The sequence below is a fragment of the Durio zibethinus genome, chromosome 12 (genome assembly GCF_047325235.1).
Source record: "Durio zibethinus cultivar Kanyao isolate XHJ-2024 chromosome 12, ASM4732523v1, whole genome shotgun sequence".
Lineage (NCBI taxonomy): Eukaryota > Viridiplantae > Streptophyta > Magnoliopsida > Malvales > Malvaceae > Durio > Durio zibethinus.
In genome coordinates, this window is record NC_143173.1 from 13586694 (window position 1) to 13658782 (window position 72089).

The following is a 72089-nucleotide window of genomic DNA, read 5'->3' on the forward strand; positions in this document are numbered from 1 at the left end:
TGTAAGAAATGGAAGCTCTATTGGGGAGTTGCAAGGATCTGCAAGTAACGCAACATCCTTATTTCGTGTTGTGAATAAAATTTTGTTTCCCTTTACTCCACGTGGAAAAGCAGCTTGAAGACTATTCCATTGATCAATTCTCCAGATATCATCGAGGACTACAAATAACTTTTTCTTTCAAGACTTCAAAAAGTCTTTTGATCAACTCATTCTCGATCATTTTATCAATTTTCTTTCTTTCTTTTTCAGAAGGATAATGAACTTTTATGAGGACATCATGCAAAACTTCTCTTGTCATACATTTTTGAGAAATAAAAGCCCAAGCAAAGCAATCAAAATGTCGTCTCACATCAATGTGGTTGTATACTTTTTTTGCAAGAGTGCTTTTAACTATGCCCCCATTCCGACGATGGAAACAACGACATGAGTTCTATCTCCTTCTTCTTCTTCTGTCAACTGAGCCAAAACATTCCTTGTCATGCCCCCAAAGCCAACAACATTCGCTTCCTCAACATGCGAATATGTTCTTCGTAACCGCTGTTGCTGCTGCATTCTGGAAATAGAGCTAGACTTCTCTCTTTCACCAGATATCTCATAAGCTGGAAGACTCTTGGAAATAGCTTCAAGCTTAGTCTGGGCTGCTTTGACCTGCGCCCCTATTTTGTGCAGATGAGACGGTTTGGTGAAAATGCAGGTGAATCGCTTGATGATTCCATGAAAGCCTCCTTGATGTGCAATTTCGAGAACATCGGAGTCAATAACATCTTAAGCATCGTAAGCAAGATCTCTAATTTGCGCCACTCGATTGCGGAGACGCTCGTCTTCGTTCTTGCCTATGGTCAGCATCTTTCAAAAAGCTCTGCATCCACTTTAGTTCAGCCTTTAGACGCTCCACTTCCTCACGAACTCCACGCAGGTAAACTGCTTCTTGAATGAGTAAATCGGTAATCCTTTCAAAGGCTAAGGACACAATAGCCTCTTCCATTTCTGCCGCTGATCGAAAACAGAGTCCAACTTACTCTTCTTTCTCTAGGATTTCAAAATGTATGGCTGAATTTGGCACAATATTCTTAACTTACTGTATTATTCTGTTTTAAAAAAGATCCAATTTCAATTAAAATATTTAAAAATAATAAAATAATTCATATTTAATAGGCTTCGTGACACCCAATTTGACAGATGCAATTTTTTTCAAAACAGAGTCTAAATTACTTTTCTTTCTCCAGGACTAGAGCGTGATCTGCCTGAATCTGCGCAATATTTTTAATTTCTATGTATTAGCTGGATGTATTTCTCTTTTATCAAAAGTTGTGAACCATTTGCTAATAGGAGGAAAGGACAATTATTGATTGTTTTATAATGTATTACTCTGTTTTAAGAGGGTCCAATCGTGTTAATTGATATTTAAATCAGTTACTATGTTGTTGGTTTTCGAAATTTGCGGGTTCCAATAAGTTCACGCTGTTAATGTCAATCGTATTTGGAGTCATATATGTAATAAAAAAGGTCCAATTGTCCGCTTATACAAATAATTGGAGTTTCGATGATCCGATGCTAGCAAGCAAAATTGTTTCAGCATTTATATGTTATTTTTATCTATCTTGTACAATTTATAACACAGAATAAAATCAAAGTAAAAATATTTTATATGACTGAAAATTACCGAGTGAAATTTAAGTTTTTTTTAACATTTAATTAACTATGAACTCACATATATAGTTAGAGACAAAGCAATTTGAAGTAAAATTAGCTATATAATCATGAACTTACAAATACAGTTAGAGACAGATTTGAAGTACATTACATCTGCAACCAACTCCTCGCCTTTGAGTTGGTCTTTACAACGTTTGTCCAAATTCCAAGCAAAACGTCTTCTCTTGCCAAGCATTGTTGAGGTACGAAAGTCTAAAGCTTAGTGAAAAGACGAAGAAATGACTCACCCTTGCTGCGTAAGTGGCTCCATAATGTGGGCAAAATCGAAAATTTTGATCTTTTTTTTTTTTTTGGGTGCTAGATCTTATGTAATGTTTAAGCAACTCACTTTCCTACACGAACGGACGCTTTAGAAAAATTAAATGAACTGTCTGTAGACACCCAATCAGGTCCGGGCCCGGATCAATTGGGCCTGACCCGGATCAATTGGGCCTGACCCAGATCATTTGGGCCTGGCCCAAATGGGCAAGGCCCAATTGAATTTTTACCCCGTATTTTTTATTTTTATTATTTATTATTATTATGTATTAATATATGTATATATATATATATTCCTTTTTTTTTTCATTAGAATAGATTTATATGTATATAGTTATATATTTATTATTATTATATTATTATTCTTATCTCTTTTTTTTTAAATTATCTGTTCTGATTTTTTCTGATTTTCAGATATTATTTGAAAATTTTTTATCTTTTGATTTATCTTTCCAATTATCTAGATTTTTTTTAAATTTTATTTTAATTTTTATTTTGGAGGGCTAGGATTCAAAGTTGAAGACTCCCACTCTGGAGGGGAATTCAATCAGAAGAGTCCAATTGGATTCAAAGACTGAATTCCCGTCCAAAGAGGAATTGGGATTGATCAGAAACTCCTGATCAATCCCTATAAAAGGGACCCCCCTAGAACAGTCAAGAACACAGAGAAAACAGAAGCAAAAGCTACTGATTGAGAGAATAGGGGTGTTTAGAGAGCTAAGGAAAAGTTTAGGAGTGTTCTGGCAGTGAGAAAAATTTTTTAGAAAAATTTGGCGAAAAAATTTTCTGGAAATTTCTGGGAAATTTCCAGATTCCGACGAAAATTCCGGCGACTTTTGAATTTTCCGGCGACAATTTCGGCGAACTTTGAAGTTTTCGGCGACAGACCCAGTTTCCGGCGGAGAATCCCAGAAACCGGCAACCATCCGGCCAACTTCCGGCCAATTTCCGACGAAATTCCCAGATTCCGGCGAATTTTCCAGAATCCGGCACCGGCGTTCTTCAAATTCTAGAGAGAAGGCAGGGAAGAAGAGAGAGAGAGGGGAGGAACGGTCTGCTGAAAAACGGAGGAAGGTGCCTTTTATACCCTCCCAAAACGACGTCGTTTTGGCTTTAAGTTAATAAGAGGATCCGCGCGTTTTGCCGAACCCGACCCGACCCGAAGCGTCGACCCGCTTTCTGACCTGCGCGTTTCAGCCCCTCCGAGCCGAGCCGCACCAAGCCGAGCCGCGATCCGAGCCGCTCCAGGTTTTTTTTTTTTTTTTTTTTTTTTTTGAATTTTTTTTATTTGACTTTGATTTTGATCTTGATTTTTTTTTTCTTTATTCTTTAATTAATCCGACGACGGAGCCTCTACAAGTAAAAACAGTAGTTTTTCTTGCATACTCCTGAGGTGAGGGAATTTTCTCAATTTTCTGCTAAAAGTATTAGAGTCAATTGAGAATAATTTCCGATAATTAATTACTTGGCTGATTTTGATTTTTTTTTCTTTAATTAATCCGACGACGGAGCCTCTGCAAGTGAAACAGTAGTTTTTCTTGCATACTCCTGAGGTGAGGGAATTTTCTCAATTTTCTGCTAAAAGTATTAGAGTCAATTGAGAATAATTTTCAACAACTAACTACTTGGTAAAATTTTAAGGCTTTTGGATAACACAAATTCAAGCTGGTACCATCTTTTGATGGGCGTTGTGAGGGTGCTATAACCTTCCTCACACGTAACCGAACTCCCGAACTCTGTTCTGGTTAAGCAGACTCGAACCTATTCTTTTAGGGACCCTTAAGCTTAGGTGTTCCCTAAAAGGGCAGATTCCTTAGGTGGCCAATCACACCTGGATAAAAAAAGATTGGTGGCGACTCCCTAAAGTCAATGTCTGGCGATAGATCCCCGGATCTAGACGTTATGACAGCTTGGCGACTCCGCTGGGGACTTTGAGAGTCAGGCCAGCAAATAATTTGTGTTATCCAAAAGCCTAATAAAATTGAACCTGTTTGTATATATGTGTTATTATTCATGTTTATGTTAATTATGTCATTCATGTGCATGTGCATAACATGAGCTCTACACCCGAGCTCTGTCCCTCTAGGAGGGAGTAAAGTACCTATTGCTTTCGTGAGGTCTAATGCCTCCGCAGTGGCTAGCGAAATACTCCCACTCAAATTGAACCTTTTCCGCTTGTAGCCTGTAATGGGTGAGGATTAGGGTGCCTTACTAGTCTGTGATGGACAAGGATGTAAGGAACAATTTGAGGACCTTTAGACTTTAACCCTAAAACCACATATAGTGAACCTTAAGAGTGCCTAACCCATAGATAGAGCCATCGCTTTTCCCTGTTAGAATTGACCAAAGGCTAGGATCCATCCTTTTACTTTGGGTGATGTTAAAATTTATTTTGTTATTTATTCTTTTTCTGGGTATACTAACCTTTTTTTTCTTTTGCATTGGTTCATGTGCACATCATAAAGTTGCATAAAGAACATTTGCCTGAAAAACGGTCTTCAACAAATTTTTTCATGGACACCAATGAACGCCTAGTTTGTTCTTCATCAGTATTAGCACCCTGTGGGACACCTAATGAGGTAAGGGCCTTGTCAGAAAAGACCCAACTGAAGATGGGAGATTGCTTGCCAATTGGGTATAAGTCCACTCTGTCTCAAGAAACATCTATCCTCCTCAAACAGAACAATTTAGAAGATTTGGTTGACATCTGGAAGAAGATGAGTCCGTCAAGACAAGAGCAGTTTTGTCAGAAACATGGGCATATAGCACACCTTCTAGCAGTGGCTGTTGATGATCAACTAATTAGAGCTGCAACACAATTCTGGGATCCTACATACAGGTGTTTCATCTTTAATAAAGTTGATATGACTCCCACCATAGAAGAATATTCGGTCTTGTTGGGTTTGTATCTCAAGACTCCTGACAAGATATATGTCAAAAAGCGTAAGTCAGGATTTCGTAAAAGTCTGGCTCAACTCATGGGGATAAACAAGGAAGTTGTGGATTCTCATACAAAGAAGAAACAGGAACAGGTCTGCCTACCTTGGAAGTTCTTTCATGAGTTTCTGATGCAACATGCCAATGAAGAACGGGGGTTGGACATATTTGCCTTGGCTATATACGGACTGGTAATCTTTCCAAAGGTTTTGGGACATATTGAGATAGAGGTGGTTGATTTCTTCGAAAGTGTGATCAATGGCTGTAATCCCTCAACGGTGATATTAGCAGAGACTATCAGATCCTTGAGTTATTGTCATCGGAATGGAGGGCGCTTCATAGGATGCATACAGTTATTGTATGTGTGGATGAAAAGCCATTTCGAACATGGAAATGGTGCTTTCTCGAAGATTTATATCCGTAATCGCTTTCCGATCAAGGAATTCTGCGAAAGTGGTTGGTCAAAGCGGAGGTCTAAACAAGAATGGATAACTTTCTTACAAAAATTAGAAAGTGTCAGGGTGAGATGGTTAGCCCCATGGATGAATCGTGAGCCTATGTTATACCAATGTGGGGATAGTACAGAGGTTCCACTTCTGGGTTTATGGGGAGTGACGAATTATGCACCGCTCCTAGTAAGGAGGCAATTGGGGGGAGAACAGTTCATTCCTGTGACTTATGGGCTTCATCAATTAGATTTCTCTTACAGTGAGCCTAAAGCATTTCAGAGGATGAATGAGATGATCAAAGCATGGAAAAATCCCCAAAGAGTGAGTCCTGGACCATTCACTGAAAAAGTCACCCCAGGTTACTTGGTTTGGAGAGCAAAGAGAAGACAAGAAATGGTATTCACTTATGAAATCTCTCAACCACCAACAGAAGAAAAACTTGAAGAGACACCATCAGAGTTAGAACTGACAACAAAAGAATTTGAGTCTGAAAAGAGCCAGTTAAAGCAAGAGATTCAGAAACTTCAAGAAGAAAAAGCCCAGTGGAAAGGTAGAGCCGAAAGGTATGAAGTTGAAGTTCACAAGATTGCTAGAGAACGTGATACAGCTACTGAAGATCTAGCAAAGTTACACCAGGAGCATAAGAGGCTATGTGTGAGGGAAAGAGCCAAAGGGATAACCATTACCGAGCTGACTGAGGAAAATACAAGACTGAAGCAAGAGTATGCCGAATTGGAAGAAGAAAGTACCGAAGCACAGGCAGAACTTAACATGCTGAACAGTTATTTGAGCGGGCTAAGTCAAAGGTTGGAAGAACAAGGAGATCGCATCGCTGCACTGGTCAGAGAACATAGAGAATTATCATACCAAGTCTGGTGTGGTAAAAGAGAGAACCTAGGGAGGCAAAAATACATTGAGCACTTAACAACCCAGATCCATAAAGGGGTGTGTAAGGCAAGAGAGATGGTGGAAGAGGCAGAAGCATTGAGACAAGTGGTAGCCCCAGTAGGAGAACATGGACAACGTCTGTTGAACTTCATAGAAGAAGCCAAAGCTCAGTATGAACAGATCAAACAATTTTATGGCTATAATTCTAGAGGGATAAACTCAATGTAGATCAAAGTTTTTTTGGAATAAATGAAATTTTTTTAGTTGAATACCGTTTTAAGGCAAATGTTCTCTGCATACATGCATTTTTCATTCATTGCATTCTCATTCATTACACTTTAACCATGTGATAATCATGCAAAGTTACTAATTCTGAGGTATGGTACTCAAGGTTCCAAGGATAGCTCCATCTAGCGAAAATCCTGCCCATCGTTTCAACACAAGATCCAGAGCAAGGCAAATGGAGCAGGAAAATTCTCATAGATTCGAAAAGCTAGAAAAAGCTCAGGAGAAGATTGAAAGTGAGCTAAGCAAGATTCTGGAGGCTCTAAATAACATGAATAAGGGGAAAGGAGTGGAAGGAAGTACAAGCCAGCAAGAAGTGGCTGACCCTTTGTACCCTCCAGGTTTTGGCCCACCTCCAGCCCAGTCTGCCCAAGAGGTCCCGCCACAACACTTCGCATATCCAACATATCCTGGAATGCCATCAGCTTTTAACCCAGGGCAGTATAATAGCTATGTAAATCCTGTCTTCACTGAAAAGGCAGCAGATCCAATTCCTGATCTAGATGACTTAAAAGAGAAGGAGAAGGAAAAAATAAAGGCGGAAGCTGAAGAAAGTTCCAAGATTAGCATGCTAGAGCAAAGGCTAAGAGCTGTGGAAGGATTTAGCTTTTATGGGTCAGTTGATGCTGCTGGGCTCTGCCTAGTTCCTGATGTGGTTATCCCCCATAAGTTTAAAGTACCAAAATTTGAAAAATATGATGGTACAAAATGCCCAAAAACCCACATCACCATGTACTGTAGGAAGATGGCAGCTCATGCGCATGATGAAAAGCTATTGATGCATGTTTTTCAAGACAGTCTTACTGGCTCTGCGGCCAGATGGTATGTTCAGCTGGACAGAACTCGTATTCGCTCTTGGAGCGATATGGCACATGACTTTATCAGTCAATATCGACATATCATCGATTTGGCCCTAGATCGTTTGTCTTTGCAGAACCTGGAGAAAAAGGCAAACGAATCCTTTAAAGAGTATGCCCAAAGGTGGAGGGATGTGGCTTCACAGGTACAACCTCCTCTGACAGAAAAAGAGACTACAGTGCTATTTGTTAGCACTTTGAAATCTCCCTATTATGAAAAGATGATAGGGAATGCAACGAAAAATTTTGCTGATATGGTAATCTCGGGAGAGATCATTGAAAGTGCCATCAAGAATGGCAAGCTAGAAGGAAATGAAGCATCTAGCAAAAGAGTCCCGAAGAAAAAAGAAACTGAAGCTCAGGCTGTGAGCTTTGATAGACGGCAGCTTAGAAGGTATTCATCCTACCCATCACCTGAATATCAGCCATATCACCCTGCTGTAAATAATACTTCCTTCCACCCATACCAACCATTTACACAGCCACCATACCCCCAAACATACCAAACCTCTAAGAGACCCCAAAATACCATGTACAGTTCTAACATTCAACCTACCCCAAGACCACAAAATCGCCAAACTAACCCTGCTGGTGGCTCGCGAGAACAACGAACCACTCGTGAGAAACCTGTTTTTGACCCCATTCCAATGACCTATACGGAATTATATAAGGAGCTCTACAACAGTCACTTGATTGCTCCAAGTAAATTGGAACCCCTCAAGCCACCCTACCCCAAGTGGTATGATCCCACCGCCCATTGTGACTACCATTATGGGATTGCTGGTCACTCTACCGAAAATTGCACTACCCTGAAATACAAAGTGCAACGGTTGATCAAGGATGGGATGATTTGCTTTGACACCGGAGGGATGACTGCACCAAATGTTAGTGGCAATCCTTTGCCAAATCATAATGTGAATGCTATAAGAGAAGAACAGGAGTGCCATGGGAAGAAAAAAGTAGCAGATATTAAAACACCCCTGGGCCAATTGTTTGATATTTTACGAAAAGCAGACATGATACAACTGGTAAGTCCACACAGCTATCATGGAGTATATATAGCTGGTACCAGTTGTAAGTATCATAATGGGGCAGTGGGCCATTCCATTGAAACCTGTGAGCAGTTTCACCAAGAGGTCCAAAGACTCCTGGATTCACATCAGATGGAGGTCTATGAAGAAAAAGAAGACTTGAAAAATGCTGAGGTGTATATGACTGATAGGCCTGAAAAGCTGTTTCCCAAACCAGTAACAATTCGGTGTGGGAACAAACCAAAGTCAGTAATAGACAAACTCCTCCCCAGGCTAGTAACTTTTAAAGTCCCAACTCCTTTTCCATATAAAGATGATAAAGCTGTACCCTGGAGATATGGCTGTGACACTATAGTTCAGGGACAAAAAAAAGAGGTCTCCAAGGCCGATGCTTCCAATATTACTGGTGTAGGAGGCATTACTCGAAGTGGGAGATGCTACACTCCAGAAATGCTAGAGAAGGCTAGAAGAGAGAAGGCTAAAGAAGGGGAAAGACGAAATAATCCGGAGATAGAGCCTGAAGAAGATCAGCCAAAGCCAGTATCAGAAAGGGAGGTTTGTGAATTCCTGAAGCTGGTAAAACATAGTGAGTATTCAGTTGTGGAACAGCTGAATAAAATGCCAGCTCGAATCTCATTATTATCACTATTGCTGAACTCAGAGCCACACCGAAATGCCCTGTTGAAAGTGTTGAATCAGGCATACGTAGCACATAACGTGTCTGTTGAATAGGTGAACCACCTGGCTGGAAATTTAGTCATGCCAAATCACATTTCATTCAGCGATGATGAGATTCCTTCGGAGGGAAAAAGAAATGCCAAGGCTCTGCATATCACAGTCAAGTGCAAGAGTCATATCATAGCCAAAGTCCTTATCGATAATGGTTCTGCCATCAATGTCATGCCTATGTCAACTTTGGCAAGGTTACCCATTGATTACTCTCATATGAAGGACAGTCAGATGATTGTGAGAGCCTTTGATGGAACCAGAAAAGAAGTCCTGGGGGATATTGAGATGCCCTTACAAATTGGGCCGTGCACCTTCAATATAAAATTTCAAGTGATGGATATCTCTCCATCCTACAGCTGTCTGTTAGGAAGGCCATGGATTCACATGGCAGGAGCTGTGCCCTCTACTTTACATCAGAAGATCAAATTCAATGTGGAAGGTCAATTAGTAGTGGTAGTTGGGGAGAAAGACATGCTAGTGACCCAACCACTGAACACTTCATATGTAGAGGCTGCTGAAGAAGCTTTGGAATGCTCCTATCGATCTTTTGAGCTGGTCAATACTGTAGGTGAAGGTTTTCAAAGTCAGCCTTTTTCAAAGATAGTGGTGAGCCAAGTCATCAACAAAGGCTGGTGTCCAGGACTTGGGCTAGGCAAAAATTTGCAGGGAATTAAAGAACCTCCGACAATAGCAGACAATAGCGACAGGGCAGGCTTAGGATATGAGATGGCAGAGTGGGAAGTCAAAAGAAGGCCATCAAGAAAGACAGCAAGACTGATGTTTATCCCACACTTGTACGAAACCTTCAGACCTGGAGGATTTATGAACCCAGGTGCAAAGAAAAGTGTGGAAGAGGACTTTGCCCAGTTAGCCATTAATGCTGTTGAAGATGAAGTGGAGTTCAACAAAGAAGAATGGGTTCGCCTTTGTCCACAAGACTATGAGCTGAACAATTGGAGTGCCATTGAAATGCCTCTAACTTTTGATTTTGATAAAATGTAATTGTGACATCTCAATAGCTTTGGCCCAAGGCTATGGGGTGATCTTTTTTTGTTTGGGCCATTCATCATTTATTATTTTTAATAAAAAATAGGAAGGATGCATTTTCATTCATTTCTTCTTGTGTCTTCATTTTTTTTCATCTCTCCAAGCACATCTTGCCAACATATCCCCATTTCATTCAATTGCAGGTCTTTAAATGAACATGAAGATAATCATGATAACAATCAAGAGGTTAGCTTTGAGAATTCAATCAATACTGATGAACTTGATAATGAAGAGAATTCTGAAGAATATGTTATGCCTCCGGACCTAATGAGGATGATTGAACAAGAGAATAAGCCAATTGAGCCTCATCAGGAGGTAGTGGACTTAGTGAATCTAGGAGATGAAGAGAATAAAAAAGAGGTCAGAATGGGTACTTCACTTATATCTGAAGATAGGCAACGGTTGGCAGATCTACTTCGTGAATTTGTAGATATATTCGCTTGGTCTTACCAGGATATGCCAGGACTAAGCACAGAGATAGTAGAGCACAGATTGCCCCTAAAGCCAGAATGTAAGCCAGTTCAGCAAAAACTGAGACGGATGAAGCCCGAAATGCTGCTAAAGATTAAAGAGGAGGTGAAGAAACAATTTGATGCAGGTTTTCTACAAGTGGCCAAGTATCCAGAATGGGTAGCCAATATAGTCCCAGTTCCTAAGAAAGATGGAAAAGTACGAATGTGTGTGGATTATCGGGACTTGAATAAGGCTAGCCCAAAGGATAACTTTTCTTTGCCTCATATTGACACACTGGTAGATAACACAGCTAAGCATTCAATTTTCTCCTTTATGGATGGTTTCTCAGGGTATAATCAGATAAAGATGGCTGCAGATGATATGGAAAAGACTACTTTTGTGACCATGTGGGGAACTTTCTGCTACAAAGTCATGCCTTTTGGGTTAAAGAATGCTGGGGCAACATATCAAAGGGTCATGGTAACACTCTTCCATGACATGATGCATAAAGAGATAGAGGTGTATGTAGATGATATGATTGCAAAGTCTTGTGAGGGTGAAGATCATGTTACTAGCCTCAGAAAGTTATTTGAGAGGTTAAGGAAATTTCAGCTCAAATTAAACCCAGCCAAGTGCACCTTTGGGGTAAGCTCAGGAAAGTTGCTAGGCTTTGTGGTCAGTGAAAGAGGAATCAAAGTCGATCCCGATAAGATACGGGCCATCCAGAATTTGTCACCCCCCAGCACACCAAGAGAAGTTCGAGGTTTTCTGGGGAGATTGAACTACATCTCTCGATTTATCTCTCAGCTTACTTACAAATGTGATCCCATATTTAAGCTTCTCCGTAAGAATAATCCTGGGAAATGGAACGAAGAATGTCAAGAGGCGTTTGATAAAATTAAGCAGTATTTATCGAACCCTCCAATATTGGTGCCACCTGTTCCAGGAAGATCTTTAATTCTGTACCTAACTGTAAATGAAAATTCAATGGGATGTGTGCTGGGACAGCAAGATGAAGCTAGCCGAAAGGAGAGAGCTATTTACTATCTGAGTAAAAAGTTCACTGAATATGAATCCAAGTATTCTTCACTGGAGAAAATGTGTTGTGCATTAGCGTGGACTGCCAAAAGACTCAGACAGTATATGCTTTATCACACTACGTGGCTCATAGCAAAACTGGATCCAATTAAGTATATCTTCGAGAAGCCTTCTTTGTCAGGAAGAATTGCTAGATGGCAAGTAATGCTCTCGGAATATGATATTATATATGTGAGCCAAAAAGCAGTAAAAGGGAGCGCTATAGCAGAGTTTCTTGCAGATCGTGCTACTGAAGAGTATGAGCCGATGAAGCTAGAATTTCCTGATGAAGACTTAATGACTATTTCCCAACTAGAGGAAGGAGAGCATATGGAAAAATGTTGGAGGATGTACTTTGATGGAGCTGCTAACGCCTTGGGGCATGGAATTGAGGCAATTCTGATTTCTCCAGAAGAACAATACTATCCTGTAACAGCGAGGTTAAATTTTAATTGCACAAATAACATCGCTGAGTATGAGGCATGTGTCATGGGCCTGCAAGCTGCTATAAAAAGAAGAGTGAAAGTACTGAAAGTATTTGGAGACTCAGCTCTAGTCATATACCAGTTGAAAGGAGAATGGGAGACGAGAGATTCAAAACTCGTTCCGTATCATAAGTATATTCTAGAGCTGACGAAACAATTTGAAGATGTCCAGTTTGATCACTTACCCCGGGAAGAGAATGTGATTGCTGATGCATTGGCTACTCTGGCTGCAATGATTCGAATTAATCATAATACGAACATTCAGCCCATCAAGTTAGATGTTAAGGATATACCAGCGTATTGTTCTAATGTAGAGGGGGAAGGAGATGGAAAACCCTGGTATTATGACATCTTACAGTATGTCAAGGATCAGCAGTATCCAGTTCATGCAACAGAAAATGATAAAAGGGTCATCCGAAGATTGGCTATGAGCTTTTTCCTGGATGGGGATGTCCTGTACAAAAGAAGTAAAGATCAAGTATTATTGAGGTGTGTAGATGAGACTGAAGCGAAGAAAATCATTAAAGAGGTGCATGAGGGAATATGTGGGGCACATGCTAGTGGACATATGATGGCAAGACAGATTATGAGAGCGGGATATTACTGGTTGACGATGGAGAATGATTGCATCGACTATGCTCGTAAATGTCATAAATGCCAGATATATGCTGATAAGATCCTTGCTCCACCATCTGCTTTACATGTTATGGCACCACCATGGCCATTTTCAATGTGGGGCATGGATGTCATTGGTCCAATCACTCCAAAAGCTTCTAACCGGCACAGATTCATTTTTGTGATGATAGATTACTTCACAAAATGGGTGGAAGCAGCATCATATGCAAATGTGACACGCTCCGTGGTTTGCAAGTTCATAAAGAAAGAGATCATTTGTAGATATGGACTTCCGGAGAGAATTATTTCAGACAATGCCAAGAATCTAAATAGTAAGATGATGCAAGAAATATGTGCTCAATACAAGATCAAGCATCATAACTCGGCACCTTATCGTCCGAAAATGAATGGGGCAATTGAGGCAGCCAATAAGAACATAAAGAGGATTCTGGAGAAGATGACCGAGACTTACAAAGATTGGCATGAGAAGTTGCCATTTGCCTTGCTTGCATATCGAACGTCAGTTCGCACCTCTACTGGGGCAACCCCATTTTCTTTGGTTTATGGGATGGAAGCTGTACTACCAGTGGAAGTAGAGATCCCCTCTTTGAGAGTCTTAAAAGAAGTTGAGTTGGAAGAGGCTGAATGGATTCGAGAACGTTATGAGCAGTTAAATTTCATAGAAGAAAAGAGATTGACTGCGTTGTGCCATGGTCAGCTATATCAAAGAAGAATGATGAGGGCTCATGATAAGAAGATTCGGCCCCGTTGCTTTCGAGAAGGAGAGTTGGTTTTGAAAAGAATTCTCCCAATCCAGCGCGATAGTAGAGGAAAATGGACTCCGAATTGGGAAGGGCCGTATGTGGTGAAACGGGCTTTTTCGGGTGGAGCATTGATACTGACTGAGATGGATGGAAATGATTTACCCCATCCTGTAAATTCTGATGCTGTGAAGAAATACTATGCTTGAAAAAAAAACAAAAATAAATAAAAAATAAAAAAAAATGAAAAAAATGGAAAAAATGAAAAAATGAAAAAATGAAAAAATGGAAAAAAGAAAAAGTGAATGAAAAAGGAGGACTCAAGGCGAAAACCCAAAAAGGGCGGTTTGAGTCATAGGGGGTTTGTCTAAGTTAAAAACCTGAAAAGGCAGCTTAGATAAGGAGGATACAGCATCGAATTTAAAAGTCTGCTGATATGGGGGCCAACAAGTTCGGAAGAGTTCCAAGTTGTTAAATACATCAGAGGGTTGAGTTTTCAGAAAAGACTTTGAGATGTGTTATCATGATTATCTGATTGTTCATTTTGGGCTTTGTCCCCATACCTATCCTTGTAATTCTTTCTTAATCAAAGTTTGCCAACATTTTGCTAATAAGAGACATTCTATTCCATTCTTTGTGTCTTTTTCTTATGACTGTTTCTCAACATTCAGATTCTTTTAATACCCCACCATCGAAGAAATGTGCAAATGCATTCTTACTTTTTGAATTTGAAATAACGATTGATGAATGAATAACAACAGGAAAGATTTTTACATTACATTGAATAAGTCTAAAGTAAAAAGGCAGAATCAAGACGTTCAGCTCCTGATTAGGACATTGAATCTAGGAAGAGATTTCTTACAAGAAGAATGTGAATGGAAGAGACAATTGGGAGCTACACTGGTTCGATCTTAGAAGAGCAGTGCAATTGAATCCTTGAAGAATCAAAGGGCTTGACACCCAAGAAAAAAGAGTTAGAGAAACTTGAGTACCATACATTGAACATGAATTAATTGGTCAACATTTGCATAGCATGCATTGAAATTCATATGCATTTGCACAGCATACACTACTTTCAAGAGAATATAGTGTACAAATTCAGAAGCAGGGGTGTTCCAACATCCCACATGGAGAAGACAAATATGAAGATATTTTGTAAAACTGAAAAAGAGAAAGCTTGTCAGGTAAGTTTCCTAATCCTTGAAATAGGATGTCTTTAGGTATCAGGGTTGATTTATAAGACCTTTGGGCATGATCTCCTGAAATTCCCTCAAACACAACTTTCAACTCCTTTGGACATGATTGTCAAGGAGTATTTACTTTTCCAAAGTCGTGGTACCTCTGTTGAGAGGAGCAATTTACTTTCAAAGTTCCGTTGCCTCTGTTTAGAGGAGCAATTTACTTTCCAAAGTCGTGGTGCCTCTGTTGAGAGGAGCAATTTACTTTTCTAAAGTCGTGGTGCCTCTGTTTAGAGGAGCAATTTACTTTTCCAAAGTCGTGGTGCCTCTGTTTAGAGGAGCAATTTACTTTTCTAAAGTCGTGGTGCCTCTGTTGAGAGGAGCATTTTACTTTTCCAAAGTCGTGGTGCCTCTGTTTAGAGGAGCAATTTAACTTTCCAAAGTCGTGGTGCCTCTGTTGAGAGGAGCAATTTACTTTCAAAGTTCCGTTGCCTCTGTTTAGAGGAGCAATTTACTTTCCAAAGTCGTGGTGCCTCTGTTGAGAGGAGCATTTTACTTTTCCAAAGTCGTGGTGCCTCTGTTTAGAGGAGCAATTTAACTTTCCAAAGTCGTGGTGCCTCTGTTGAGAGGAGCAATTTACTTTCAAAGTTCCGTTGCCTCTGTTTAGAGGAGCAATTTACTTTCCAAAGTCGTGGTGCCTCTGTTGAGAGGAGCAATTTACTTTTCTAAAGTCGTGGTGCCTCTGTTGAGAGGAGCATTTTACTTTTCCAAAGTCGTGGTGCCTCTGTTTAGAGGAGCAATTTATTTTTCAAAGTCGTAGAGCCTCTGTCAAGAGGAGCTAAAAAAAAAAAAAAAAAAAAAAAAAAATGAAAATGTCGAGTCGGGTCTTGACTGGGTGTCTACGTCTTTGCGCAATTTCTGTTTCACAGAAAATACGCAAAGAGGGGCAGCTGTAGACACCCAATCAGATCCGGGCCCGGATCAATTGGGCCTGACCCGGATCAATTGGGCCTGACCCAGATCATTTGGGCCTGGCCCAAATGGGCAAGGCCCAATTGAATTTTTACCCCGTATTTTTTATTTTTATTATTTATTATTATTATGTATTAATATATGTATATATATATATATTCCTTTTTTTTTCATTAGAATAGATTTATATGTATATAGTTATATATTTATTATTATTATATTATTATTCTTATCTCTTTTTTTTTAAATTATCTGTTCTGATTTTTTCTGATTTTCAGATATTATTTGAAAATTTTTTATCTTTTGATTTATCTTTCCAATTATCTAGATTTTTTTTAAATTTTATTTTAATTTTTATTTTGGAGGGCTAGGATTCAAAGTTGAAGACTCCCACTCTGGAGGGGAATTCAATCAGAAGAGTCCAATTGGATTCAAAGACTGAATTCCCGTCCAAAGAGGAATTGGGATTGATCAGAAACTCCTGATCAATCCCTATAAAAGGGACCCCCCTAGAACAGTCAAGAACACAGAGAAAACAGAAGCAAAAGCTACTGATTGAGAGAATAGGGGTGTTTAGAGAGCTAAGGAAAAGTTTAGGAGTGTTCTGGCAGTGAGAAAAATTTTTTAGAAAAATTTGGCGAAAAAATTTTCTGGAAATTTCTGGGAAATTTCCAGATTCCGACGAAAATTCCGGCGACTTTTGAATTTTCCGGCGACAATTTCGGCGAACTTTGAAGTTTTCGGCGACAGACCCAGTTTCCGGCGGAGAATCCCAGAAACCGGCGACCATCCGGCCAACTTTCGGCCAATTTCCGACGAAATTCCCAGATTCCGGTGAATTTTCCAGAATCCGGCACCGGCGTTCTTCAAATTCTAGAGAGAAGGCAGAGAAGAAGGGAAGAAGAGAGAGAGAGGGGAGGAACGGTCTGCTGAAAAACGGAGGAAGGTGCCTTTTATACCCTCCCAAAACGACGTCGTTTTGGCTTTAAGTTAATAAGAGGATCCGCGCGTTTTGCCGAACCCGACCCGACCCGAAGCGTCGACCCGCTTTCTGACCTGCGCGTTTCAGCCCCTCCGAGCCGAGCCGCACCAAGCCGAGCCGCGATCCGAGCCGCTCCAGGTTTTTTTTTTTTTTTTTGAATTTTTTTGAATTTTTTTTATTTGACTTTGATTTTGATCTTGATTTTTTTTTCTTTATTCTTTAATTAATCCGACGACGGAGCCTCTACAAGTAAAAACAGTAGTTTTTCTTGCATACTCCTGAGGTGAGGGAATTTTCTCAATTTTCTGCTAAAAGTATTAGAGTCAATTGAGAATAATTTCCGATAATTAATTACTTGGCTGATTTTGATTTTTTTTTCTTTAATTAATCCGACGACGGAGCCTCTGCAAGTGAAACAGTAGTTTTTCTTGCATACTCCTGAGGTGAGGGAATTTTCTCAATTTTCTGCTAAAAGTATTAGAGTCAATTGAGAATAATTTTCAACAACTAACTACTTGGTAAAATTTTAAGGCTTTTGGATAACACAAATTCAAGCTGGTACCATCTTTTGATGGGCGTTGTGAGGGTGCTATAACCTTCCTCACACGTAACCGAACTCCCGAACTCTGTTCTGGTTAAGCAGACTCGAACCTATTCTTTTAGGGACCCTTAAGCTTAGGTGTTCCCTAAAAGGGCAGATTCCTTAGGTGGCCAATCACACCTGGATAAAAAAAGATTGGTGGCGACTCCCTAAAGTCAATGTCTGGCGATAGATCCCCGGATCTAGACGTTACGACACTGTCTTTTAAATTATTTCATTGCAACACACCTACCACATCATAATTGGACGAAATGGGAATAAGAATACATGTCATTGTCTCGTTCAAAATTAAATTCCAATGTTTTGTTGTTGAAAAAGAAATTTGAATTTAATTCTTAAAATAAAAACAAATATATTTAATATTTGTGTAGGTGCTTGTTCGTCATAGGCTAGGGCATTGCTGTCATTTGGTTTTCAAAGCTTTTCCTTGTAATTTCCGTCACATTTTTAAATTAGCATGGGATAGGGATGTAAATAATATATTATTATTTAGTAAATTATTCGAATTTCACTTAAATAAAATTTAAATGTGATTCAGTTATTATCGAGTCGAGTGAATTTGAGTAACTTGATTTATCGATCAAGTTAAGTTTGAATATTCTTATACTTAACTCAAATAGCTCACGAGCCTAATCAAAATTTTATATTTTAATATATTTTAATTATTTTAGTTAATAAAAAATCTCAAGTTTGAATACATATAATTTAATTTTTATCGAATATAAAATTGAGCTTATTTTTTATATTAATTGAGTCTAATCGAACAAAATCAAGTAGCTTAATTTTTATCTCGAATAGAATTCAAGTTAAAAAAATAAAACTCAACTGAATTCAAATCGAATTTCGAATCTTGAATTTGAAATTTAACTTAAATTTAAAATTAATATTATACTAATTCAAACTCTATTAATTACATTTTTAACGTAAAAAACTCCCACTAAAAAAAAATTCTATAATACACGACCTACTTTGAAACTGTAATAAATTTGTTTTCTTTTGTTTGTTAGATCAATCTGGAAATTTAAAAGAAATTGATATGAAACATTGTCAGAGTTCAACAACGGATAAATCTGTCCATAAGGTTTTTATTTGAAGCAATATATCGGGTGCCTAATCCTAAATATTTAACAATGAACACCATGATAATTTTTAAATAGACGTAGTTAGAAAGGAAAATTATCGAAGACCCCAAAGTCATTGGTTTCATTAAAAAAAAAAAGTCATTGATAAAGACGAAAAAAAAATAAGGCAGTAAAACTATTTGATTATATTATCATTATATAAAATTTATATATTATTTATTAATTAAAAGATATTAATTTATTATTGAATTTTTTTAAAAAAATAAATTTTATATATTTATCTTTGGAATTAATAAAAATTCTTATTTGATCATTAATTAAATAATATCATTTAATTCATTAATAATATATAAAATTTGCATATTAATAATGTATTAAATATAAACTCAATTAATAATTGTACTATATGATATAAAATTTAAAATTTTTTAAATAACATGTATTTTAATTTTTATCTAAACCTAATTTCATTTTCTCAAATAATTTCAACAAATATCAAATTTTGGTTGACAAATAAAAAAAATTAACATTTAGATTAATCCTTACAGATAAATCTTTAATTTTTTCAGTATTTAATCATGAACTTATATAATTAAATCTCGGTTTCTCCATCTTTTTCAATTGTCTTTGGATTTTTTTTTTTTTTTACAATTTGCAACACAAATTAAGCATAAATCAAAAGCTTCAATAACACAAAACAATGTGGAATATGTCCTGCCTTTGAATATCATAGACAAATTGCCTCTTTTTTTTTATTTTGTTCTCTCAATAAGCAAATAATTTAAAAGAGTAAACTACATTTATGTTTTGTTATGCAACCAACAAATATTTAATCATGTAAAAGACTACAAAATTAATAAGAAATATTTGCAGCCTAGCTATAACCCTCTTGCATTTTCCGTTAAACATGGTCACTGACCAAAATTAAAGAAAAAAAGCATTTTAAATTTGAATAGTAGTTAACAGGCTGCCTAATATTGATATTTCAATTCCATAGAGAAGTTGTCTTGTCTTTTCTTGTTTTATTTGCATTGGACATGATTAACAGCAAACAATATATAGAAAAGAAAAAAGAAAAAAATATTTTAATGTTGAATAGTTAACATGCGAACTAATAAAGTAATTTCCAAGTAATTTAGTGACAATAAAAAGTTGACCAAACAAATTAAGTTTTTTTTTTTTTTAATTCTTAATTTACTCTTAAACTCTCATATTCTATTACTTATTTGACTGTAAAAACATTATGCACGTAAGTTTTCTCGAATCCACAATCTTCAAATACAAACTCCAATGACATGTCAATTGATTATAGGGATAATAAGTTTTATTAATCAAACGGATCGATAAAAAATTATAAGAAATTTGTCGGAAGCTGAAAATAAACATCTTCTAAGATCAATAGAAGGGTAAATTATTAGATTGAAAAAAAAAATTAAAAGATTTCACCCAATTTATCTTCCTTTTAAGTACCACCTTATTATTGGTCCCAAGCCATGTTGTTTAGTAGTGAAGATAAACAGTCAAAAAATTAATGTTAAAATAATAAAAAAAACCCATGAACTTTACTTCTACATTTTATTATATCTAAAAAAATATTTAATATTTATTTTGCATTTAAATAAATCCTTAAATTTTAATTTATCTCAATAAGTGTTTAATCTTTAATTTATACTTAAATAAGTCTTTAATATAAATTAATTTTTTGTTTGAAATAAAGATTTATTTCGATACAAATTAAAAAATAAAAGTTTATTTGAGTACAATAAAAATACAAAGATTTATTTAAAATTGTATTTAAATTCAAGAATTTCTTCTAATATTTTAGCCTAATTAAAATTTATAATCCAACTAATAATTTCAAAATTGTAGATGTTTTTTCAAATTAAAATCTATGGCCTAAAGGAAAGTTGTTTTTTTAATCTTAGACTTTTTTATAAAAAACGGGACAATTATTAAAATTTTTTATTATATTACTCTATTTTAAGAAGGTCTGATCATCGATTCATATATTTTTCATAGATGTAGGAAGAACTTTCCTGAATATTGACATTTAATTTCAAAAGTATCTAATTAATATTTTATAATAATAACTAGATTTTTTTCCCCATACTTTACAGATTAGTAATATTAAATTAATATTTAATATTTAAATAAAATTATTATAATATTATTAAATATTAAAATATTCTTCAATTAATATTTAATAATAAAAATAGCATCATAATATTAATATTTAATAAGAAAATATTATTAAAATCTTATAAAAATAGTATTAAATATTAAAGTATTAATAAAATACTATTTCATGACCAATAATATTAAAATATTAAAAATAATATTAAAATATTACTCAATTAATTTTTAAAATTAAAATAGTATTGAAATGTTATCAAATAACATGAAAATAATATTAAACTAATATTTATTATTCAAGTAATATTAAAATAATATGAAACTATCACCATAAACTATTATTTAGCTTTGGGCTGAAAAGCAGAAGAAGAAAGAGTCTTTATTCTTTACTTTCATTTCCCCTAACTCTGTCCTGCAATGTCAATTGAATACGAGAAAATGAAGCATATGTAATTATATCATCACTGTCTTTAGTCTTCTGCTGTAAGTGGCTTAACCCAACCCTGCAAATTTATTAGTAGCAAAGGACAATTATTGAATTTTTTTTGCTGCATTACTCTATTTTACAAAGATCCAATTTCAATTAACATATTTAAAAATAATAAAATAATTTATATTTAATAGGTAATTTGACAGATGTGATTTTTTTAAAAAAACAGAATCTAAATTACTTTTCTTTCTCTAAGGACTAGAACGTGATCTACCTGAATCTGCGCAGTATTTTTAATTTCTATGTATTAACTGGATGTATTTCTCCTTTGTCAAAAGTTGTGAACCTTTTTATAATAGTAGCAAAGGACAATTAGTGAATATTTTATAATGTAATACTCTGTTTTAATTAAGAAGTTCTAATCGTGCTAATTGATATTTAAATCAATTAATATGTTGCTAGTATTCCAAAATTGCGGGTTCCAATAAGATCACGCTGTTAATGTCTATTGTAATTGGAGTCATATAATGTAATTAAAAAAAAAGTCCAATTATCTGTTTATGCAGGTAATTGGAGTTTCGATGAACCGATGCTAGCAAGCAAAATTGCTTCAGCATTTCTATGTTACTCCTATCTACTTTTACAATTTGTGACTCCGCAATAAAATCAAAATAAAAATATTTTATATAATTGAAAATTACAAAGTGAAATTAAAATATTCCTTTTTCAATATTTAATTAATCTTGAATTTACATACACAGTAAAAGACAAAATGATTTAAAGTAAAATTAGCTAACGCATTACTTCCGCAACCTACTGCTCCCCTCTGAGTTGGTCTTTACAACTTTTGTCAAAATTCCAAGCAAAACTTCTCTTGCCAAGCAATGCGTAATTGACTCACCCAAGCTGCGTAAGTGGTTCCATAATGTAAGCAAAATCGAAAATTTTGATCTGATGAGCTGTTTAAGCAGCTTTCTTTCCTACACAAACAGACGCTACAAAAAAATTAGATGAACTGTCTTTTGGATTACTTGATTGCAACACACCTATTACATAATAATTGGATGAAATGGGAAACAGAATACATGTAATTGTCTCTTTCAAAATGAATTGCAATGTTTTCTTTTTGAAATAAAAAAATTGAATCTAAATCTTTAAATAAAAAATACCATATTTAATGGTATTAAACATCGGTACTTATTTAACAAAGGCTAGGATTTTATGGTAATTTGGTTTTTAAAGTTAAGCTCTTTTCCTTGTACCTTCTTTTTCCACATTTTTCAAATAGTGTGGGAAATTTCCACTTCCTTTCCTTTAAAAATCAATCAATAATATATGACCGACATTGAAGTTAACATGAATTTGTCATCTTTTGTTTGTCAAACCGATTAATAAGAAATTAGAGGAAATTTGGAGGAAATTAGTATGAAACATCTTCAGAGTTCAACTTGGGTTAAATTATGAGATTGAAAAAAAAATTAAAGCAATGCCAGATATTGATGTTTAATTTTAAGAGGGCAGAAATAATATTTTATAATAATAAAATTGTTTTTATTGTTATTTTTTCTTTAGACAGAAATTCCAGCGCTAATTGTTCATAAAATTCCAGCGCTAATTGCTCATAAAATTCCAGCAATCAATTTATCAGACATCGCATTGCCCCTTCTTGCATATGCCACTCTTCTAACTCTTATGATTTAATTTCAAAAGAATCAAGTTGGGGAAACCTATTGGCAGAGCAATATTGGGCATAGATAGAAATGCTAACGGAGTGCATATCCATAATTTTTTAAATATTCATATTTAAATTTGTTTAATATTTATAATTTATAATTTTTTAAATATTTATTTAAATTTAATATCATTATCTAAATCTGAATCCATTTAATAAGTACTATCCATTTAAATGTTTGAATCTATTAAAATATCCGTTTATTTAAATTTTTTGTCAAAATATAGAATACAATAAAATTTAATTTAATATTTAAGTTCATTCTTAATTAATAATAAATTATTTTTTAAGATCCAAAACTTTCTATAAGTATAAAATTTTATATATTTTAATATACAAATAGATAATAGATTCGGATACCAGTTTTCATTATCATTTATGAAAACTTAAACGGATTCAGATATTGGATATTCAGATAGTACTATCTTTATTCATTCTAAATCTACTAGAATAGTAAACATTTTATCTTAATTTATTAATTGTCCATTTATAACTATTCAAACCCAATATAAATGGATCAAATAATGATAATTATCTATTTATAATTATACGAATTTGATATAAATAAATCAAATAATAATAAATATCTATTTATTTATTATCTATTATCATTAGTGGGTATAAAAATGTAATTTTGATGATTTACATTTGAAATGGTCGACTGACTTTATTAAATGTAAATAAAAGAATAGTTGACTGTCAACCTGACAGAGCTATTTCAACCAAATAAGTTTCTCTTTACTCGTATGTTAATACTCTTTTTTTTTTTTTAGGAAATATGCTGGTCAATTTTTTTTATTTTTATGCTAATAAATTAAATGATAGGAAACATATATATTATTTCTAATTTAGAACAACTATTTGAATGGAATACTATTATTCAATCATTAAAAAGAAAATCAATTTCAATAAATAGATGTAGTTCGCTTAAAAATTTTACTTGCAATCTATGAGATATATATTTTTACACGATATGCATTTATAATATTGAATTTTTTTTTTTTTTGTGAAATGTATTTATAATATTAGACATTCAAGTGTTTTAGTTTCTCATTGATGATAAAATGGTTTAGGAAGGACCTTGAATGTGGTAAGTTTGAGTGGTTTTCTCCTGTTTGAGAAGGCAAAATTATTCAAATACATGTTTGTTGCATGTTTATTAAGGTATAATTAAAAAAATTTATGAATAATTAAATAATTATTAAATAAATTCGTATCAATTATAGTATTTCGATTCTTAACTATTTCTAATCCAAATTTTTTTTTAAATGCAGAAAACTTGGGTAAGAAAATGAAATAGACTTAACAAAAAAAAATGATAAAATACCACAAAATATGAAATAATCTCCCTCTAATAAAAATAAATAGATTATTAAAAATTAAAAAAAAAAACTATTTTCCTTGGTAGATTAGTTTTAATGATGTGCTTTGCTATAAATAATTGGTTAAATAGATGAAATAAAATGTAAAACGAGTCTCCTACATCAACACAAGTATAATAATAATAATAATAATAATAATAATAATAAAATTGAACCCTGTTTTGGATTTACAGCATCAACACATACTAATCTCAAAAAAATCATTCATAATTTGATGCAAAGTCTATCAAATTAAGTAAAACAAACGAAATGGAAAATCAGACAGAAAGTGGTCCCACTTGCATTCCTTGCTCATATTGCTAAGAATGCATTTGGTGACCTCTTCATCCAATTTAATTTCATTTCTTGGATAATAGTAATATATTTCAATCCTTCTGAAATCATCCTAACTTTTGAAGGATCGATTAATCGTGAACTCCAAAGATGTGGCATTGCACCTTCTCTTATCTCCCACTCTTCTAATTTTGGTAATGATACAATCACAAGAGAATCAAGTTGAAGAAACCCATTGGTAAAGCAAATCATTTTAGTCCCATATATGCATTGAACGATAGGTAGAGAATTCTCAAATGAGGCAGCTTTTCCAATACAGCCATTTGTCGTAACGGTTTTGAGACCGCCAGACGTAAAAATGAGGTTTTAAAATCGGAGAAAATAAATAAAAAGAGGAGTCGCCACCAATCTTTGTTAGGGTGTGATTGGCCACCCAAAAGTTTATCTTTTTAATAAAACTATAAAAACAAGTTTAAAGTTTATCAAAAAGATAAATTTCGGTCTGCGAAAAATCAGGTTGGGTCTGGGAGTCGATTACGCTGGGGGAAGGATTAGCACCCCCACAACGCCCATAAATTGGTACCATTTAATTATGCACTATTTTCGACGTTGGATAAAAATAGTTTTAATTTGAAATTTAACATTAATTCCCTTCATTAAAAAAATATTTTTGCTAAAATTTTTATTTAGGAATATTGAGAAAATCTTTAAGTTAAAGAATTATCTTGAAATTCTCCAACATCTAGGCAGAATTTGAAATAACTCTTTTCGCTTAAGATTTAACACAACAATTCTTAAAATGAAATAACACTCTTTATAGAAAATAATTGTTAGTAACTCTCCAACATCTAGGCAGAGCACCAAGAATTATTTCTTTCGGAATGTTATTCTTATTTTATTTTATAACATCACAAAAAAAATTTAGTATTATTTTTTTATTGTAAAATATTTTATCATTAAGTAGTAAATAAAAAATTAAAGACAGAATAGTACAAATAAATGCTGATAATAACGTGCTAACGTATGTATGCCAATAAATGTTATGTAACATGAAATGCAATTTAAGAGTTGGATTCTTAAGTATAATGAGACCACCTCGACTCTCCAACATCTAGGCAGAGCTTAGGTGCGACTGTTTACATTTAAGATCCCAATTTTATTATACTTTCTATTTTTTAATTTTATTATTAATAAATTTAGAACACAGTGTGAAAAACTTAATGAAATAGAGTTTCCTAAATACCCCATCATTTAGGCAGTATTCGGGAACAAACCATCTCATGTGAAACTTCCACAAGTGTTCTTAAAGTTTTGAAATAAAATTAAGGGTAAAATTTTAGGATTTAAGTTTAGGGTTTGAGGTTTAATTAAAACATGAACATCTCTAAAAATCTCCATCATCTAGGCAGACTTTCAGAGCAAGTTCAAAATTTTTATAATTTTGGAAAACTAGTTAAAATTTTCTTATATACATTTTTTATGAAAATTTAAATAATAATTCCCCAACATCTAGGCGAAATTATTTGTTTGAAGATGTATTTTTTTTATTCCCTCCAACATCTAGGTAAGGAAAATAAAAGCTTATTTCATTATTATTACTATTTAAACATTTTTAAAATATATTATTTTTTCTTTTATATTGTTTTCATTTTTATTATTATTAATAACAATTAAATATTTATCATAATAAATTTAAACATTTATGCATAAAAAATACTTAAAATAACAAAGATAATATTATATAAAAAGAATAGAAAATTAAAAAAAAAAAAAAAATTTTACCTGAACCGGACCGGTCAACGGTCCGGTCAACGACGGTTCGACGGTTCGGTTCGGTCTGGGAGCGGTCTGGTTGGTTCAGCGGTTCAGGCCGGTCCAGAGAGCGGTTCGGTTCGGTCTGGTCAAACCAGTTCAGAGCCGTTGAGAAGTTGGGTTAGCGGGTCAGTTGCGCGGACCTCGGGTCGGGTTCGAATCAACGCGCGAATCCTCCTTGGTTTAAACGATGTCGTTTTGGGACGTTTATTGAAACGACGTCGTTTTGGCTATTGACTGTTTATATAAAAGTTAAAAAATTTTCTTTCCTTCATTCCTTTCACTCTTCAAAAAAAAAAAACCTTCTTTTCTCTCTCGTTTTTTTTTCTCTACCAAACGCAGATGGCCGGCCGGCCGTTCCTCCGCCGCTGCCGCCGTCGTTCGTCGGTCACCGGCCGCCGTTGACGGTGGTCGAAAAATTCCCAAAAATACCAAAACGTTCCCCTCGACCTCCTGAGTTCAGATCTGAGGTCCCTTTCACCAAAAAGCGTCCCCACTTCCCTAGATCTGCTAGTGAAGTTTCGGTCGATCCCTTTTTCTTTTGTATTCTGGCTTTTTTTTTTTTTTGAACTGACTTTGATTTTTCTTTGTGCAGGGGGCTCTCGGCGCTGGGTTCCTCCTTGCGGGGAGGACTGTTTGATTTTTTTTTGTGATTTTCTTTCCTTTTTTTTGACAGAATCTCCCTCTCTTTTTTTTTTTCAACGTCTTCGCTAGGAGCTCTATTTATAGAGCTCCAGCCATACGTGTTCGGAAGGAAAGGCATGGGGCTCGATCACGGGATGTAAACACGAGCCCCGTGCCTCTTTTATTCAATTTTGTTTTATTTGACGTTTGTCAACTGAAGAAGTAATTAAGTGTGAAGGGTAGGGTCTGATGGCAGTGGTGCCGGGGACGGCACCACTGCCACCCTTAATTTTTTTGTCTTCTATTTTTTTTGGGTATTTTTCATTTTTTTTGTTTTTTGTATTTTGTATTATTTTTGGTATTTTTTTTATTTCGTATTTTGTAATATTATTTTATTTTATTTTATTTTATTCTGGGACAAAAATTGATGTCTACAGCTGCCCCTCTTTGCACATTACTGATAATCAGTAATAGAGCAAAGACAAAGACAACAATTTTGTCCAGAATCCAAACAGATTTTTTTTTGTTTTGGTTCTTTTTTTTTTTTTAGCTCAAGTCAAGTGATAAAGAAAATGACATTGTGTGTTGACAAACAAAGAATCGATTAAGGCAACACCAAAAGTCGAATAATAAAGAAAGTGATCGGAACGACACTACGAGTCAAGAAATAACAAGATCAGAATTGAACTTGGATTGAATCACAAGTCAAAAATGAGGAGACTGGGATTAAACCACGAGTCAGAAGATAACAACAACAATCGAGATTAAATTATGATTTTAAATTAAAGAGATCGGGATTGAACCGCGAATCGGAGAATAAGAATATCAGGATTAAACCACGAATCAAATATTAACGATGACTGGGACTGAACCGCAAGTCAAGGGAATTAATGAAATGGTCGAGATTAAACCACGAGCCAAAGATTAAAGATGACTGAGATTGAGCCGCAAGTCAGAGAATTAATGAAATGACCGGGATTAAACCATGAGTCAAAGATTAAAGATGACTGGGATTGAACCGCAAGTCAGAAAATTAATGAAATGATCGGGATTAAACCGCGAGTCAAAGATTAAAGACAATTGGGATTGAACCGCAAGTCAAAAAATGAAATGATCGGGATTAAACCGCGAGTCAAAGATTAAAGATGACTGGGATTAAATCGTAAGTCAGAGAATTAATGAAATGACTGGGATTAAACTGCGAGTCAAAGATTAAAGATGACTAGGATTGAGCCGCAAGTCAGAGAAATAATGACCGAGATTAAACCACGAGTCAAAGATTAAAAATGACTGGGATTGAACCACAAGTCAGAGAAATAATGAAATGATCGGGATTAAACCGCGAGTCAAAGATTAAAGATGACTATGAAATGATCGGGATTAAACCGCGAGTCAAAGATTAAAGATGACTGGGATTGAACCGCAAGTCAGAGAAATAATGAAATGATCGGGATTAAACCGCGAGTCAAAGATTAAAGATGACTGGGATTGAACCGCAAGTCAAAAATGATGAAATGATCGGGATTAAACTGCGAGTCAGAGATTAAAGACAATTGGGATTGAACCGTAAGTCAAAAAATGAAATGATCGGGATTAAACCGTGAGTCAAAGATTAAAGATGACTGGGATTGAACCGCAAGTCAAGAAATTAAATGATCGGGATTAAACCGCGAGTCAAATATTAAAGATGACTGGGATTGAACCGCAAGTCAAGAAATTAATGAAATGATCGGGATTAAATCGCGAGTCAAATATTAAAGATGACTGGGATTGAACCGCAAGTCAGAGAATGAAATGATCGAGATTAAACCATGAGTCAATGATTAAAGATGATTGAGATTGAACCGCAAGTCAAGAAATTAATGAAATGATCAGGATTAGACCACGAGTCAAAGATTAAAGATGACTGGGATTGAACCGTAAGTCAAGAAATTAATGAAATGATCGAGATTAAATCGTGAGTCAAAGATTAAAGATGACTGGGATTGAACCGCAAGTCAAAAAACTATATAAGACTGAGCTGTGAGTTGAGGAATAGGAGATTAGGTACTTCATAGACCAACAGTTTCGATTTTAAAAATTGTGCTAACATACCATCTTCAAGGCCATTATCTTTGTTTCGAGAAAGAAAAATGCTGATTCTTCCTGATATCTCATAAAGAAACCCTCTATGCAACTTATCGAGAGGCATGTAATACGTGCAATGATTGTGATGAATGAAAAGACAAAAATGTCATTAACAAATTATATCATGCATTTCATCCAAGTTAATTCAACTTTTGGTTCAATTCTTTCAAACTTTAAAAGTCGCTTCCCGTAATCTCGTCCTTTTGACTCTTTCAATTTTTGACCAGAAATCTCTGTCTCATGACGGACCCATCTAGCTTTTAATTGCTCTAAAATCTCTTTTTTTTTTTTGTAATCAATCGATTTCCTTTCATTCTCTTTTTTTTTTGCCCCCATATTACTATTTTTTTTTGTCATCCTTATATTGCATTCTCTTTTCGAGCGATGCGTTGGTCTATTATGAACTTTATCAATCAATATCTTAATTTTTAATGACAAATGCAATGATTTCAGGTTCAAAGTTGGGTGTGCAATATGATCAGTAATAGGATATTTCAAGTTTAGAAAGATAAGCTTTTCGAGACATAAAGAGCAGTTGATTCAAAAGTATTTCAAAAATCAAATATCAATTCTCTAAATAATGAACATTTGGACGACTTCGACCTACTCGGACCAGGTTTTTTTCCAAAAATTCGTTACATTTGTGATCTTGTTACTTGTGAATTCATATGACCAATCTTTGCCCCATATCTGTGACTAATGAGAACTTGCCCCCTAAAATCACATCTTTTAATTCCGATGACAATTCGTCTATTCGATGCCACTTCTTTGTTCTCTGAAAAAAACTTTCTACAAGTGTCATCTTTATTCAAGCCGTCTGCACAGGTTTTTAGCTTAAATGACCCCCTTTTTTACTTAAACCGCCCTTTTCGGGTTTTCAATCGAATCACCTCCTTTCTCATTTTTTTTTCATTTTTTTTATTTTTTTAATTTTTTTAATTTTTGATTTTTTTTTGCTTTTTTTTTTAAGCAAAATATTTCTTGACAATGTCTGAATTTACAAGACTTGGCAATTCATCTCCGTCCATTTCTGTAAGGATCAGAGCCCCACCAGAAAAAGCCTTTTTTATCACATATGGACCTTCCCAGTTGGGCATCCATTTTCCTCTATTGTCATGTTGATATGGCAAAATCTTTTTCAACACCAATTCGCCCTCACGAAAGCATCGAGGTCGTATCTTTTTGTCATGTGCTCGTATAATTCTTCTTTGATACATTTGTCCATAACTGAGTGCTGAGAGCCTTTTCTCTTCAATAAGATTCAGCTGCTCAAAACGATCTTGAACCCATTCTGCCTCATCCAATTTTGTCTCCATCAACACCCTCAGAGAAGGGATTTCTACTTCAATTGGCAGTACAGCTTTCATCCCATATACTAGTGAAAATGGGGTGGCCCCGGTGGAGGTTCGGATTGATGTTCTATAGGCAAGCAGAGCAAAAGGTAACTTTTCATGCCAATCCTTATATGTGTCAATCATTTTCCCCAATATTCTCTTGACGTTCTTATTCGCAGCTTCCACTGCACCATTCATTTTTGGACGATATGGTGCTGAATGATGATGCTTAATCTTAAACTGTGCACACAATTCTTTCATCATTTTATTGTTTAAATTGCTAGCATTATCTGAGATAATCCTTTCCGGGAGACCATATCGACATATTATCTCTCTTTTTATAAATCTACACACTACTGATCGCGTAATACTAGCATACGAATCTGCTTCCACCCATTTTGTAAAATAATCGATTGCCACAAAGATAAATCGATGTCCATTTGAAGCTTTAGGGGTTATGGGTCCGATCACATCCATTCCCCACATGGAGAAAGGCCATGGTGGTGCCAAGACGTGCAACGGGACTGGAGGGGAATAAATTTTATCTGCATAAATTTGACATTTGTGGCACTTTCTAGCATAACCAATGCAATCATTTTCCATTGTAGACCAGTAATAACCAGCTCTCATGATCTGTTTGGCCATCATATGCCCATTAGCATGTGTTCCACAAATCCCTTTGTGTACTTCTTCAAGTATCATTCTTGCTTCCACTGCATCGACGCACCTTAGCAAAATCTGATCTCGATTTTTTTTATACAGGATTTCTCCATCAAGCACAAAACCTGCTGCTAATCTTCTAATGATCCTCTTATCATTTTTTGAAGCCTGCTCTGGGTAGCTTTGACGCTTGATATACTATACAATGTCATAGTACCATGGTTGTCGATCCACCTCTTCTTCCATATTTGAACAGTGAGCTGGTGAAACTTTCATTTGTACTCTAATAGGTTGGATTCCCACACCATTATTTAACTTAAACATCGCTGCCAAAGTGGCCAAGGCATCAGCAATATGGTTTTCTTCTCGAAGAATATGTTGAAATTGAATCTTTTGAAAATGTTTCCTCAGGCCAACTATGTGCTTTTGGTATAACACTAGTTTTGAGTCCCTGGTCTCCCATTCACCTTTTAGTTGATAAATTACCAAGGCAAAATCTCCATATGCTTCTAGTGTTTCAATTTTCTTTTCAATGGCCATCTGTAACCCCATGACACATGCCTTATACTCAGCGACATTGTTTGTGCAATTGAAATCTAACCTTGCGGAACATGGGTAATAATTTCCTTCTGGGGATATTAGCACTGCTCCAATGCCATGCCCCATTATATTGGATGCCCCGTCGAAAAACATTTTCCATATCTCTCTTACAGGCTCTTTATCTTCATTTTGCAAGATTGCCATCAAATCTTCATCTGGAAAGTCAAACTTCATAGGTTCATAATCTTTTGTAGTTCGATCAGCAAGAAAATCAGCAATTGCACTCCCTTTTATGCATTTTTGTGTCACGTACACAATATCATATTCTTAGAGCATGACCTGCCATCTCGCTAACCTGCCTGACAAAGATGGTTTTTCAAAAATGTACTTGAGAGGATCCAATTTTGATATTAGCCACGTTGTATGGTAGAGCATGTATTGTCTGAGTCTACGAGTAGTCCAAGCCAGGGCACAACATATTTTTTCTATTTGGGGGTACTTGGTCTCGTACTCTGTAAATTTTTTACTCAAATAGTATATAGCATGCTCTTTCTTGCCAGTTTCATCTCTTTGCCCCAATACACATCCTATCGATTTTTCTTGAACCGTTAAATATAAAATCAACGGTCTTCCTACAACTGGTGGAACCAATATCGGTGGGCTTATCAAATACTCTTTAATCTTTTTAAATGCATTTTGGCATTCTTCATCCCATTCACCAGGATTATTTTTACGAAGCAAACTGAAGATTGGATCACATTTTGAGGTAAGTTGGGATATGAAACGAGAAATATAATTCAATCGCCCCAAAAAGCCTCTCACCTCCTTTTGCGTGCGTGGTGTTGATAATTCTTGAATGGTCGAATCTTATCAGGGTCTACTTCTATACCTCTTTCACTGACTATAAACCCTAATAATTTTCCAGATTTAACACCAAAGGTGCATTTGGCTGGATTCAGCTTAAGCTGGTATCTTCGTAATCTTTCAAAGAGCTTTTTGAGATTAACAACATGATCTTCCTCTTCTTGAGACTTAGCTATCATGTCATCAACATATACCTCTATCTCTTTATGCATCATATCATGAAAAAGAGTGACCATCGCTCTTTGATACGTGGCACCAACATTCTTTAGCCCAAAAGGCATAACTTTATAGCAAAACGTCCCTCACATTGTCACAAATGTAGTTTTTTTCATATCTTCACAAGCTATTTTGATCTGATTGTAGCCAGAGAAACCATCCATGAATGAAAAAGTGGAATGCTTAGCAGTGTTATCCACAAGGGTATTAATATGTGGCAATGGAAAATTATCTTTTGGGCTAGCCTTATTTAAATCTCGATAGTCCACACACATTCTAACTTTTTCATCTTTCTTGAGAACTGGGACTATATTGGCTACCCATTCAGGGTATTTGGCTATTTCTAAGAAACCAGCATCAAATTGCTTTTTTACTTTTTCTTTTATATTCAGCAACATTTCTGGCTTCATGCATCTCAACTTCTGTTGTACTGGTCGACATTCTGGTTTCAGAGGCAGCCTATGCTCAACTACCTCTGTGCTAAGGCCAAGCATATCTTGGTAAGACGATGCAAATACATCCATGTACTCTTGCAGTAGATTCACCAACTTTTGCTTCTCAATTGGTGATAGTGAAGTACCGATCCTGACTTCTTTCTTATTATCACCATCTCCCAAATTTAATGGGTCAGTTAATTCCTGATGGGGTTCTATAATTTTCTTCTCTTGTTCCATCCATTTCAACAAATCATGAGGTAAATCATAGTCTTCTGAATCAACATCGTTATCAAGCTCACTAATGTGAGTCAAATTTTCAAAATCAAACCCGGTGTTATTGCCTTGGTCATCCATAATGTTCATTATTAGAAAACCTGAAAATGGGTATAATCACAAAGAGATATATATTGATCTTGGCAAGGGCAGAAAGAATGGTAAAAAGGAAAGAAAAATGAAAAATAGAGAACATGATATAAGTGAAATGCATTGCATTCATCATTTTATTAGGACAATGAAAATAAGCCCACACACTTAACCTCCGCATGCTCTTGGGCAGAAACAATTGAAATTTTCTAGTTAATAGGTTCAAGGACAACAAAACGGTACACCATTCTTCAAGTCTCCTAAAAAGGAAAAAAGATCTCTTCATCTTGATCTGTTTCTTCATCCATTTCCACTTGAAGTTGTGAGAAAGCTTTCTCTAATCCCATTACCAGTCCTCTTTGTTCAACTCCTGTCGACTCAGGATAGATATGCCCGGCTGAATGAAAGGTTTCGTACAAATAAGGGAACACCATTTTTCCATTGATCGAATTTTATCCTTTGAGGCGCGCCATTCTCTTTTCTTTCTTTTCCAGCATTACATTCTTCTTATCAGTAGCTGAAGGCTTATAGCCTAACCCCCATCTTTTTTTGTTTTCAACAGGGCATGGTGCTCTTGTGATTCCTTGTAGAGCTTTCCCTAAGCCTTGCCCAACTTGCCAACCCTTGCCAGCAGTCTGCTTGATCAGCATATTAGTAGTTTTTTACAATTGAGGGATCGGCATCCTTGACCATTCTCTTATGTAAGTAGCATTTGCTACTTCAAAAGCTCTGAAAGAACATTCAATTGCTTCTTCTGCTGTCTCAATGTAGGGAGTTGCTAAGGTCTTTGTTACCAACAAGTCCTCTTCACCATCCACACAGACTTGTTTTCCTTCTATGATGAATTTTACTTTCTGATGTAATGATGAAGGTATAGCTCCGGTCGTATGAATCCAAGATCTTCCAAGTAGACAACTATATGCTAGAGTTATGTCCATTACTTGAAATATAATGTTAAAGGTACAAGGACCAATCTGTAATGGGATCTTTATATCGCCAATTACCTCTCTCCGTGCCCCATCAAATGCTTTTACAATCATATGGCTATTTCGCATATGAGAAGGATCCACTGGAAGCTTTGACAATGTTGTCAAAGGCATAACATTAATAGACGATCCATTATCAATCAGCACTTTAGCCATAGTGTGGGACTTACACTTGACAGTAACATGTAAGGCCTTAACACTACCACGTCCCTCCGGAGGTATTTCATCATCATTAAAGGTAATGAAATTAGGGGCTATAATATTCCCAACCATATGATCAACCTTCTCAACAGAAATGTTGTGCTCGACATAAGCTTGGTTGAGCACTTTCAACAAAGCATTCCTATGCGGCTCAGAGTTTAGTAGTAGTGACAGTAAGGAAATATGAGCTGGTAGTTTATTCAGCTGGTCAACCACACTATACTCACTGTGTTTGATGATCTTTAAAAATTCACAAGCTTCTTTTTCTGATACCGATTTGTTAATTTGGACTTTGGAGCTTACCACCGGTTGGGAATCTTGGCTTTCCCTTGTGTCTTCTTCTTCTATCTTGTCTTTCCCTTTCCTGACCCTTTCTGACATTTCAGGAGTGTAAATTCGACCACTTCGGGTCATTCCTCCTACTCCCGCTATGTTGGCGGTATTCTCTATGCTTGGATTATTCGAGGTCATATTAGGCCATCGTATTGCTACATCATAATCATATCGCCATGGGACTGCTTTGTTGGACTGATAAGGGAATGGACTAGGGACATGAATGGTCATTGGTGTCCTGGGAGAGAAGATAGTTTTCTCAATTAGGGGCTCTGATTTTTCATCATAGTAAACAGTGAGGGGTTTAGGGATAAAAGACTTGCAAGGACGCTCGTCACCCATTGTATTCACACTATTTTCATCATATTCATCATAGAATTCAATGATGGCCTTATCCATCAAGCTCTACAATGTTTGCTTAAAGACCTCATAATTTTGAATCAAATGTCCAATTGTTCTCCCATGGTATTTACAAAAATGGTCTGGGTCTTCATGATTGCCATTGTCATCCGAAAATAGTGGTTGAATCATGGTCATCTCATACAAACAGTCATACACCCTTTCAAAAGGGGTCCTCACTTCATCTGTGCATCTTTTGATCTTTTCACATTTTTTCTTACCCACCATATTGATTTTCCCTTCGGTGTGATCCGGCAAAGGGTTTCCACTAACATTCGGCTTGAATTTAGTATCAAAAGATAAAAGCCCGTCATTTATCAAACCTTGCACCTTGTGTTTAAATGCCATGTAATTTTCAGTAGAGTGTCCTGTAACTCCATAATGATAATCGCATTTGGCGTTAGGGTCATACCAACTTGGGTAAGGTGGTCTCAACGGTTTTGCATAAGTAGGAGCGACAAGGTGGCCTTTCATTAACTGAGGGTACAAATCAGTGTAAGACATGGGAATTGGGTCAAAATGAGGTCTTTCTCGATTATTATTTTATGAGTTTTTTTGATTGCTGTTTGGATAGGTCGATCGGGTAAACGGTCGAGCTGGAGGTACAGAGGTGTAATTAGATGATTGAAGACTAAAACTTAGTCTGGGTAACGGTTGTTGGGGTGTTCGATAATGGTATGGTTGTTGAGAAACTTGGTTTGTGGCAGGGTAGTAAGGGGGATATGGATTATACGGGACAAAAAGATAGTGTGAGGGATTTCTGTGAGTGACAGCATGTGTTTCCTGCTCTTTCTTCTTTACAGTTACTGTCTTCTTTTCAGACCCTTCAATTTTACCACTTTTGATAGCGTTTTCTATCATCTCTCCTGAGATTACCATGTCATAAAAGTTTTTCGTGGCATTTTCCACCAATCTATCATAATACGGGGCCTTCAGTGTATTGACAAATAGCACGGTTATCTCTTTTTCTGTCAGTGGTGGTTGAACTTGGGCCGCTACATCCCTCCATCGATGTGCGTATTCCTTGAAGGTTTCCATCGATTTCTTCTCCATATTTTGCAATGATAGCCTATCAGGGGCTGTATCCAAGACATGCTTATACTGGGCAAGAAAAATTTTGGCCAAGTCTTTCCATGAATTGATCTTGCTTCGATCTAACTGCACATACCATTTAGCTGCTGAACCAGTCAAACTATCTTGAAAATAGTGTATCAATAGTTTGTCGTTATGGGTATGACCTGTCATTTTTCTACAAAACATGGTGATATGAGCAGAAGGACACTTTGTCCCATCATATTTCTCAAAATTTGGAGTCTTAAATTTTGGTGGGATAACCAAGTCAGGCACTAGGCTGAGCTCATTGGCGTCAATAACCCCATAAATGTCATTACCTTCAACCGCCTTGAGCCTCTCTTCGAGTTGGTCATATTTATCTTGAATTTTTGAATTTATAACAGGTTCTGACATTTCGTGAGACTTTTCTTGTTCAACAGGATCGTCAAGATTTGGTACCATGATGGGATCAACTGGGATGGGTCCTGAATTGGTATTCAAGTGGGTTGATCGTTGACTTTCAGAATGATTGACATATGGGTGAGGTTGTGCACTTAGTGGTTGTATGTGTATACCCTGAGGAACTTGAATCTGAACCTGAAGTGGAGTGAATCCCGGAGGGTATAATGGCTCTTCTATATTAACCTCATCTCTTGTCCTTGACACACCAGCGACTCCTTTTCCTTTCATTGAACCAAGCAACAGTTGTCTTAATTCAGTCATTTGTGCTTCGATGCTTTGCTGTATTTCCATTACTCTTTCTCGTATTTTCTCCTGTGCCCTTTTGACCCTTTTAAATCTAGCCGTCTTCTCTTCTTCCATGGCTCAAGCTTGAGAACGAGTATTATATCTATGCGAAATTGATGAATTTTGGTTCCTTGGCTTTGCTATCCTTGAACCTTAGTTTATTAACCATGAATTAGATCGCATGATATAATGTTATTGATATTATTGTTGGTATGAAAATGAATGCATGAAATGAATGAAATGCAAATTAGGGTACTGTTTTGGATCGATCGAAACAAAAAGAAACTTTCATTAACCATGGGAGTCTTTATACATTATCCGATCATTCTTGCATTAAAGCTATAAAAATATTTGACTTGAGCATATTGCTCCCTAGCTTCATACAAAAAGTGCAATAATCTTTGACTGTGGCCTTGAGTTGGTACAATCTCCTGTTCCAATGCTTTCGCCTTTTCAACCATGTTGCTTGCATTTCGAACAGCCTTGTAGATTTGAATAGTCAGATGCTCGATGTATTGCTGCCTCCCTAAACTTTCTGCTCTCCACATTTCTCGAGCATCTACCTCCATATTGCAAGTGCGAGCCCAATAATCTTTTCTATCTTGCCACTCAGTCAAAATCTTGTCTTTGTGACTCTGATTGCTTGTCAATTGAAGTTCCAAGCTCATTAATTCATGCTCTAAGGCTCTTTTCTCACTTTGTAAATCAAAGTTCTTGCTTTGTTCCCTCTTTAGTTCAGCTTTTAGCTTTTCACTTTCTCTTTGGTGCCTTGTTACCTTTTCAGAAGCTCCTGAAAGTTTTTCTTTCCATTCATGTTGTTTTTTAGTAAGTGTGGAGATTATTTCTTTGTTCTCTCGAGCTCTGTTCTTCCAATATTCCACCATATCTCATAGTTTCTCCACATCTTTCTTGGATCCCTTCAAAGGTCTGCTATCCAATCTTAATTTCTTATTTTTTTGATGCAAATTTTGTAGATCTTCTTTCAATACTTTTCATTCTTTAGTCAACTTCTGTACTGCATCATCTCTCATCATCAAATCATATCTCAATTGGTTGACCTGATCCATCATAACCATCTTTTCTTTCTCTAACCTTTTCTTTTCAATCTCAAATTCTCGTTGAACGATCTCAAGAGTCGATAATACTGGTACTGAAATAGGAATTGGCAACTTCTCTGAAACATCAACTGGTAGAGGTTTAATTTCATTAACCCTTTTTATCCTCCAGGTAAGGTAACATTCTGCAACATTATCTGCAAATCTAGCTGGACTCATTCGGTTGACTTGCTTCCATGCTTTGATGATTTCACGAACCTTTTTCACGTAACCGGGTGTCCCATAATCAAACTCGAGTGAATTGAGTCCATGAGTCATAGGGATAAACTGTCGTGAGTCATATTGTCTTTGAACCATAAAGGGTGCGTAACTCACTGCCCCTCATATTTCTAACAAAGGTACCCATGACTCATCTCCACAACTATATAAGATGGACATCGAAAGCATCCATGGTGCCCTCCATGTTACATCCTCGCTCGTGAGCTTCAGAAAGAATGCCAACCACTGACCTTTTGTCCAATCATTCTTCCATTCTTTAGCAATAAACTCCTTGATAGGACTGAAATGTACGGAGAATGGCCGAAATGATATCTTTTCTTTCCCCCAAAAATGGCTTCTGAGCCAAACAAAAAGTAACTGAGCACACCCCATAAATCGTCCTTCACCCTTTCTTCGACAAAAATTAAGTGATCTAATAGTTTCTGCCAAAATAGTTGGTGAATGATTTATACCTTTATCTAATTGCTCAAAGAAATCAACCATTGATGCTTCTATATGTCCTAAAACCTTAGGAAATATCATCAGCCCATAGATGGCCAAAGCAAACACATCCAACCCCTAATCAGTGTCAATATACCTTCTTATGTACTCGAGCAGAAAAGTTGCTGGAATGGTCTCAACCCCGTTTTTTTCTTTCTTATGCTTGTCTATCTCTTCAACCTCCACTTGCATGATCTTGGCTAATTTTTTTCTATATCCGGTAGTCTTATGCTCTTTCCAATAGATCTTGTCTTGATTGGTAGACTCTATCCGGAGTAAAAAAAAATATTCTTCGATCGTGGGGACCAAGTCTTCTTGGTTGAATACAAAGCATCGATAAGATGGATCCCAGAACTGTGTTACGACTCTCATCAACTGTTCATCAACCTTCACTGACATAAGTAGTGCCACATTTATGTATTTTTTGGAAAAAGATTCTTTTCTCTTTGTTCTCCACTGTTTCCAAATGGCTTTCAATTCTGATATATTATTTTGACTGAGATCCATATGCATTGACTGTGGTAGCACTGATATATGACCATCTACTAAGCAATCTCCTTCATTTCTCTGAGTATCTTCTGAATGGTTCTTGACCTCTAAGTAGCTCTTACACATGGATGACATCCTTTTAGGTTTTCTGAAAGTTTTTCTTGCTAAAGATAGGTCCAAAACAATACCCTCTAGAAATATGGTACCTATATGATGCATGCAACGAAATTGAAGACAACAAAAGAATTAAACAAATCAATAATGTAAATAAAACAAATAAACAAAAATAAGTAAATGAATGAACAAGCATACGTCATAACAGAATATACATAGTGTCCTAATTTAGGTAATTTTCTCATAAAAGGGACGATATGGCTCTATCCTAAAGTTGAACCTTACGGGTCGCTATATGCCAGGTTAAGTTTTACGCGTCTAAAGGTTCTCAGACTATTCCTCACATTATTGTCCATTATAGACTAGTAAGGCTCCCCGATCCTTACCCATTACAGGTTGCTAACAGAACGGGTTCAATCTGAGTGAAAATGTTTCGCTAGCAAATGCGGAGGTTATCACCTCACGAGAGCGTAGCTACTTCATTTCCTCCTAAAAGGGATAGAGCTCGGGTTTAGAGCTCATGCATGAATATGCAAAGTGTGTGCACAATAATTTAATTAAAATAACATGAATAAATCATAACCACAAAATCAAAATAAATTAATAACTAACACACAATTTGTTTTATTTATTAACAAATATTTTTTTTTTTTAAATCAAGGTGAAGGAAATTAAAAGAAATGTCAAATAAAACCAATTAAATCCAACAATTCTTAATAACGCATAATTAAAAGTTTTGGCTTGACTCTCGAAATTTATCCCCAGCGGAGTCGCCAGGCTGTCGTAATGGTTTTGAGACCGCCAGACGTAAAAATGAGGTTTTAAAATCGGGGAAAATAAATAAAAAGAGAAGTCACCACCAATCTTTGTTAGGGTGTGATTGGCCACCCAAAAGTTTATCTTTTTAATAAAACTATAAAAACGAGTTTAAAGTTTATCAAAAAGATAAATTTCGGTTTGCGAAAAATCAGGTTGGGTCCGGGAGTCGGTTACGCTTGGGGAAGGATTAGCACCCTCACAACGCCCATAAATTGGTACCATTTAATTATGCACTATTTTCGACGTTGGATAAAAATAGTTTTAATTTGAAATTTAACATTAATTCCCTTCATTAAAAAAATATTTTTGCTAAAATTTTTATTTAGGAATATTGAGAAAATCTTTAAGTTAAAGAATTATCTTGAAATTCTCCAACATCTAGGCAGAATTTGAAATAACTCTTTTCGCTTAAGATTTAACACAACAATTCTTAAAATGAAATAACACTCTTTATAGAAAATAATTGTTAGTAACTCTCCAACATCTAGGCAGAGCACCAAGAATTATTTCTTTCGGAATGTTATTCTTATTTTATTTTATAACATCAAAAAAAAAATTTAGTATTATTTTTTTTATTGTAAAATATTTTATCATTAAGTAGTAAATAAAAAATTAAAGACAGAATAGTACAAATAAATGCTGATAATAACGTGCTAACGTATGTATGCCAATAAATGTTATGTAACATGAAATGAAATTTAAAAGTTGGATTCTTAAGTATAATGAGACCACCTCGACTCTCCAACATCTAGGCAGAGCTTAGGTGCGACTGTTTACATTTAAGATCCCAATTTTATTATACTTTCTATTTTTTAATTTTATTATTAATAAATTTAGAACACAGTGTGAAAAACTTAATGAAATAGAGTTTCCTAAATACCCCATCATTTAGGCAGTATTCGGGAACAAACCATCTCATGTGAGACTTCCACAAGTGTTCTTAAAGTTTTGAAATAAAATTAAGGGTAAAATTTTAGGGTTTGAGGTTTAATTAAAATATGAACATCTCTAAAAATCTCCATCATCTAGGTAGACTTTCAAAGCAAGTTCAAAATTTTTATAATTTTGGAAAACTAGTTAAAATTTTCTTATATACATTTTTTATGAAAATTTAAATAATAATTCCCCAACATCTAGGCGAAATTATTTGTTTGAAGATGTATTTTTTTTATTCCCTCCAACATCTAGGTAGGGAAAATAAAAGCTTATTTCATTATTATTACTATTTAAACATTTTTAAAATATATTATTTTTTCTTTTATATTGTTTTCATTTTTATTATTATTATTAATAACAATTAAATATTTATCATAATAAATTTAAACATTTATGCATAAAAAATACTTAAAATAACAAAGATAATATTATATAAAAAGAATAGAAAATTCAAAAAAAAAAAAATTTTTTACCTGAACCGGACCGGTCAACGGTCCGGTCAACGACGGTCCGACGGTTCGGTTCGGTTCGGTCTGGGAGCGGTCTGGTTGGTTCAGCGGTTCAGGTCGGTCCAGAGAGCGATTCGGTTCAGTCTGGTCAAACCGGTTCAGAGCCGTTGAGAAGTCGGGTTAGCGGGTCAGTTGCGCGGACCCCGGGTCGGGTTCGGGTCAACGCGTGGATCCTCCTTGGTTTAAACGACGTCGTTTTGGGGCGTTTGTTGAAACGACGTCGTTTTGGCTATTGACTGTTTATATAAAAGTTAAAAAATTTTCTTTCCCTCATTCTTTTCACTCTTCAGGAAAAAAAAACCTTCTTTTTTCTCTCGTTTTTTTTTTCTCCGACCAAACGCAGATGGCCGGCCGGCCGTTCCTCCGCCGCTGCCGCCGCCGTTCGTCGGTCACTGGCCGCCGTTGACGATGGTCGAAAAATTCCCAAAAATACCAAAACGTTCCCCTCGACCTCCTGAGTTCAGATCTGAGGTCCCTTTCACCAAAAAGCGTCCCCACTTCCCTAGATCTGCTAGTGAAGTTTCAGTCAGATCTCTTTTTCTTTTATATTCTGGCTTTTTTTTTTTTTTGAACTGACTTTGATTTTTCTTTGTGCAGGGGGCTCTCGGCGCTGGGTTCCTCCCTGCGGGGAGGACTGTTTGATTTTTTTTTTGTGATTTTTTTTCCCTTTTTTTTTTGGACAGAATCTCCCTCTCCTTTTTTTTTTTTCAATGTCTTCGCTAGGAGCTCTATTTATAGAGCTCCAGCCATACGCGTTCGGAGGGAAAGGCATGGGGCTCGATCACGGGATATAAACACGAGCCCCGTGCCTCTTTTATTCAATTTTGTTTTATTTGACGTTTGTCAACTGAAGAAGTAATTAAGTGTGGAGGGTAGGGTCTGATTGCAGTGGTGCCGGGGACAGCACCACTGCCACCCTTAATTTTTTTGTCTTCTATTTTTTTTTGTGGGTATTTTTCATTTTTTTTGTTTTTTGTATTTTGTATTATTTTTGGTATTTTTTTATTTCGTATTTTGTAATATTATTATTATTTTATTTTATTTTATTTTATTCTGGGACAAAAATTGATGTCTACACCATTGAATCTTGCTTCACCTTAGATTATCACAACGTTAGCTTGACAACGTTTGTTGGAACAAATTTCAAAACATGATGCCTCAGTTGGAACAAATTTTAAAGTTGAATAATAGTTAGCTGGTTACCTAATATATATATTTTTAAAACTCTATCCAAAATTGAGTCGGATTAGATTTCATAAAGAGGATAAGTTCTCCCAATGCGTGTTTTATCAATTTACAAAACTCAAAACTAAGATGTTACTTAAGAAAAATTGAATTTCTTAATCACTTGAACCAATAGACATTGGTACCTAATATTGATATCTCAATTACAATGTCCAAGTCTGTGACATAAGGCTACCTAATATTAATTGGTTCACAATTTTTTATTTGGATTAACGAAATGTATTGGTACCAAATTTAAAATATTTAACAATGATTTAATAAAAAAATATACTTTATAAATAAATAAATACTGGCCGACATAGACGATGAGGTGAATTTATCATCTTCTACTTTGGTTAACATCATAACATATAGATTTGTGGGCCTACTACTAGACATGGATTAGAGGAATCGCCAATAATCTTTTTTGTTTAGATGTGATTGGCCACCAAAAACAAATTCTGATCTATAAAACTAAAGTTTAGGTTCAGGAGTATGTTTATGCATGAGGAAGATTATAGCACCCTTACGACACCCATCCCAATGATGGTACTAGTTTGATTCCAAAATATCCAAGCCTTAAAAAATGTTTATGTTTTTACCAAAATATTAAATATTAAAAAATTAGTCTTAAAATTATCCCAATAGTTTGATAGCAATTTAAGATAATTCTCTTATCTCAGAAGTATTCACGAGAACTAGTATCCTACTCTAAAGAGGCTCTATTGTTAGATTTGTTAAGACTTCTATTCAAAAAAATTAGTAAAGTCTTCAAATAGTTTAGTAGAACTTACTTTAAAGTAGATCTCCTAATAGTTTGGCAAGACATTTTGTAAAAAGATTTGTAAAAAAATTTTGTGAATTTCATTATATCTCCCATTAGTTTGGTAGAACTTAATTTGAAGCACTCCTCAAATAGTTTAGAGGATAAAAATTATTTTTTATTTATTTTTAAAATTGATTTATGTAATTTTTCAATAGTTTGGTGGGTTTCATAAAATTTAAATTCATGAAAAGTCCTCAAATAGTTTGGAAGGATTCATGAATTTATTTGAAAATATTTTTTTATTTTTTCATAAATAGGTATAAAGAAAAAATATCATAATAATAAGTAATGTATTTTATAATTTAAAATAAGAAATAATAAGAGTAAATAAAAATAAACAAAATAAAATAAATAAAATAAGAAAAATAAAGTCAAAATAGATAATGGAGTGGAAAAGGGAAAGAAAATACCTATGATCAAGGAGGATTGTGCATGGTAAAACACATAGATTTGGATGTCTCAAATTTTAGGCTTTTATTCAAAAGTGTTTGAGTATGCCTCTCTTTCTAAAATGGTTATTCTTTTGTCTTCTCTCTAGCTGATTTTTAGAAAATGATGAATAAATCCTAAAAGCTAATAGAGAATTTTTAGAAACTCAACAAATTGTCTAGAAAGCTAAACCCAGGAATCCCTAGAATGCAAAATCCTATAGAAATTCAAACCCAAAAACACCAAATCCCAATTCTAAAAAATCTGAACAAACCAAACCTAGAACTTAAAACCTCTTGGTTGCTAAACAAATTTCTCTTTTTTTCTCTCAAATGTTTTTGCATAATCTTTTTTTAAATGCTCATTTGCTTTGATTACAAGTTTATATAGAAGTTTATGCTTAATCAATTCTTCTTAAACGATTTTGTTTGATTTCCATTTTAATGAGAATTGATTTTGAAATCAAATCCCAAAAATCTCTCCTTATCATTTTAATGTGAATTGATTATGGAATTAAATTTTGACAATCTTTCCACATCATTTTTAATGCCAATTGATTCTACAATTAAATCCCAAAAATCTTTCACTTACGGTTGAAGCCTAACTCTGAAAAAATATTTTCGAACTAAATGGGGTGTCTATAGCTGCCATTCTTTATGCATTTTTTATGGAACAGAAATTGCACAAAGACAAAAGACATCCATTTTGTTCAGATTTGAAAGTCGAGATTTAAAAAGTGATCAAAGTATGCCAAATGATCAAGACTAAATTGCAAAACAAGAAATAAAATGATCTGGACTAAGCCGAGATTAAAATAGGTGACCATGATTGAACCTCAAGTTAGAAAAATAAAATGATCTGGGTTGAATCGAGATCGAAATGAGTGACCAAGATTAAACCACAGGTCAAAAAAATAAAGTTCAAAATTTCACTTTAAATCCAAATATTCAAAATTTTGACATTAGAAATTTGTGAGGTTCCATAACATAAGCTGAAAGATCCCAATATTCCAAGTTTAATAAAATTGTAAAGATTCAAGATTTGAAAAGGTTTTCAAATTCGTAAGAATGAAAGATTCACAAGATTTCAAGTTTCGCAAAGGTTCTAGATTCGCAAAGATTTCAGGTTTGCAAAGACTTTCAAATTTGCAAAAAAAAAGATTTGCAAGATTCCAAGTTTCACAAAGGTTCTAGATTCGCAAAGATTCTAGGTTCACAAGGACTTTCAAATTCGTAAGAAAAAAAGATTCACAAGATTTCAAGTTTTGCAAAAGTTCTAGATTCACAAAGATTTTAGGTTCATAAGAACTTTCAGATTCGTAAGAAAGAAATATTCACAAGATTTCAAGTTTCAGAAAGGTCAGAAAAATGATCTGTACTGAGTCGAGATCAAATAACTGAGACAATGTCGTGAGTCTAAAAGCAACCAAGATCGAGTTGAGGTCATAGATGAATAATCGAGATGACATCCCAAGTTAAGAAAATGATCTGGACTGAGCTAAGATCAGGTGACCGGAATAAAATCACGAGTAAAAAATGAAGTGATTAGGATTGAGTCGATGTCAAAAATAAATGATCAAGATAAAACCACAAGTCATAAAAAATGATCTAGACTGAGCCAAGATCTAATAACTGAGACAAAATCACAAGTAAAAAATAAAGCGACCAGAACTGAGTTGAGATTGAAAATAAACAACCAGGACAAAACCACAAGTCATAAGAAATGATTTAGACTAAGCCAAGATCGGGTGATCAGGATGAAATCACGAGTCAAAAATAAAGTGTCTAGTATCGAGTTGAGATAAAAAAATGAATAACCAGGATGAAACCACTACTCGTAAAAAATGATCTAGACTGAGTCAAGATTGGGTGACCTGGACAAAACCATGAGTCAAAAATGAAGTAACCAGAACTAAGTCAAGGTAAAAAATAAACGACCAGGATGAAACCATAAGTCATAAGAAATGATCTGAATTAAGCCAAGATCGAGTGATCAGGATGAAACCATGAGTAAAAAATGAAGCGACTAGGATCGAGTCAAGGTCAAAAATGAATGATCGGGATGAAACCATGAGTCATAAGAAATGATCTGGACTAAGTCAAGATTGAGTGACTGAGATGAAATCATAAATAAAAAATAAATCGACTAGGATTAAGTCAAGGTCGAAAATAAATGATCGAGACGAAACCACGAGTCATAAGAAATAATCTAGACTGAACCAAGATGGAGAATGAGTGATGATGATATTGCAATGATGCAATGCATGCCTTATCCAAGCTGTAAATGTAAACACAATGTATGTAATGCTGATGTGGTGGTAAGGTTCTCAAGACTTCACCAGTTCTTTTTAGCTTCTTAATATCTCAAAACAAATTCTGTCAATCGATCTATGTCATTTTTCTCATTTGGTCATAACTCGTAGGTCATGTCAAGTAATCTATTACTAATTTATCATTAAATCACTTGTTTGCCTCATCGTAAATCATTTTCTCATGCTTTTTCATTCATCTCATCTTGGGTTGTTTTCAAAAAAAATGGAAAACTCTTAATAAAAATGTCATTCATTTATTTGCCTTCATTCAAATTAGTGATAGACATGATACATTTTCTTTGTTCATTCAAGGAATACTCATTAGTGAAGGATAAAAAAAATGGGTCTTTATTATTTGAAAAGATAAAAGATAGGGTCAAGAACAACTCAAGGGTGAAATGCTGATATTTATTCAAATAGGACATTAACATCCAAAATAATGATTATTCAAACAATTTTGAACTCAAACTCAAGATCATTGTTCAAAAAGACATTCTATTGATATCTTCAATCTTTGAGCTAATCATTATCCTCCTTCTAAGGACTTTCACATGAAATTGGTGTTTCAAGTTTTCATCTTCACTTAAACTACCCTTTCAGGTTTTTAGTTTAAGTCTTTTTTTTTCCTTCTTTGTCTCCTTTTGTTTTGTTTTTTTATTCATTTTTTATTTGTTTCTTTTTTTTTTTTTGCTTTTTGCTTTTTACTTTTTTTTTTGCTTTTACTTTTTTCTTTTTTTTTTTTGCACACTTTTTTTTTCATTTTTCTTTTTTTTTCTCCTTTGTTGACACTTTGACTAAAGCTTCACACAATCCAATGGCAAGCCTACCCCAATTCAATTCATGATTCTCTGAATTAAGTATTCACATTTGATCAAAATAAAATTTTTAAGGTATGTAATATAGGCTAGGGTAAAGGGTGTTAAAGAAAGGGATAAAATAAGCCTAAATTGTATTTGAGAGGTAATTAAACCAATGATCATTTCTTTATGTGGAGCATTTTTATATTTTGTCCCAATAATTTATTTTCATTTTTTTCTCTTTTTTGTTTTTTTTTATTTTTTTTGTTGGTGGAGCATATTGGTATTTTTCCCCATCAATTTTTTTTTTATTTTTCATTTGTCAAGGAAACTTAATCACACAAGGACTTTGCCCTTGAACAGATCTTTCAAACTTTGCCCTCTAGTGTGAGGGGGATCCTTGGTTAGGGTTCCTTAAAAAAAATTTTTAATAGGCTTAAATGGGGTAGCAAGGGATAACTTTTTGAAAGGATAAAAGAAAGAAGGCCATTTCTCATTTTGAATATGAGTACTCTTAATGGAAAATCTTTATTGACTAAGAACAGACTTGTGAATGAGCAAAGATCATGTGATGCATCACTTTTGAAATTCTTTCCCAAACTTGTCCCTTGATTCAGCAATCCCTATGGAATAACAATTTTCTTCTATCAATCAGATCGTCGAATGATGTTATCAAAATCAAATCCTAAACTATTGTCACGATTGTCTGAACATTTATTATTTGAAAATAAAAAATAAGAATGGAAAGAGGTATGAGAAGGTAAAAGTAAAGAATGGTTATTCACAAAAAAGAGTAATGTCATGAAAATGCATCAAGTATGTCACTTTATTAAAATGATAAAAAATAAGATGAAGTCTAAGTACATACAAAAAGATCCACATTCTCAAAAGATCTAAGATAATAAGCAGTTTTAATCAACCTCTCAAAATTATACCCTTGGATGATTGAGAGATGAGTTACCACTAACATTGGATGTCGTGGTTCTATTGGTATCGAATTTGTTAGCTTTCCTTTGATCAGACTCTACACCATACATTTTAAAAGGATGTAATTTTTGGTAAAATAGCTTGCCACCCCAAAATGGTAGTCACAATGAGCAATGGAGTCATACCATTTGGGATAGAGAGGTTCGAGTTGTTTTGTAGGAACGAGAGCAATCAAATGGTTTTTGTAAAGCTCTTGGTACAAATCTATGTAACCCATATGAGTAAAGGGCCTAAAAGGGAATGGATAAGAAGGTCATAAAGTTGACTAGTGGAGAATAGCAAAAATATAACTTGCAGGAGAATATATGTGGGATAGATTGGCTGAGGGTAGTTTCTGGATAGCTGCCTGTCAAAACTCACAGCTTGAGTCTAATTTTTCTTTTTTTGGGTATCTTTTTAATAGTGAAAGACTTTCCTCCTTCCAATTTGTCGTTCTTGATTGCATTTTCAATGATCTCTCATGAAATTACCATGTTGACAAAATTCTTAGTTGCATTTTCTGTTATCTTCTCATAGTATGACCACTTTAGAGTACTCACAAATAGCACTGTTATCTCTTTCTCTGTTAAAAGGGGTTATACTTGAGCAACGACATCTCACCACCTTTGGGCATACTTCTTGAAAGACTCCAATGCTTTCTTCTCTATCATTTGTAATGAGAGATGATCAAAAGTCATATATATGATGTGGCAATATTGGTTAATGAAAGACCAATTTAAATCCTTTCACGACTTAATATGAGTCATATCTAGTTGGACATATCATTTTGTAGCATACCCAATCAATCTATTTTCAAAAACATGCATAAGCAATTTTTCATTGCTGGTGTGAGCAGCCATCTTATGATTATATACTAAAGGATTTTTCATGTAAATCTTAATGCGCTTTATTTTTTCTACGTTGTTGATTGTTGATTGTTGTCTATTACTGTGGGCTTATTGTAATATATTGTTTCTATGTTGTTGTGTTTATTACCTCAGGCCTAACAAGTGGTATCAGAGCGATGGTTATTCTGACATCGATACAGAAGTAGTCCAATATAGAAGTAAATTTTATTTGAGATCATGGAGGGTGAGGCAGGTTTCATGATAAAATTGACAACATCAAATTATTTAATTTGAAAGCCTATGATGAATATCATTTATACTATAAAGATTTGTATAAGCCAATATTGGGTGATTCGACTAAATTAGTATATATGAAAGATGAAAGCTAAAAGAAATTAGACAGAAAGACGCTGGCTATAATTAGAAAATGGATTGATATCAGAATGTTTCATCATGTAGCGTATGAGATAGATGCCTACACTGTTTGAAAAAAATTGACAACATTGTATGAGAGAAAATAGGTATAAATAAAGTTATGCTTGTTATAAAGCTTGTAACTTTACGACACAGGGATGGACGATCGATTACAAAGCACTTGAGTGATTTTTAAGATATATTTAATCGGATGACTAGTATGAAGCTTAAGATGGATGGTGAAATGAATGCGTTGTTTCTTTTGGTTTCATTACCAGATAGCTGAAATACTCTAGTTGTGACTGTTCTTAATTTAATTTTTTATTACAATGTGACATTGGAGATGGTAAAGGATAATATACTTAATGAAGAAACAAGGTGAAAAGATTTAGACCTTGGAAATCAAGCTCTAATCATAGAGAATAGAGGTAGAAATATTGACAAAGGCCAAAACTCAAAAGGTCATAGTAAGTCTAAATATAGATCTAAGTCTAGAGATAAAGTGAAGTGCTTCTATTATGGTAAAGCAAGTCATATAAAATAATACTGTAAAATCTTGAAGTAAGAGCGAAAAGATGAGAAAGGTAAGAGTTTGGCTGATGGCAATGTTGTAACAATGAATTCAGATAGTTATTCAGTTACTTTGATTTATACACATGATGATTGTAATCATGTTAGTGATCACAGCATTGAATGGATAGTTAATATAAGAGCGGCATATCATTGTGTTCCTAAAAAAGAGTTGTTTATAACTTATAAAGTATGAGACTTTGGTTGGACTAAGATGAAAAACAAGAATGTGTCATAGATTGTTGAGATTAGTAATATTATTATACTCACTAGTACGGGCTGCATATTGACTTTGAGGGATATCAGACACATTCTAAATATGAAAATGAACTTACTTGCTATTAATGTCCTTGATAAGATATGAAAGTCGATAAAAGAATGGATAGTGGAAGCTTCTCAAAGGATTTATGGTAATTGCAAGGGGAAAACTATGTTTTACAATATATAAGACATGGATGCAATTGAACAGTAACCAGATAAATACCGTTAAGAATGATGCTTTAGCAAACTTGTGGCATAAAAGGCTGGCGCATATGAGTAAGAAAAGGTTGCAAGTTTTTGGTAAAGCAGCTTCTCATTCAGTTGACCAAAGGTATATCTCTATATTCATACTATCATTGTTTGTTTGGCAAGCATCATATAGTTTCTTTTCTTAAAAGTTCTCATAGAAAAGAAAAAATATTGAAATTGATTTATTCTAATATATGCCATCCCATTAAGGTTGAGTCATTAGGTGGTAGCAGGTATTTTGTTACTTTTGTTAATGATGATTCACGTAAGACTTGGGTGTATATGTTGAAAAACAAAAGTCAGGTATTGTAGTATTTTCATAAATTTTATGCCATGGTGGAAAAAATGATAAGGCTACTCTTAAAGTGTATTTGGATTGATAATAGTGAGGAATACACATCCAATGACTACGAATAGTACTGTTTAAAGCATGGCATCAGGTATTAGATGACAAAACTTAAAACACCATAGCATAATAGTGTGGCTGAAAAGATAAACTGTATCATTATAAAAAAAGTCAGATATATGTTAAGGATGGCAAAATTATCAAAGCCATTCTAAGGTGAAGCAGTCAACATAGCTTGTTATTTACTTAACAGATCACCATCATTTTTTTTTTGGCTTTGACATTCCAAAAAGAGTGTGGACAAGAAAAGATGCTTTATACTCTCACTTGAAAGTTTTTGGATGTAAAGCATTCATGCATGTGTCAAAAGAGCAAAGGTTAAAACTTGACAATAAAGCCACACAATGTGTGTTTATAAGATATAGTGATAAGGAATTTAACTACGGGGTATGAGATCTAGTGAAGAGAAAGACAGTTAGAAGTAAAGATGTGATTTTTTATGAAAAAAAAAACCATAGTAAACCTTGAGAAAAATGAAAAGACTACACGGGTTACTATTGAGTATAATATTTCAACACTAACAAAAGGTTCCACAGGAAAGAGCCACAGATTATAGAAACAAGCAAGAAACAAAACTTGAGGATAGGAATGAGCTAGCCACAATTAGTGATAGGCCAGATATAAACAGTTTTGAGTAGAAAAAGCAATCTTCTTTGCTTAAAAGTGTTTAGCAGGATGAGCAGTCCTCTCTATCAGAAAGTGTTGAGTGGGGGAGCTACCTTCGGCATCAAGTGGTGTAGAGTCTCAACCTAAAGATCTACTAGAGAGCACAAGCCATCTACTAGGTATCCAAGTTTAGATTTTATTTTAGTTACCAGTGAGGAAAAGCTAAAGAGCTTCCAAGATGTACAAACTACTTTAAATAGAGAGCACTAGTTAAAAGCAATGAAAGAAAAAATGAAGTCATTACAAAAAAACTGTAACATATGATCTTGCTAAACTTTTGAAAGGAATGAGGCCATTGAAGAATAAATAGGTGTTTAAGTTGAAAAAGGATAGTGATAAACCATTGAGGTACAAAGCTTGATTGATGGTGATATGGTTTTCTGATAAACCAGGCATCGATTTTGATGAGATCTTCTCTCTAATTGTGAAGATGAGATCCATTTGAGTGGTACTGGGATTGGTAGCTAGTTTGAATCTTGAGCTTGAGCAACTTGATGTCAAGATTGCATTCTTGTATAGTGACTTACAGAAGGACATTTATATGAATCAGCTTGAAGGTTTTGAAGTAAAAAGGAAAGAACACTTAGTTTGCAAACTAAAGAAAAACTTGTATGGTTTGAAAAAACCTTCGCAACAGTGGTATAAAAAATTTAATTATTTTATGGTGAGCCACAATTATAAAAGAACGGTAGTGGATCCTTATAAATATGTCAGAAAATTCCTTTATGGTAATTTTATTATTCTTTTATTATATGTTGATGATATGTTGATTATGGGATAAGATGCTAGTATGGTTCGTAGGTTAAAAGAACAATTATCTAAGTCCTTTGACATGAAGGATTTAGGTCCAGCAAAGTAGATTCTCAATATAGATATTATCCAAGATAGGAAAGCTGAAAAGCTATGATTGTCACACAAAAAATTATGTTGAATGAGTACTTAATAGATCCAATATGCAATATGCTAAATCAGTTAGCAATCCAGTTACCAACTATTTTCATCTGAGTAAGAAATCTTGTTTGGTGACTAAGGAAGAGCAACTAAATATATCTAGTATTTCTTATTTTTTTGTACTTAGTTCTTTAATGTATCTTATGGTTTGCACACGGCCTGACATTGCTCATGCAATTGGTGTAGTGAGTAGATTTTTTTCTAATTTGAAAAAAATTCACTAGGAAATAGTGAAATAGATTTTCAAATATTTGAGGGGCACTTAAAAAATATGCTTGAGTTATGAAGTTTCACAACCAGTTTTGAAAGGGTTTACTGATGCTAACATGGCACGTGATTTTGATGGTAGGAAATCTACTTCAGGGTATTTGTTCATTTTTGCAAGAGGATCTGTGTCTTGGCAGTCTAAGTTGCAGAAGTGTGTTGCTTTGTCAACTACAAAGACTGAGTATATTGCAGCAACTGAAGCAAGTAAAGAAATGTTTTAGATGAAATGTTTTCTTCTTGGATTGAGATTGAATCAGAAAGAGTATGTGGTGTTCTGTGATAGCTAGAATGCTTTAGATTTGAGTAAGAATGTCTTGTACCATGCTAGAGCAAAGCACATTGATGTTAGATATCATTAGTTACGTTCAATGATTGAAAAATAGCATATGCTATTAAAGAAAGTCCATACTGACGAAAATGTAGTAGATATGTTGACTAAGATACTTCCTAGGGAAAAGCTTGAGCTCTACAGTAACTTAGCCAAAATGAGTTCCTTGACTAAGGTAAATTTTAAATGAAATTGCCATGGTGATGAATCTCTTCTTAATGGGGTTGGAGGGGGAGATTGTTAGAAAAGTGAGATCTAGCCCCATGTAATTGGTTTTGGACCAATCAAAGGCCTTACGCCTTTATCTTTCTTTTTACATAGAGCCCTAGCTACTTAATAAAAAAAGGTGAAGCTATTTTAAAGTTAAAAAAAAAAAAAGAAGTGCTGTAAACCAAGAAAAGAAAAGGGAAAAAAGAAGTCAGAAAAATAGAAAGAAAAAGGAGAAGGGAGAGTTGGTCGATTGAAAGTTGATTCATGGTCCAATTGAGCCGAAATTTTGTTAACAGGTTTATGATTCAGAGTTCCACATTTTAAACGGTGAAGATTAGGTTTAAAGCTATCTAAGAACAAATCCATTGTGTATTTGTTGAGTCACCTATTTAGTGAGATTTCTCCAATTGTTTCTCTAGTTGTTGATTAGCTCTAGTTTTAGTTAGAAAAGAACTTTGTGTATTTATTATTTGATAATAATTTTTTTTTTTGTGGTCTGTGATTTTTTTTCTCTACACTAGAGTGTTTTTCACATAAATTTTAATGTGTTTTATTTTTTTTTTTGCGTTATTGATTATTGATTGTTATCTGTTACTGTGAATTTATTGTAATATATTATTTTTGTGTTGTTATGTTTATTGCTTCATGCCGATGTATCTTCCCATCTATGAATAGTTTTCAGGGGTGATGACTCCGAGAAAGGGGTTTCAAGTCTGGAAATGATTGGCTTGAATCCCATAAAAATCTCATGTACAATGACCGAAGGCGATGTGATTCGACCACTGCTTTTAGGGTAGGCTCAACATCTTTTGATCTCCTAGAAAATATCCTAAACTCTGAATATTAGCCAAGCCCAACACTGCATTATTTTCAAATAAATTCTCAACCCAAATGTACTTTAAAGTTTCAATATTTTTTGAAGTAATCCTTGGCGGCATCCACAATTCAGTACGGAGAGGACTCCCATTATAATCAAGTAATAAAATATGCCTTAAACGTTCCATATTGAATAGAACTTTAGGATTTATGTTAATCCAATACTTTGGACGTGCAAAGTGTGTAAACTCTTCAACTTCCCAATAGATCGTGGCAAGATGATTTTTCCATAACATTTTAACCTCAAATATCTCAAATGATATAGATTACTAATTACAATTGACACATGCCACTTGTCTTCATTCTTTTTCACAACATTCAGGACTCTTAAACATTTGAAATTTTTGCATTTTGAAATGTGCAATTTTATCAATTTCTCATGTTGACAGAGCAACAAAGAACGTAATTTTGGATTTTCTCCCTTCAAAGAAACATACCTTTTGGTAGGATGAATAGCAATTCTTCGTGGCATAGATGCCGACAAAGTCACATCATTTGGCTGAATAATTTCCAAGAAATTCTCCTCTTGAGCTTTCTCCACGCACAAGTCCCTCAAGGAATCATGTATGTGACATGTTTTCACGCCTACTCCTGTACGGCCCCTCTTGCTAACTTGAACCAAACATCTATTTATCAGCTTTTCCAGGAATTGTTCAGCAACATCTTCCATCAACATTCCTCCGCTTTCAAGTGATGGTGAAATGAAATCTTCAGCAATCCATAATCGAATGAGTTCCTTCTTTGAGATCTCCCAATCATCTGGATAATGACCAAGATATAAGAAGCATGGTTTTAAATAATAAGGCAAATCGTTGTAGCTTAAAACCAAAATACCATTCACTGCACCATACTGATGGTCTTGTTGTTGGACCTTGTTTAAGTGTGCATGCATGTTTCTTTGAACCATCTCCCATTGAACCCGTGATTTTTTAGTTGCTAGCAAGCCTCCCAACGCAACAATTGCAAGAGGTAGCCCTCCACATTTTTTCACCATCTGTCTTCCTAGCGTCTCGAAAAATTCTCCTGAGCCAGCATCAGACTCCGTTGTATTTCTAGGGAATGCTTTCCTCTTGAAAAGATCCCAACTTCGATCTTCTGTAAGAAATGGAAGTTCTATTGGGGAGTTGCAAGGATCTGCAAGTAACGCCACATCCTTATTTCGTGTTGTGAATAAAATTTTACCTCCCTTTTCTCCACGTGGAAAAGCAGCTTGAAGACTATTCCATTGATCAATTCTCCAGATATCATCGAGGACTACAGATAACTTTTTCTTTCAAGACTTCAAAAAGTCTTTTGATCAACTCATTCTCGGTCATTTTATCAATTTTCTTTCTTTCTTTTTCAGAAGGATAATGAACTTTTATGAGGACATCATGCAAAACTTCTCTTGTCATACATTTTTGAGAAATAAAAGTCCAAGCAAAGCAACCAAAATGTCGTCTCACATCAATGTGGTTGTATACTTTTTTTGCAAGTGTGCTTTTACCTATGCCCCCATTCCGACAATGGAAACAACGACATGAGTTCTATCTCCTTCTTCTTCTTCTGTCAACTGAGCCAAAACATTCCTTGTCATGCCCCCAAAGCCAACAACATTCGCTTCCTCAACATGCGAATGTGTTCTTCGTAACCACTGTTGCTGCTGCATTCTGGAAATAGAGCTAGACTTCTCTCTTTCACCAGATATCTCATAAGCTGGAAGACTCTTGGAAATAGCTTCAAGCTTAGTCTGGGCTGCTTTGACCTGCGCCCCTATTTTGTGCAGATGAGACGGGTTGGTGAAAATGCAGGTGAATCGCTTGGTGATTCCATGAAAGCCTCCTTGATGTGCAATTTCGAGAATGTAGGAGTCAATAACATCTTCAGCATCGTAAGCAAGATCTCTAATTTGCGCCACTCGATTGCGGAGACGCTCGTCTTGTTCTTGCCTATGGTCAGCTTCTTTCAAAAAGCTCTGCATCCGCTTTAGTTCAGCCTTTAGACGCTCCACTTCCTCACGAACTCCACGCAGGTAAACTGCTTCTTGAATGAGTAAATCCGTAATCCTTTCAAAGGCTAAGGACACAATAGCCTCTTCCATTTCTGCTGCTGATCGAAAACAGAGTCCAACTTACTCTTCTTTCTCTAGGATTTCAAAATGTATGGCTGAATTTGGCACAATATTCTTAACTTAATGTATTATTCTGTTTTAAAAAAGATCCAATTTCAATTAAAATATTTAAAAATAATAAAATAATTCATATTTAATAGGCTTTGTGACACCCAATTTGACAGATGCAATTTTTGTCAAAACAGAGTCTAAATTACTTTTCTTTCTCTAGGACCAGAGCGTGATCTGCCTGAATCTGCGCAATATTTTAATTTCTATGTATTAGCTGGATGTATTTCTCTTTTATCAAAAGTTGTGAACCATTTTATAATAGGAGGAAAGGACAATTATTGATTGTTTTATAATGTATTACTCTGTTTTAAAAGGGTCCAATCGTGTTAATTGATATTTAAATCAATTAGTATGTTGTTCGTTTTCGAAATTTGCGGATTCCAATAAGTTCACGCTGTTAATGTCTATCGTATTTGGAGTCATATATGTAATAAAAAAGGTCCAATTGTCCGCTTATACAAGTAATTGGAGTTTCGATTATCCGATGCTAGCAAGCAAAATTGTTTCAGCATTTATATGCTATTTTTATCTATCTTGTACAATTTATGACTCACAATAAAATCAAAGTAAAAATATTTTATATGGTTGAAAATTGCCAAGTGAAATTTAAGTTTTTTTTTTAATATTTAATTAACTATGAACTTACATATATAGTTAGAGACAAAGCAATTTGAAGTAAAATTAGCTATATAATCATGAACTTACAGATACAGTTAGAGACAGAGATTTGAAGTACATTATATCTGCAACCAACTCCTCGCCTTTGAGTTGGTTTTTACAACTTTTGTCCAAATTCCAAGCAAAACTTCTTCTCTTGCCAAGCATTGTTGAGGTACGAAGGCCTAAAGCTTAGTGAAAAGACGAAGAAATGACTCACCCTTGCTGCGCAAGTGGCTCCATAATGTGGGCAAAATCGAAAATTTTGATCTTTTTTTTTTTTTGGGTGCTAGATCTTATGTAATGTTTAAACAACTCACTTTCCCACACGAACAGACGCTTTAGAAAAATTAAATGAACTGTCTTTTAAATTATTTCATTGCAACACACCTACTACATAATAATTGGACGAAATGGGAAAAAGAATACATGTCATTGTCTCATTCAAAATTAAATTCCAATGTTTTGTTGTTGAAAAAGAAATTTGAATTTAAATTTAATTCTTAAAATAAAAACAAGTATATTTAATATTTGTGTAGGTGCTTGTTCGTCATAGGCTAGGACTTTGCTGTTATTTGGTTTTCAAAGCCTTTTTTGGTAACTTCGGTCACATTTTTAAATTAGCGTGTAATAGGGGTATAAATGATATATTATTATTCAATAAATTATTCAAATTTTTCTTGAATAAAATTTAAATTTGATTTAATTATTATCGAATCGAGTTTGAATTTAAGTAACTCAATTTATCGATCGAGTTGAGTTTGAATATTTTTATATTTGATTCGAATAGCTCACAAGTCTAATCGAAATTTTATATTTTAATTATTTTAGTTAATAAAATATCTCAAATTCAAATACAAATAATTTAATTTTTATCAAATATAAAATTGAGCTTATTTTTTATGTTCATTGAATGTAATCGAGCAACTCAAGTAGCTCAATTTATCTCGAGTAGAATTTGAATTAAAAAAAAAAATTTGATTGAATTCGAACCGAATTTCGAATTTTAAATTTGAAATTTAGTTTAAATTTAAATTAATATTATATCAACTCAAATTCGATTAATTATATTTTTAACATAAAAAACTCTCACTAAAAAAAATTTCTATAATACATGACCTACTTTGAAACTGTAATAAATTTGTTTTCTTTTGTTTGTTAGATCAATCTGGAAATTTAAAAGAAATTGATATGAAACATTGTCAGAGTTCAACAACGGATAAATCTGTCCATAAGGTTTTTATTTGAACCAATATATCAGGTACCAAATCCTAAATATTTAACAATGAAGACCACGATAATTTTTAAATAGACGTAGTTAGAAAAGAAAATTATCGAAGACCCCAAAGTCATTGGTTTCATAAAAAAAAAAAAAAGTCATTGATAATGACCAAAAAAAAATAAGGCAGTCAAATTATTTGATTATATTATCATTATATAAATTTTATATATTATTAATTAATTAAAAGATAGTAATTTATTATTGAAATTTTTTATGTATTAAATATAAACCCAATTAATTATGTTATGATATGATATGAAATTAAGTTGTTTTTTTTTAAATGATACGATTAATAATTTTTATCTAAACCTAATTTCATTTTTCTCAAATAATATTTAAGATGTATTTTTTTACATCAACTAATTGCATTCGAAATTTTATTTTTAACATACTTTCAACAACTATCAAACTTTAGCTGACAAGTAAAAAAATTATCATTTAGATTAATCTTTAAGGATAAATCTTAAATTTTTTTAGTATTTACTCATGAACTTACATAATTAAGTCTCAATTTCTACATCTTTTTCAATTGTCTTTAGATTTTATTTTTTTTTCAATTTGTAGCTCAAATTAACATAAACCCAAAGCTTCAATAACACAGAACAATGTGGAATATGTCCTGCCTTTGAATATCATAGACAAATTGCCACTTTTTTTAATCTTTTTTCTCTCAATAAACAAATAATTTAGAAGAGTAAGCTAGAATGAAATATTTTTGTTCTGCTATGCAACCAACAAATATACAGACAAATGTTACATACTACAAAGGCATTTGGCGTGCTTTACAACTATATGCAAAGAGGAGGGTGTTTTGGGCCTATACAGGGGACTTGGAGCACACTTTTAGGTGTTGGACCCAGCATAGCAATTAGCCTTTCAGTATATGAGAGGTTGATGTCTTTCTGGCAGTCACAAAGGTGGTTACTCCTCTGTATTCAATAAACTGTGCCTTCTTGTGATGATTGTTTCATAGATCATCCTTTTCTAAGCACAACTCCTTTCTCTTTTTTATAATTAATTTTCTATCAGGCCCCATGATTCCACTGTCCTGGTCAGTCTATCTTGTGGTAGTCTTTCAGGGATTGCATCATCAACAGGTGAGCTTTTGGCAAAGTCAATTATGGGATCACAACTCATAAAAAAAGGCCAAAGAAATTACTAAACCAATCGGTAAATTTGTTCCAAAATGTAGTTTGCATATTGGATGAAGCACACACTAGAAAAAAAAAATTAAAAAAAAAAAGAATGTGGGCAAAATTGAAAATTTTGATCTGATGTAATATTTTTGTTGGATTTTTTTCAGGCAAAAACAATACTTCTTTTGGAAATAAGAGTTAGGCCTATTTCGAACTGCATTGTCGAAGGGGTATGCCTAAACCGACAACCCAAGAAGCCTGGAAGCCCATTAGGGGCCAGTTGAAAAGCATAGGGAGTTTGCCTCAATTGGAAAAGACAATGAACCAATGCTGTTGTCAATTGCACAAACATATACAGTAGATGTAAGAGAACTATATGCGCATAGGATGCTTCATCCACATTTCTCGATTAATCTCAAAACATCACCTACAGGATGTAAGGAACCAGTTAAAAGGACCTCATCAATCAAAATAAAGAAATTATGAAAACCCAAGAGAAGCAGAAATGAATAGGAAGGTGTAGCACGTAAAACCCCCAGAGAGATCTCTCTGGAAATAAGAAAATTTGAGCAAAATTTTTTCGAGATACCTTCAATAATTTTTTCTAAATACTCTTTTCGTCGAAAAAATTAATAAATCTAACTGTAATTATATATATATATATATATATATATATTATAAGTGAACATTTCAAAAAAAATTCCTGTTGGCCGAGACTACAACCAGAAACTCAATCTAAGGTTCTCTAACCGTGTTATGTAAGAGGCAGGGAAATATTTGTCATAGCATAATATAATCTCAAGCAAATATAATCCATAAACACAAGCATTACATGAAAACGAACAAATTGATCCTTCTGGCCAGCATTCCTGAGCCATTTGATAGCCGATGGAAGATGATAGAGAAGAAAAGACAACTATTTTTACAATTCCTAATGCTCAGGTCTCCAATAATTTTGCACATTTTGTGATGATCACAAATAAAACCAAAACAGCTCAGATTTGGAATGTGATTCCTTCATTGAAGCCATTATGACGTTGAGAGAGCATTATATTCCTCCTATAATTAAATTGTTTAAAGCACTTGAACTGTAATCAATCCCCCAGCACAGCAGTTTTTCATTAACTTCAAAAGCATTTATGATGCTTTCCATCACATGGATATTAAATTTTATAAATCTAAGAAAATATATCTAAACATGCTTCTAACTCAAGCAATTAGCATGACAGGCATATGTTCTCATCAAGCGTGAAAGTCACGATAAACCAATTAAATGACAGACACAAATTAAAGCAAGCATTAAAGGCTATAGAATAACATGTAAAGGTTAAAAAATATCATTTTTCTTCCACTTTTTGGCCTAGTGGTAATGAAGCCTTAAAAAAGACATTAGAGCTTGGGTTCAAACCAAGCTTCTTCCTCCCCCTCTTCATGTAATAAGGCGTTGCCCTTCTTTGAATAAAAAAAAAAAAAAAAACAAAAAACATTCATGTCTAAAACACTTGAATACTTGTCATCCAATGTAGTTTCATTTCTGAGAGAGCCATAATATACCTCAACCCTTATGGAAATATCCTCAAATTTGAAAGACCATATGACGAGAATCAAGACCAATAAACTAAATTAATAAATAATCATGAAAATTGCCGCACATTAATTCATCACTATCTAGTTGTAGCTGTTACGTCTTCAAAATTTTTACATGATCAGATGTATATTTCATTTCATCATAGTAACAAGGAATTCAATTATATATTACTGATTTAAACGTTAAAACACATTCTAAACTCTACTTTCGATTCTCTGTTAATCGTTTTCTTTGTGATATATCATTATAATTTCCAAATCAATCACCCAAACAACCTTTCAATAAAAACCAAGCTAAACACACACCAGTAAATTCAATAAAGAAAATAGAATCCTAGGTACAAAGAGGTACGAGGGATTTTCAAAATGTTTAGGAAGTTTTTTTTTTCCTATCTTGTCTTCATATGAGTATTTTGGTTTTTTAAATCTTTTTTCTTATTGTGATTTATTCGGATTTTGTATCGTTTCAATTTTTTTTGTTTTGTATTTTATTTTATTTTTTATGCTAAAGTTTTTTATTATTTAAACATTTACAAATATCTTAATTTTACATTTTTTTAAGGTTTGGAGATATATGGGTTTCTAATATGATATTTTATGTTCTTTAATTTTTTGCATTTTTTATTTTCTTATATTTTAGAATATTTCTATTTATTTAAAGTTGTATGCTTTGAATTTTATTATTTTTTCTTAATTATTTTGATTTTTTCTGTAAATATCTCAAATTTTCAATAAAGTTATACATTGTTTGTAAAATATTTTTAAATAATTTTATAAATAAGAAAAAGGAACTTTATTGATAGTGTTTAAAAAACTGATCTAGATGGATAAATTGGATCGGTTGATTAAAGTTTCGTGGCCATATTTGTCAATAAAAAGCCCATCAAACATTATTTTAAACCGAAAAAATAACCAAGAAGGCCCATTATTAGCCCAAACCATGTGAACCTCGCTGGGAAAACAAAAAGCAACCGACGCGTGAAGCTCAGCTCCCCAAACGCGCGTGCCAAGATAGAGAGAGAGCACCTAGTACTGTACCGTTCAGTCAAGCACTTCCTTCCCTCGTCATCTCCGTTGCTTCCAAATCACGTCAAAACGCACCGTTTTCTCCATTGAAAGAGAATTTCCCCTGTTCTTTCTTAAAAAAAGCGTTTTGCCTGTTAATTCAGTTCAATCTCTTATTTTCAATGGAGGAATCATCGTATTCAAATCTTGCTACAACTCATTTACTCGGCTCAGATCCCGTAGGCTGTTTAATATCCTTTTTCCTTTATTTTTTTCAGTTAATTTGTAGCATTTTATTTCAGTTTTATTGAATTAAATTATCAAGATCGACGTTTTTCATGTGAATTAATTTCAAATTTCATTCGAATCTCAGGCTGTTGTCAATGAAGAAAAGAAAGCGTCGTATGAATGTACTATTCCTTTTATTTTCAGTATTTGGAAAGGTTTGTTTGTTTACAGTAATTGCGAATTTGTTTTTATTTGTTTATTTTGAAATTATGTAGTTTCAGTAGCGAATATACAAATTTTTCTGCCAAATAATGGTAGCGGAGGAGTGTCGTAACGGTTTTGAAATTGTCAGACGTAAAAATGAGATGTTTTAAAATCAAGAGAAATAAAAGGGGAGAGTCATCACCAATTTTTATTAGAGTGTGATTGGTCACTCAAAAATTTATCTTTTTAATAAAATTATAAAAACAGGCTTAAAGTTTATCAAAAAGATAAATTTCGATCTACGAAAAATCAGATTATGTCTGAGAGTCGATTACGTCTGGGGAAGGATTAACACCCCCACAACGCCCATAAATTCGTACTATTTAATTACGCGCTATTTTCGATGTTAGATAAAAATGATTTTAATTTGAAATTTAACACTAATTCCCTTCATTTAAAAAAATATTTTTGCTAAAATTTTTATTTAGGAATATTAAGTTAAAGAATTATCTTGAAATTCTTCAACATCTAGGCAGAATTTGAAATAACTCTTTGCGCTTAAGATTTAACACAACAATCCTTAAAATGAAATAACACTCTTTATAGAAAATTGTTAGTGACTCTCCAACGTCTAAGCAGAGTACCAAGAATTATTTTTTTCGAAATATTATTTTTATTTTATTTTATAATATCATAATTTTTTTTAAAAAAGTAGTACAAATAAGAATTAAAAACAGAATAATACAAATAAATACTAATAATAACATGCTAATGTGTGTATGTCAATGAATGTTATGTAAAATGAAATGCAATTTAATAGTTGGATTCTTAAATATAATGAGACTACCCGGACTTTCCAACATTTAGGCAGAGCTTAGGTGCGACTGTTTATATTTAAGATCTCAATTTTTTATTATACTTTTTATTTATTAATCTTGTTATTAAAGCGAATTAAGAATTCGTGTGAAAAGACTTAACGAAGTAAAATTTCTTAAATACCCCATCATCTAGGCGGCATTCGGGAATAAATTACTTCAAATGAAATTTTCACACGTGTCTTTAGGATTTTTAAGAGGTTTTGAGTAAGGGCTTGAATAAAGGTTTTGAAAGTTTGGTTTTAAGGTTTAGAGGGTTTTAAAGCTTGAATTTTTGGATATGGAAGGTTTAGGGTTTTGATTTTAGAGTTTGGAGATTTTAGGGTTTGGGTTTTGAGGTTTGGGGTTTTGATTTAAGGGTTTGAATTTTAGAGATTTTGGATTTTTGGGGGTTTTGGATTTTAGGAGATTTTGGATTTTTAGGGGTTTTAATAATTTAGGATTTTGAAAATTAAAAAATAGTATTTAAGGTTTAAGTAAAACGCAAACATCTCTAAAAATTCTCATCATTTAGGCGAACTTTTGGAGCAGGTTCAATTTTTTATAATTTTTGAAAAATAATTAAAAATTTATTATGTGTTTTTTTGTTTTTTTTTATGAAAATTTATTCATAATAATTCTCCAACATCTAGGCGGAATTATCTTTTAGAAAAATATTTTTTTATTCCCTCCAAAATCTAGGCAAAAAAAATAATAAAAATAATAATAAATATTTTTTTGAACATTTTTTATATATATTTTTAATTATTATTCGTTTTCAATTTTATTATTATTAAAACAATTAAATATTTATTCTAACAAATTTAAAAATTTATCATGCATAAATATAAAAATATACTTAAAATAACAAAAATAATAATATAAAAAAATTAGAAAATTCAAAAAAAAAATTTTTTTTTACCTAAACCAGACCGGTCAACACTGGTCTGGATCGGTTTGACCTGTTTTACGGTTCAGTCAGCGATTCGGGCAGTCCAGTGGTTCAGACCGATTCAGATCGATTCACTGGCTGTTCATATGGACTGGTTCAAGGTTGGCTGAAGCAGGTTGGCGGGTCGGTTTGTGCAAATCTCGGGTCAGATTCGAGTCCACGCATGGATCCTCCTTGGTTAAAACGACGTCGTTTTAGGGTCTTTCCCTAAACGACGTCGTTTGAGTTTTACTTTTTTATATATAGCTAGAATTTTTTTTTTGGTTTATTCTTTCTGCGTTTCAAAAAAAAAGGGAGAGAGAGAAAGAGCTTTGGGGAGAGGTCCGACCGACCGCCGTCGGTCGCCACTTGGGTCGTTGCCGGTGGTTGTCGGTGACTAAAAAATGCCAAAAACTTTTCAAAAGCTCCTTTCAACGAAATCTTCCCAGATTTGAAGTTCGTTCTACCAGAAACAGCCCCGATCGACGTAGATCGGGGCTTGAAGCTTTCAGTTTCTTTTTTTTTTATAAAGAAACTGATGATTTCTTTGCTTTTGCAGAGAGCTCAGCGGTGAGGTTCCTCCCTACGGGGATGACTGTTTGTCTCTTTTTTTTTGTTTCTATTTTTGCGTTTTTGTTTTAGGTATTTTGGGTGTTTGAGAGTGTTTTGAGGGAGGGATAGCTCGTTTGGTGATTTTTGGTAAGGATGAAGTGAACGGGTTCTTGGGCGTTTGAGAGAGATTTTTGAAAAAGAGGGGATCCGAGAGAGTTTCTTCCCAGAGCTTGAAGGGGAAATGGCTGGAGATTTTTAAGGGCTTCAATTAAGGGGATCTAGGTGGCTGTAGGGTGGCTGGTCGGGGGCGGCAGTAGTGCCAACCACCCTACTTTTTGTTTTTTCTCTTTTTTTGTTACTTTTTTATATTTTTATATAATTAATAATTAATTTTAAATATTATTATTATTATTATTATCATTAAAATTAAAACAGTAGACCCGAACAAAATCGGTGTCTACAACTGTCCCTCTTTATACATTACTGAGAATAAAAAATAAGACAAAGACAAAGATAACGATTTTGTCCGAAAGTAAATCGTAATTTTTTATTTTTATTTTTTAAAAAAACACAAAACGATTGGGATGACATCGCAAGTCAAAAAATAATGAATCGATTGAGATAATATCGTGAATTGAATTTATAGCTGGAGGTCTTACAAATCATGCCCGGAGGTCTTACAGAATTGATTGGGATAAACCGTAAGTTGAAAAATAAAGAATCGATCGAGATAACACTGCAAATCAAATTTATGCCTGGAGGTCTTACAAGTCATGCCCGGAGGTCTTACAGAATCGTTGGGATAAACTGTAAGTTAAAAAATAAAAAATCGATCGAGATAACACCGCAAATCAAATTTATGCCCGGAGGTCTTACAAGTCATGCCCGAAGGTCTTACAGAATTGATTGGGATAAACTGCAAGTTAAAAAATAAAGAATCAATTGGGATAACACCGTGAATCGAATTTATGCCCAGAGGTCTTAGACATCATGCCCGGAGGTCTTACAGAATCAATTGAGATAACATCGCAAGTCAAAAGATAAAGAATCGATTGGGATAACACCGCGAATCGAATTTATGTTCGAAGATCTTACAAATCATGCTCGAAGATCTTACAGAATCATGCCCGGAGGTCTTACAGAATTGTCTGAAGGTTTTAGAAATCATGCCCGGAGGTCTTACAGAATTGACTGGGATAACACCTCAAGTCAGAAATAAAGAATCGATTGGGACAATACCGCAAATCAAAATTATGCCCAGAGGTCTTAGAAATCATACTCGAAGGTCTTACAAAATTGACCAAATAACAGAATTACCCGGAGGTCTTAGAAATCATACCCGGAGGTCTTACAAAATTTACTGGGATAACACCGTAAGTCAAAAATAAAGAATCGATCGGGACAACACCGCGAATCGAAATTATGCCCCTTAGAAATCATACCCGGAGGTCTTACAGAATTTACTGGGATAAAACCGTAAGTCAAAAATAAATAATCGATCGGGACAACACCGCGAATCAAAATTATGCCCGGAGGTCTTAGAAATCATGCCCGGAGGTCTTACAGAATTGATTGGGATAACACTGTAAGTCAAAAATAAAGAATCAATCGAAACAACACCACGAATCGAAATTATATCCGAAGGTCTTAGAAATCATGCCCAGAGGTCTTACAGAATTGCCCGAAGGTCTTAAAAATCATGTCCGGAGGTCTTATAGAATTGACTGGGATAACACCGTAAATTAAAAGATAAAAAATTAATCGAGATAACATCGCGAATCAAATTTATGTCTGGAGGTCTTACAGAATCATGCCCGGAGGTCTTAGACATCGTGCACGGAGGTCTTACAGAATCATACTCGGAGGTCTTACAGAATTACCTAGAGGTATTAAAATCATGTCTGAAGGTCTTACAGAATTAACTAGGATAACACTACAAGTTAAAATTATAGAATTGATCGGGATAACACCGCGAATCAAATTTATGCTTGGAGGTCTTAGAAATCATGCCTGGAGGTCTTACAAAATCATGCCCGGAAGTCTTAGATATTATGCCCAGAGGTCTTACAGAATCATGCCCAGAGGTCTTACAGAATTGTCCGGAGGTCTTAAAATCATGCTCGAAAGTCTTACAGAATTGATCAGGATAACACCACAAGTCAAAATTATAGAATTGATCGGGATAACACCGTGAATCAAATTTATGTCCGGAGGTCTTAGAAATCATGCCCAAAAGTCTTACAGAATCATGTCCGAAGGTCTTACAGAATCTCAAAATCTTTGAATGCTCCTCATAATCAGAGGCAATGAAACTTTAAAAATTTAAAAATCTTTAAAACATGGTTTTCGCCTAATCAGATATTTTTGAGACTCTAAAAGTCTTTTATGAGGAAGGTTCCCTCTAAACAGAGGCTTTGAAATCTTGATTGAGAACGATTTCTCTTAAACAGAGACTTTAAAACTTTAAAAACATGCCCCTTTTTTTGTTTTTAATACTTACAAAGTTGATAAATGCAAACATAATACAAATGTCTATTCTCACCAAATGATGCTAATGAAAACGTCGATGCAAATGTTAATGCCGACGTAAGAATGCAAATGCTTGTTACATTTGACTTTTTCACAATGCAAATGACAATGTCCTTTTCATGTAGATGCCCTTACAAATATCTTTTCTTAGGATACAGATGCCATGATGCAAATGCAAATTCTTCTTATAGTGTGAATGTAAATATCTTATACAAGTGCCAATGCAAGTGATGCAAATACGAATGTATTTCTTATGATGCAGATGCAAGCGATGCAAATGCAAAGACTCTTCTTGCCTCATTTTTTTTTTGAAATTTTTTTTTTTTTTAAAAAAAAATTTTTGTTTAAATTTTCATTGTTTTACTTTTTCCCAAAAAAGATGATCTCAGTATTATGTGCAAAATGCTCAAATAATCTTGAAAATTTTCAAAAGTGATCAAGAATTACCCCTCATAAAGTATCTTTACAATTGAATGAAAAAATTTAAAACTCAAGACTTTTGAATCTCTTGAAAATTGATGATTACTATTTGGAAAGCTTATGGATGGGAGAGTAAATTGACAATTCAACTCCTTTTACTGGTGGGCATATCTCATGGAAAGCTCGACGAGGGTTGCAAGAATTTCTTTCGGGATCACAAAAGAGATAAATTTTTAAAACACTTTTTTTTATTGAAAACGTGATACTCCAATGTGAGTCAAAACTAGCAATTACTTTTCAAACAAGATTTGAGAAGAAGACAAGGCTTTTTTTTTTTAAAGAAAGGTCTTTAATGGGTACTAATCTTTCAAAAGGTTTTGTATCGAGACTTTTTATTTCGGATAGAACCTTGAAACTCTGAAATTTATTTTGGGGCCTCAAAAAATGACTTTAGCTCTAAACTACCCTTTTGGGGTTTTCACCTTAGAGCTATTTTTTTTTTTTTATCAACGAAGAATTCAACAAGTATATACAAATTCAAGGATATTGCTCTTCAATCCAAGTATCCATATTTGATCAAAATGGGCTTTTCAAGGTGTGTAATGTAGGTCGAGGTTAAGGGTTCTGAAAAAATGGATAAATAGGCTCAAATATGTTATTCAGGGTGATTAGGCCAATGATCCTGATGAGCACTCTCTGACTTTCTTCTTTTGCCCCCTCTCTTTTTTTTGAAACATTTGGCTTTAATTTCAGCAACTTTATGCACCCCTTTTTTTTTTGCCTTGAATTCTCATTTTCAAGGTACATATTTTTTCTTTTTTTTTTATTTGATTTTTTTTTTTTAATTCTAATTGAAGCTTCAGATTCTTATCTTTAAGGTTTCTTTGTTTTGCCTTAGAAATACTTAACTTTATCTTTAGCTGTTCACTTTCATGAATCTTAAAATTTCAATCGAAGCCTTATTCACTTTTTACCCCAGACTTTCACCTCTAAAGGACATGTTAGATGCTTCTAATATCGGATACTTTTCTTGAAGTTAATCTTGAATGTATCCTAATTTTTTCCCTAATGTAGAAAATGATCCTTGGCTAGGGTTTATTTTGGAACAAAAAATTTAAAAGGCTCAAATGGATAGCAAATAGATAATTTTTATGTACGAAAAAGATAAAGAAAGATGGCCATTCATCATTTCAAACATGATCATTTGGGTAAAAGAGCAAATCATTGAATATATCCTTTTCATTTTTTTCTTCTTTTTTTTGTTTTTATTTTATTTTTTTTGCTGCCCCATCCTTTTTTACTCAAGGTTCTAATGATGATCAAGTGATATAGGATTGATCGCATAGTTTAGAAAGGCTCTTTAGGCTCCAAATTTTTTTTGGTATTTTCTTAGTGAAGGAAGAGAAAAGGTATAAATTATCTTAGGCAGAAAGAGATTCTTTTTTTTTCTCAATGTGCCTTAAGGCATGGAACAAAGGTTATTTAAGAAAAAGGCTCAAGCATTTTTGTATCTATAGTCATAGCAAAATTCTGACACACATTGAATTATCAATTGAAAAATTTGAAAGAGTATCTAATTCAAAACAAACTTTCAAAATTAATCTCTTTTGTTCTTTGCCCAGGAAAAGATTATCGGTCCTTTAAGGTCTGAACTCAAACTCACATTCCCTGAAAGGTTATGGTTGATGAGTCCAATCATTTAAGTGATTAGGGACAGAAAAGTATTTGAAAAGGTATGAAGGTATTTGATGAGCTTTTTCCTAATAGTAATCACCATTTTCTTTAAGAATCCTTCCATCTTTATTGCAAAATAAAACTTTTTTTTTCTTTTTTTTTTTGAAAGTTGCTTATGTGGGACTTTTATCCAAACAAATGCATAAAGAGAAAATTTCATGAAAAAAATCCAAGCTATTCAATTCTTCCAAAATAAGTTAAATAACTCCTAGAGACACAATGCACATATCCTACATATATAGTAAAAAAAAAAAAATCATCATATCCTGATTTTCAAAACTTGACACTTCCCTTTTCATCTCAACTTTTCACATTTGACAATGAATGGAGTCAACAACTTTCATTGTTCTATTACCTCCGGAGTCAGAATACCATTCTTGATAAAATCTTCAACATTTTCTTTCAACTACCTATATTTTTTAGTTGAGTGGCCAATTACCCCCATATGATAATCACACTTATCATTGGGATTGTAACTCATTGCTGATGGATTTGATGTTATTTTTAGAGGCACAGGAGTAAGATATCGACCTTCTATTAGCAAAGACAAAAGGTAAGAAATAAGGATGGGTAATTTCTCTTGGTCATTCCTTGGTCTCTTTCGATTCTTTGTTGGTCGGGTGGTGGATTCAAATGTAGGAACAAGATCATGAATAACCACTTGAGGATGAGAGTTTGCTGGAAAGCTAAAATGCTGGCTTGGTTAGCAAAGATATAGGTTTTGAGAGATATGGCTTATGGCAGGGTGATGGGGTTGATAAGCAAGATAAAGATTGTACGAGATAAAGCTATTAGGTAGATGCCCCTCTAGTGTGACTGCTTGCACCTCTTTTTTATTTTATTCTGATGTACTTTCTTCTTCAATATCTGTCGCATCTTTTAACTTAATCCTGCCACTCTTAATTGTATTTTCTATAATTTCACCAGAAATCACCATGTCCGAAAATTTTTTGGAGAGATTCCCAATCATTCTTTCATAATAGGGACTATCCAAAAAATTGACAAACAGAACAATAATGTCTTTCTCTGACAAGGGTGGTTGTACTTGAGCTGCTATGTCTCTCCATCTATGTGCATATTCTTTGAATGTTTCAGTTGATCTTTTTTTCATGTTCTGCAAGGACAACCTATCTGGCATCATATCTTCAACATGCTTGTATTGTGCTAGAAAGGCCCTAGCTAATTCATTCCAAGAGTAAATCTTACTTTGGTCTAACTGAGCATACCATCTTGTTGCAGGTCCAGTAAGACTATCTTAAAAGCAATGGATCAATAATTTATCATCATGAGTGTAGCCTATCATCTTTCGACAATACATGGTAATGTGTATTAAACGACATTTTGTTCCATCGTACTTTTCAAAACTTGGGGCTTTGAATTTTGATGGAATAACAAGATCAGGTACTAGATTAAGTTCACTAGCGCCAACATTCTCGTACACATCATGGCTTTCAATTGCTTTCAGTCTCTCTTCCAACAGATCATACTTATCTGTCATCATTATATCTTTTGATGGATCTGGCACTATTTTCAATTTCTTCAATTCTTTATGATCATCCACATTAGGCACAGTAGTGAAGTCGTGAGGAGTATGCCCAGGACTGACATTTGTCTGAACTAATGGTAACTTGGCAAAATAGCCAATATAAGGTTGATGAGTTGTTGGAAGTGCTTGTGACACATGAGGATCTTGAACATATGTGAACCTAGATGGATACAATGGTGTCTCGACAACTGTTTTCTCCCTTGTCTTGTGCGTCTCAACAACTTCTTTTTCTTTTGTCAATTTCACTATCATCTGTTTTAATTATGCCAGTTGTCTATTTACGTTTTGTTGCATTCTCGTAACTGTTTCACCGATCTCTCCTTGGGTCTTTTCTACTTTGTCCATTCGACTGGCATCTTTATTTTCCATGATTCTGGTATTAAACCGAGTGCTATAAGTGTGTAGACTCAACTGACCTCGTTTCCTAGGATAGCTATCCTTGAGCCTTTTATTAATCATCAGAAGTAAAAAATGCACAATAAGAATTTTATTATCAAAAATTTGTTAGCTTTGAAGATTTAATAAAAACATATTCACAATTTATCTTTAACTAGCATGAAAAATAATGAATTCAAACAGATGATGCATGATGTGCAAGCTAAATTTTATTATTATTAAAAAAAGAGAAACTCGAGTTTCATCATATATTTTGACTGGGTTATCTAAAGACATTCTTTCCTGTCTCAAAAGTTTGGTGAAAACATACTTGCAACCATCATTCTTTCTTACACTCTTTTAGGCACGCCAATAAAATAAATAGATGCATCAATTCATAGAAAATCTAGGTTACAAGAAGTTTTTATTCATTTTCAAAAGCATCAAGTTTACACATTATGAACCATTCTAGGGCTAGGGCCAAAAAGTACCAGATCTGCTCTCACTTCTCTTTGTCTCATCTAAAAAATAGTTGACTATGATTACTAGGGAAGACAACTCT

General features: G+C 34.1%; 2 pseudogenes; both read right to left on the reverse strand.

Annotated features, from left to right (window-relative positions):
• LOC149515732 (putative disease resistance RPP8-like protein 2) overlaps positions 1-985 on the reverse strand; it is a 6210-nt pseudogene extending 5225 nt beyond the window's left edge.
• A 23383-nt stretch (positions 986-24368) lies between these two features.
• LOC111297601 (putative disease resistance RPP8-like protein 2) lies at positions 24369-56406 on the reverse strand (annotated as a pseudogene).
• Positions 56407-72089: the final 15683 nt, after the last annotated feature.